Source organism: Argentina silus, assembly GCF_951799395.1.
Source record: "Argentina silus genome assembly, chromosome: Y".
Lineage (NCBI taxonomy): Eukaryota > Metazoa > Chordata > Actinopteri > Argentiniformes > Argentinidae > Argentina > Argentina silus.
Genome location: NC_139654.1, coordinates 42,543,204 through 42,615,292, shown reverse-complemented (window position 1 = coordinate 42,615,292; position 72,089 = coordinate 42,543,204). Strand labels below are relative to the sequence as shown.

At 41.0% G+C, this 72,089-nt stretch overlaps 3 pseudogenes across 3 annotated transcripts; all 3 read right to left on the bottom strand.

The window, feature by feature from the left end:
- Nucleotides 1-14,746: 14,746 nt before the first annotated feature.
- On the bottom strand, nt 14,747-22,297 carry LOC310824136 (cytochrome P450 3A27-like; annotated as a pseudogene). Its single transcript has 8 exons — nt 22,290-22,297; nt 20,162-20,261; nt 19,915-20,028; nt 19,389-19,477; nt 19,143-19,278; nt 18,141-18,293; nt 15,162-15,381; nt 14,747-14,958 (listed from the first exon to the last, which is right to left on the bottom strand). The product of its transcript is annotated as a cytochrome P450 3A27-like (transcript).
- A 10,564-nt stretch (nt 22,298-32,861) lies between these two features.
- On the bottom strand, nt 32,862-58,689 carry LOC310824135 (cytochrome P450 3A27-like; annotated as a pseudogene). Its single transcript has 11 exons — nt 58,619-58,689; nt 58,356-58,449; nt 58,041-58,093; nt 38,278-38,377; nt 38,031-38,144; nt 37,505-37,593; nt 37,253-37,394; nt 36,593-36,662; nt 36,256-36,416; nt 33,277-33,496; nt 32,862-33,073 (listed from the first exon to the last, which is right to left on the bottom strand). The product of its transcript is annotated as a cytochrome P450 3A27-like (transcript).
- On the bottom strand, nt 50,231-55,845 carry LOC310823674 (cytochrome P450 3A27-like; annotated as a pseudogene). The gene is made up of 8 exons: nt 55,741-55,845; nt 55,494-55,607; nt 54,904-54,992; nt 54,658-54,793; nt 54,004-54,073; nt 53,653-53,813; nt 50,648-50,867; nt 50,231-50,444 (listed from the first exon to the last, which is right to left on the bottom strand). The product of its transcript is annotated as a cytochrome P450 3A27-like (transcript).
- Nucleotides 58,690-72,089: the final 13,400 nt, after the last annotated feature.

Genomic DNA, 72,089 nt, shown 5'->3' with positions numbered 1-72,089 from the left:
TTCTTTAAGGCCAATATCAGATATGTCTGTCAAGCTCTAATTACAATGAGCTGTCCTCCCATTTCTACCTCCATCAGCCTCCTGTTGCACAGTAATGAGTGATAAAGACACCTGATGACAAGGATGAGAAATGTAAAGATCACGGTTTCATCCAAGGCCCATCTACCTTTCATTCAAATTATGCTAAGATTATTATCATTGGTGATTTTAACCTACATGTGGACAATAAGACTGACTCGACAGCCATGGATTTGATGAATCTCTTGAATTCTACGGACTTTATTCAGCGAGTTACTGGGCTCACCCATAACCACTGCCACACCCTGGACCTAGTGATTACAAAGGGTCTTACTCCTGTTGCATCCTCTATTATTTATCTAGCCATGTCGCTGAGCAGATGAGATTCATGATGATGAATATGAATAGTACACCATCAACAGCTTCCTCCTGTGATAATGATTTATTAACCAGCTTCAACACCAAACTAAGGGCAACTATCGACTCTGTAGCACCAGTCAAACAGTTTGATTGATTTCCTGGTGAAATGCATTGCGGACATATGGATGTCACAGAACTAGTCATTCGAGCAAAAACCAGGTAGGACACTCCATTTTAAAAAGCGTGTTTTCCGAACCAAAACAGCGTTTGTAAATGACATATTTATTTCAAGGGATCTCGTTCCCTGATCGCTACCGATTAAAGATAGTCATTACAACCTTTAGGAAGCTTTTAAAAAGGTTGAATATTACATGGACCTTTACAGAACACAGCTGTAAAGGTGCAACCTTTCCTCTCCCAGGCTGACACTGAATGACAAATGCATGCTTGTATTACTAGCAGCCTTGATTACTGTAACACTCTCCTGTCTGGTCGACCAAAGAAAGCTATTGGCAAATGATACAGAATGCAGCAGCACGAGTCAGATGGAGAGCACATATCATACAAGTCTCTGCACTGATAACCTGTTCGTTTTATAATTTATTTTAAGATAATTGTATTAGTTTAGAAATCACTCTATGGTCACGCACACCACTGCATGTCAGACATGCTTTTAAGGTATATACCCTGTAGATCCCTCAGGTCCTCAGGTACTGGCCTTTTAACTATTCTGAAGATTCCAACAACACCTATCTACTTCCTGTTTCACATGAATAATACTGGGCAGAAGTCTGCACAGGGATGCTACAGACACATTAGCACACTGCAAAATACTGTCACCTATCTAACCATCTGTTCCAAAGCAATAGTAATAGATACTGTAGGAGTCTGCAGTGCACAGGGGTTACACACTCATCAGTACCCTCTAAAATACTGTCACTATCATATTTCCTGTTCCACATGAATAGTACTATATAGGAGTCTGCAGAGGGGTTACCTTGTTGGGAAACAGTGTCTAGGAGGCAGTTGTACCGACTGTGAGGAACAGTGAGCTGAAGATGTCAAACTTGAGCATTTTCTTGATGTTGGTCACAAAGGTGTCAGAGGGGTTGTGGAGGGAGTCGATGTCGACACTGAATGAAGTGCTGACGACCACATCCATACTGTATGGTCCAAAGAACCTGGAACACAACCACAAAATCTTTGACCACCAGAACCACAACCACAAAATTAAAGGGGGAGTTCACTGAAATTACAAATTCACCATATCTTCTCGGAGAGAAATACTCACTCTTTTAGTTCAATGGGCTCTTCGTTATCGGCCGTCTTCTTCAGATTGCTGACCAAATTACCAGAGTGCTGCTTCATGATCCCGAACATCTGAGTTGGGAAGGATACATGGAAAAATATGATGATTGATACATGGATTAATATGTGCAAAACATGGGTTAATATCATGTTTGAAACAGGAATTATTTTAATGTTTATATAGCCTGAGAATATACATTCATACAGGATACATTATGTATATAGTCAAGGAATAAGTGACTCCAAAGATGAACTATTATTCTAAACTCTGTCATCTGACCACTGAACTTATCTAAGATAAGATTAAATATACTTTGTTGTCCCGGATGGAAATTTGTCTTGGACAATTAAAGTTGCTGCTTCACACAACAACAAACAACAATGAATACACACTATACACATAGTACAAATCACATAAACACACAAACACACGTCAGAGTTGTTAGTCATTCATTTATTTGTGTTGTTGGAATGAATAAAAGAAGGAGAGGAGAGATGGGACTGTACCTCTTTGATCCGCCCACTGGTGAAGGAGGGAGACAGGACACTGCGGATCCGTCTCCATGCATCATCCTCAGCGATAAACACGGCGTCATACAGAGGCCCGTTGAGATAGAAATTCTAGAAAAATAACAATGATTATATACTGCAAAATTAACCGAATATTAATAATGCTATAATAACAATGATATTATCTATTTAATGAGCCCTTATGTTTTTTTCCCCATACAACAACTTCAATTTAGCGTATTACCCTCCTGTTAGTGAAAAGGGAGTAGAATTCCTTGATGAGGATGGTTTTGATCATGGCTGTGTCCATGATACACAGGACGGGCTGACGGCCATCATAGATCCTACAGACCAGCAAAAACAAAGATAGTTAGATATACACTCACCCAACACTTTATTAGGAACACTATACTAATACCAGGTAGAGCCTCCCTTTGCTCTCAAAACAGCCTAAATTCTTCGTGACATTGATTCCTTTGAGATTCTGGTCAATGATGACATGATTGCATCACGCAATTCCTGCACATTTTTCAGGTGCACTTTCAAGATGTGAATCTCCCGTTGTGCCACATCCCAAAGATGTTCTATTGGATTCAGATCCGGTGACAAGGAAGGCCACTGAAGAACACTGAACTCATTGTCATGTTCATGAAACCAGTTTAAGACGACTTTTGCTTTGTGACATGGTGCATTATCATGCTGGAAGTAGCCATTAGAAGGTGGGTAAATTGTGGCCATGAAGGGATGCACAGCAATGTCAGCAACAATACTTAAATAGGCTGTGGCATTCAAGCAAATATACCGTAGATAGAGACAGACAGACCCATCACAGATCCTGCACTCTTTGAAAAAGTGCTACCTAGAACCAAAAAGGGTTCTTCTTCCACTGTCCCTTTGAAGAAACCTTTTGGGTTCCATGTAAAACCCTTTCCACAGAAGGTTATACAGTACCGTGCGTAAGTAATGGGACAGTGAAGCATTTTTTCTTCTGTTTGGATTTGAAATAAAAACGTAGAGATTTTTATTTTTTATATAATGTACATATTGGTTTATCATTCAGAAATTCCAACACTTTTATGCATAATCCCCCTATTTCAGGCTACACAAAAGTGATAGGACAATTGGCTTGACAAGTGTGTTCGTCAGGTGTGTTCCGTCACATAATTTGTGCAGTCTGCTATTGGTGTCTTGTCAACATGAGGACCAAAGAGATGTTATTGAAAGTCAGGGAAGCCATTATGATGCTGAAATATCAGAAAAAAAATAAACATAGCCAAAACCTTAAACCTACCAAAATCAACAGTTTGGAACTTCATTTAACTTCATTAAAAGGAAAGAAAGCACTGGTGAGCTCAGAAATCGCAAATTACCTAGTAGGCCAAGGAAGACTTCCAGTGGATAACCAAAGAATGCTCACCATAATTGAGAATCATTTATTTACATCTTGTCAGTCCAAGTACAAGTAAATGGCTCCAAACTCATTGGACAGCATTTCATCATACAGCAGGACAATGACCCAAAACATACTGCCATAGGAACTAGGGAATTTTTCAGGGCCAAAAAGTGGAAAGTTGTTGACTGGCCAAGTCAGTCTCCAGATTTAAATCCTATAGAACATGCATTTCATTTGCTCAAGAGGAGACTTAGGGCAAAACATCCTAAAAAAACAACAACAGTCGCTGCAACATAGCATTACCAGAGAAGATACCCAGCGTCTGGTTGGGTCAATGGGTCACAGACTTTTGCACTTTTGCATACAAAGGATTGGGGACCAAATACTAAACATGAGTGTTTAATTTAGACATTTGATAATGCAAAAGAAGGAAAAATGCTTGGGCACCAAAATGGCTAGAGCCAGCCCTGATTAACAGAACCTTTATCGAGCGCACAACATCACATTAATGCCCATAGGAAGAATGAGAATAGAGTATCAACAAAATAACCAATTTAACACAATTTAAAACAACATACGTCTGTAAGTTTTAACCATACGTTAACGTGCGTCAAGGACAACGCGGGAGAATGATGCCCGTGATGGGCCTAAGCCAAAACTCAAAGAATATCTCGCTGTCCCTCTCCTTAAATATCATTCCCAACAAAGGACAAGGTGTTAGATACATTACAATAGCAAAGGAATTGACAAATGGTGAAAGCTGAAAAATCTGAAACATAGTCAAAACCTTAGACTTGCCAAAATCAAGCACTGATGAGCTCAGCAATCGCAAATGGCTGAGGCTTCACTGCAAGATGCAAACCACTAGTTATTCTTAAAAAGGATAGTCAGGTTACAGTTTGCTAAGAAGTACCTAAAAAGCCTGCAGAGGTGTGGAAAAAAGTCTTGTGGACAGATAAGATGAATATTATCAGAGTGATTGCAAGAGGAAAGTTTGGAGAAAAAAGGATCTGCCCAAGGTTTACAGCATACCATCCCATCTGTGATACATGGTGGAGGGGATGCTATGGTTTGGGCATGTATAGCTGCCACTAGAACTTGCTAACTTATCATAATTGATGATGTTACTGCTGACAGCAGCAGCAGAATGTATTCTGAAGTGTACAGAAATATCTTGTCTGGTCGAGTAAAAACAATGCTTCCAAATTCATTGGATGGCGCTTCATCATACAGTAAGACAATGACCCAAAACATACTGCCATTGGAGCTAGGGAGATTTTCAGGGCGAAAAAGTGGAAAGTCCTTGACTGGCCATGTCAATGTTTGGATTTAAATCCTATTGAACATGCATTTCATTTTCTGATGGTAAGATTTTGGGCAAAAAGACCTGGCAAAAAGATGGCTGGCCTGGCAGAATATCACCAGAGAAGATACCCAGCACCTGGTGGGGTCAATGGGTCCCAGACGGTTATTGCATACAAAGTATTGTCGACCAAATACTAAACATGAGTGCATCATTTCGACCATGTATACCAATACTAGACAAAAGAAAAGAAAAGAATCTAGCAAAAGCAAACTATGTTCTGACAGGGTTTGACTCATCTAATACGACATCAGATCTGGATAGGTTCCTTGATTTCCTCTGAAAGGTGACATAGGCATGAAAACATGTACACAACATCAAGAAGAAACCATTGATTAAAGCCAAATCAATTGACAGAGGCATGGCAGAAAATGTGTGTTGTCTCTTTAAAAGAAATGTTAAAAATCTCTTTGTTTTCCCTGAATGAAACAAAGCACAGGTGTTTAAAAGGCCAGCCCCACCCCTGATTACAATGATCCACACATGGAGACAGCCAAAGCAACATAGATCAATAAGACATCGCACATGTCACACCAGAATGTGTGTTGGCAAGTGTGTGCCCTTATAGCCAGGATCCACTCTCTGGTCACATCTCCCTGATGTTGGTTATGAAGAACTTTATCAAACGTTTGGATTTGAAATTAAACAATTACTACAAGGTTAAAGTAGAGATTCTCAGCTTTTATTTGATGGTATTTGTATACACATTGGTTTCACCATTTAGAAATTACCCCACTTTTTATGCATAATCCCCCTATTTCAGTGTACCCAAAAGTAATGGGACAGACTTATCAAATGTCCAAATGAAGCAGTCATGTTTAGTATTTAGTGGACAATCCACTAGTATTTAGTGGACAATAACTGCCTGAAGTCTGCAACCCACTAACCTCACCAGACGCTGGGCATCTTCTTTGGTGATGCTCTGCTAGGCCTGTACTGCAGCCATCTTTAGTTGTTGTTTGTTTTGAGGTCTTTTTGCCTAAATTCTTATCATTAGGGGAATGTAATGCATGTTCAATTGAATTTTAATCTGAAGATTGACTTGGCCAATCAAGATCTTTCCACTAGTTGCTATGGCAGTGTTTTGGGTCATTGTTTTATTGTATGGTGTGGCTCCATCCAATGCATTTGGAGGCATTTGCTTGCACTCAAGCAGACAAGATGTTTCTGTGCACTTCAGAATACATTCTGCTGCTGCCGTCAGCAGGTACAATCATCAATTAAGACAAGTTAGCAAGTTCTAATGGCAACTATACATGCCCACACCTAACACCCCCTGCACCATGTTTCACAGATGAGGTGGTATGCTGTAAATCTTGGGCAGATCCTTTTTTCTCCAAACTTTTGTCACTCTAGTCCATGATAATATTCATCTTATCTGTCCACAATACCTTTTACGAGACCTCTGCAGGCTTTTTAGGTACTCTTTTTTAGCAAACTGTGACCATCCTTTTTGATGATAACTAGTGGTTTTTGATGATAAATGTGTCTTCCTCTTAGTTATAAACAAACCAGAATTAAATGCATAGGTCTATGTATGTATGGATGGATGGATGTTGTCATTGGAACAGCTGGAAGACTTTCTCTGCATCCCCGAAAAAACACATGTACGCAAGCACGCACAAACACGCACGCACACACACACACACACACACACACACACACACACACATGCATGTTTAAGTTATGCGTAGCCCATGTTTATTAGTTGACTTAGTTGTGGGGTTAGTTTAGATACAGTGCACGATGCAACAAACAGGTACAATATCAGCACACCTCAGCATTGCTACACCCACGTGCTACCACAGGGAACTGGTACCCGCATAGTTAGATATGGTGCTAGTCCCACACCAGAGAGAACTGGTATGTTCCAATTCATTATACGAGGTAACTAGCTAGTAAATTATTAATTACTAGAAAGTGCTCAGTAGTCCTAGGGCTACAAACACAAGCTGACCAACCCTCCTGCAAACAGGGTGCTAATATTTCTCAATATTACCTTGTCAAAGCTCGCCAAGGTTCTCAGCTGTCCGGAAACAACAAGTAACTTAGTTAGCCGTCCGTCCCAAGTGCTAGCTGTAGCCTACACATGTGACCTTGCAAGTTCTAATAATAACCTGAGGAATTATCGTCGAGCTGGGGTCCAACAATAACAAAGAATTGAGAGCTCACAGGTTAGCTTGCTAGCTCAGAGAGTTAACAGGTGCTCAGAAGATGAAAATCGTCGTTGAGCTGAACCGTAGGATTCTATCAGAGACAATCTAACGCCCCGTGAGAATCATAGGCTGAGGTGTAGCCAGCTACAACAACACAACTACAGTACACTTTTCAACCTAATGCCTCATGAGAATCATAGGCTGAGGTGTAGCCAGCTACAACAACACAACTACAGTACACTTTTCAACCTAACGCCCCGTGAGAATCATAGGCTGAGGTGTACCCAGCTACAACAACACAACTACAGTACACTTCAGACAGTCAGAGAGTGAAGAGTGGAAAGGATGAAATGGTGCGCTTGTAGCATCCCTTTATTGGGACAGGTGATAGGCGTTGCTATCACTTGCAAGTGTGTACGAGGTGTGATTCTGTGAATCAAGATGTAAATACAGTGCTCTCTGAAAGTATTCAGACCCCTTCACTTTTTCCACATTTTGTGATGTTACAGCCTTTTTCCTCATCAATCTACACACAATACCCCATAATGACAAAGCAAAAACAGGTTTTTAGAAATTGTTGCTAATTTATTCAAAATAAAAAACTGAAATATCACCTTTACATAAGTATTCAGACCCTTTACTCAGTTCTTTGTTGAAGCACCTTTGTCATTATTGCGTATTGTGTGTAGATTAATGAGGAAAAAAAATAATTTCATCTATTTTTGAATAAGGCTGTAACATAACATAATACGGAAAAAGTGAAGGGGTCTGAATACTTTCAGAATGCACTGTATGTGCCTGTTATAGTCCCATTGTGTGATTGGTGTGTGTACTGTTTTCTGGCACAGGCCTTAACTGATCCAACAAGTTCACCAATCATCAATGGTGTGATATGAAGTTGATGGATTTTAATGTTACATGCTACACCAGTGCGTGTGTAAAGTGTTGACATTGCGTGGCTGCTGCAGCAGCAACGCAAAATGATTCTTGGAGTGCTTGGAAATGGTATCAATGCTTTTTGGACGCTTAAAAACATATTCAATTAGTTTCATAGTATGGTAAAGTAATAGAAACATAGATTATAGAAATACATACAATAGTGGTACCTGTATGAAAAACAAAGTGATTGTCCTCGTTTATATTTGGAGATAGAGGACAAACCCCAACTCTAACATATTCAGACTTGACAAGGCTCTCAACATAAAACAATGTACAGAATCCATAAATTAGAAGTTCCTTGCAGAAACAGACTGGGAGGCTATTTCTTCTGCATCCACACGTGCAACTGGTCACGTTTCTGGTGTAAGAGTAAATACTGCCATCTAGGGTTTAGAGATGGTTAACAGGAAATGGATACATTATTTTACGGATGTACTTTAGGCCTACGTTTGAGTAATTTAGCAGAAGCTCTTATCCAGAGCGACTTAAAATAAATAGCTACATTCATCTTCAGCTACATACATCACGGTCATCACAAGTAAGACTTTCTATAATAATAAATGCCACAAGCAGTCACAGTGGTAGAGAAAGGAAGTCAATTTAATTTAATGTTCAACTTAATTTATTGAACTTAAGACAACTATATAAATTGATTTGCTATGTATCCCTAAATAGCGGCCAATTGTGTTGAGGTTTCCAGGCTAACGGTGTCGGCATGTGCAGTCCCCTGTCTTATCTCTGCACCCCCACACGCTCTCAGCCAGGGCCACATCAACAAGGCTTTTGAGAGAAAGACTCGTCCCCTGGTTTGCCTGATTGTGTACCAGCTGAGCCATCAGAGGAGTCGCTTTCAACGAGAACATGAGGGTTGGGGCATATCTGGAGCCATCGTTCATCTGAAATTAAAAAAGTAACATCAGAGGGGAGTGCAAGGTGAGACAAGAATTGGACAAATTCAACTGAGAGTTGAAGGTCATGGACTAAATGCAACAGTAAAACTAGCAACAATCACCTTCATCTACTTAGTCTATAGGTTCTCTACCATCTCTCTAATCGTCACTATGCTCACCTTCTTCAATGTCTCCCTCTCCTGTTCTAGCTTCTCTTTTTCCAGACTCTGTTTCGCTCTTTCTTCAGCCACCATCACCAGGGCCTCTCTCCTCTTGATGGCCTCTATCTCTTTCTCCATCTGTTTCTTATCCTTTTTAAATGTCTCCTTCTCCTTCCACATCTTTTGATTTTCATCCACTCCTTCTTTATCATTTGCAACTCTGCTCCGACCTTCTCTGTCTTTCTAAGCATCTCCATTGAGGTCTCCTTTTCCTCCTCTAGCGTCTCCTTTTCCTGGCTCAGTTTAAGTCTTTCTTCGGCCTCCATCACCAGGGCCTCTCTCCTCTTGACTGCCTCCATTTCTTTTTCCATCTGTTTCTTGGCCTTGAGAAATGTCTCCTTCTCCTTCCACATCCCGAGCATTTCTTGCTCCACCTTCTGCCCGTCTCTTTTGATTTTCATCCACTCCTTCTTTATCATTTGCAACTCTGCTCCGACCTTCTCTGTCTTTCTAAGCATCTCCTTTGAGGTCTCCATCTCCTGCTCTTCCTTCTCTTTTTCCTTGCTCAGCTTAAGTCTTTCTTCGGCCTCCATCACCAGGGCCTCTCTCCTCTTGACTGCCACCATATTTTTCTCCATCTCTTTCTCCATCTGTTTCTTGGCCTTGAGAAATGTCTCCTTCTCCTTCCACATCATGAGCATTTCTTGCTCCACCTTCTGTCAGTCTCTTTGGATTTTCACACTCTCCTTCCTCATCATATTTAACTCTGCCTCTGCCTTCTCAGCCTTTCTAAGTATCTCCTTTGAGGACTCCTTCTCTTTCTCAATCTCCATCATGAGGATCTTGATCCCACTGTCCATCTCCTCCCTCTCCCTATTGAACTCATTCCTGTCCTCCTGCAGTCTTTCTGCCTTTCTGGCCAGGATCTCCTCCTCCCTCTGCCTAACTTTTTGGTCCCTTCTCTTTTGTTTCTCATATTCCTCTATCTTTTTCTCAAACTCTGCCTTCTCTGTCTTAATCCTCTCATGCTCCTTCCTAATATCCTCAATACTCATATATATTTTCACCTCCATTGTTTTTATGCACCTACAGTAGATAGAACACAAACAAAAATGATTGAAATAATCTCCACACACCCATACTATAATGCAACAGGAATGTCAGAAAGATTCTCCAAATGAGAAAGGGATAACAATCTTTGAGTTTGCCCTTCTGAATCAGTCAACAAATACCAGTACACCGATTGGCAGCAAAGAAATGTTATTATCTATAATGTGCGTTCGGCTGGCGTCATAATGGGTTTGGAATGACTATCATGGTAATTCACTGGCTAACAACTCTTATCAGCGTTCGATGCAATGGTTCGAAGTGACTTGGTCCTGTCAGAGGCCTATGTTAGAGTCAGCAAAAGCTTCCAGTGTGGGTTGGCTGGCTATGTTTGTTGACACGCCTTGAAATATAGCCTACAATTGTGGTCAACAGGTCAAATATCAGTGGCCATATAATGGGCACATTTTATTAACTGGAATCGGCCTGGTACAGGTAGGAGCCTATAGGCAAAGAAGCAGAAAACCTCCGCAAAATTAAAATAGCCCTAATTCAATTCATGCATTTAGGTCTCTAATAATAATAAAAAATATATTTGATTTGGAATGTGTTTTTCATTTGTAGCCGACAATTTCAAAGCCTGTGCAGTTGAGTGCAATAGACACACAAACAAAAACACAAACAAAACACTAACAACAACAAGAGGACAGGACCTAAAGGAAGGCCTTTCTAAAGATGTGAGTTTTTAGGCATATAGAAATATCCAACGCTGAATTCGACTTAATGGGAATATCATCTCCTAGTGACAGATATCTCTCAGTGACATTTTTACGCGTCCCTTGTCCAAATGCTGTAAAGGTAGTCGGCCTATGCCGTCTCAAGTATTTACAAATACAAGTGTTATAAAACTATACTATATGTCAACTATACTACATCTCTGGCCTACATTAGCCTACCTCAGTCAGTAGGCTGTGTATAAGCGCCGAATCTTCCGGTTATAATCTCTTTATATCTCACTCTGGTAATACTGATTGCACAGGTTCAGGTTGCGTCTTAGCTCGTTATGCCACTAAACTAAAAGTTCAAGAACTTTGTGTATTATTGCAGAACATTCTCAATTCTGTGTACATATCAACGTCATAATGATACCAATAGCAACGCATTTTGGGTGGAATCCTCACTCCAAATCCGCGCGCGTAAATCTTGCATTCATGTCAATGGGAAATTGATTCGATTTTCACGCGGATCTCGAGTTAGGATTCCACTGCAATACACATTTAAGTTTAAGTTCATTTGAATTTATAGTGCATTTTACCCACAATATACGGCTTACACAAAAGTAGCCTACAAGACAAATACAACATTTGAAAAAACATATTGCATAGAATCAAATTTGGGGATATACAGGGTTTTTTTCTTTATAAAGTACATTACAAACATAAAGTCTCATAAAGTACATTACAAATACGAAACAATTATTAGTCCTATTTTTTATTAGTAATAATAATAAGTATTTTATATTTAATACAAAATAGATTAAATGGTGAAATTGGTGTGTATAAATATATAAAACTTGACTCATAATTCGTATAGTGCTGTTTTTGGAGTAATTACTAATTACTAGTAATTACTAGTGTGTGCGGACTGCGCTCTCTGTCCCGTCTTTCTGCTGTGGGGCAGCGGAGCACTCTGCCCCATCGTTGCGAGGGGAACAACGTGAGCGTGATTGGCGTAAGCAGGGAAAACCTCACGCAAATTATATTGGGTATGAATTCTGCCTAGCAACAGGTGGCGAAAAACTATTAAACGCTAATGTCGTTAACGTGGTCTGACATGACAGGAAATGATCACAAAGCAATTCAGTTCATCTACTGTACGTCTATCGCTAATGCTAGCTAGCTAAAGTTTTCACAATGAATCGTGTAGATTATTTGTTGACCATGCGGTTCAGTACATTGCCTTTGGAAGAGAAGTTGGAGATAAAACGTTTAGGGCCAACAGGAATGGTTTGACAAAAAGAGATGGCTAACCGCTACCACCTCGAAACATGCGCTGTTCTGTTTCCCATGTATGATTTTTGGTGGAGACTATTTGGGCATCGGCTGGATTCAAAGACATTATACATCTGTCAGAACAGAACAGACACCAGCGACTGAACGGCCTTGACATGCTTTCCATTGAAAATGCATTGATTCAGGGACAGATGGATTTCAACAGTAAAGTCATCGAGAGGTTTGCTGAAGCAACGAACCGCCGAACTACTTTCCTATTCAAGTGAGCGGGTCTGTTTGGACATGTATGACAAATGGACAATGCGCCGTTCACTGTAGACTATATTGCTTTTGTTTTGTAGTCATTTTAAACGTTATACTGGCTGTGATATAAAGTGGAGGACTAAATGTTACGTATAGGCATAATATCTAGACAGTTGATGGGCACACTTGTTACTTGTCGCTTTCAGAACCCTGGACTGGGCTCCGGCTGTATATTCATATAGTTCCGTTAATTAGCCTAGCCTACTTTCCGTGATTTAATGTGACTTTTGTAGTGTGTTATAGCCTCTGCACTGATGCTATTTATTTCACATTTAAAATAATACAATTGATAAAACCTGATTAAACTTTCCTACAAGTTAACGATGTGCCGAATGCTTGTATTTTGATTAAACATGCAAGTTATTGAAGACACGTGTCTGTCTCATCTTTTTACTTTGTTGCGTTCTGTGTCGCGCTGAAGCGTATGAAGTGTATTCAGTTATGGGGTTTACTGTACATACTTTTTCTCTGCACTGTTCCTGCTGCAGAGGATGCGTAAACGATTTTCCCATGTTGTTTTTTGGTTGTGGTCTGTGTTTATACATTTAGGCTATTAGTTGTATCCTACTTTTCAGTTTTACAAGTCAAATCTTATGACAGATGAGATGGCACTTCAACCGATAAAATGCAGGTACATTTTGACTACTGCTGCACTACGATACCCATAGATAGACCCAATACATTGGTAACTGCACTACTTATACAGCTCATATACTGCTTATACTGTTCATACTGCATTCTATATTTATTCTGCTTATAATGTTACTGTTAATACATATATTGCTTATACTGCACTACTTATACTGCTCATATACTGCTTATACTGCTCATATACTGCTTATACTGCACTACTTATACTGCTCATATATTGCTTATACTGCTCATATACCGCTTATACTGCACTACTTATACTGCTCATATACTGCTTATACTGCACTACTTATACTGCTCATTTATTGCTTATACTGCTCTACCTGTATATATTGTTCACATTGCACATTGCACGCTTTTTTGCACTTCTGGTTAGACGCTAACTGCATTTCGTTATCTTTGTACTTGTACTCTGCACAATGACAATAAAGTTGAATCTAATCTAACACCTATTTATTGGCATGTTTTGATGGCATGTTGTTCATTCTCATGTTATGATTTAGTTTGTGATTATACACACGTTTTTAGCGTGATGATAGAGACCCACTACCAGACAAGTACAAAACATACACAAGTCACATGCAAATCCCTGCACTGCAGACGACAGACAACAACTGTCTCTGTACAACTAGTCCTGGACCTCCACTAATAGACAGATACAAAGAGAGCAGCATACAGTAGCAGCAGAGCCCAGAGGCGAGGCGAGGCAAGGCAAGGCAAGGCAAGTTTATTTATATAGCACATTTCATACACAGGCAATTCAAAGTGCTTTACGTAAAATAGATAAAAAGGAAAGAGCATGAAAAAAAAATTAGAATAAAAACGCATAAAAGACAGAAAAAAAGAAAAAAAGTCACAGTGCATTTTAGGGTCACAGTGCAATTATTAGCGCCAATTTAGTTTCAATTTAAGGCAAAAGCGAAGCCCTTTTTTTTTTAAGCCCATTTTTGAAAGTAGCCAGTGTTGGGGCTGATCCTAAATCTATGTGTAACATAATAACTGAGAGACCTGCAGCAGGGCAGGTCCTCATCACTGGCTGTCTGCTTTGAGCTGGTTGTCGTTGGACTCCTGGCAGCGGAACAGGTCCATCTCAATGGGGATCTGGTGAGAGTTGACACACAGTTAAAGTATGAAGGAACGAGTAAAACAGATGTCAGCGTTACACTATGAATGTTACCTAATACAGTGTCACTGTTACGTTCGGGTAGCATTGCACTATAAATTCAAATAAACTCAAACTCCTGGACAACCTCTCTTGGGTCGACATACATTAAAATGGCCCTATGAAGTCTCGAGGGAGTTTTGCAGAAATACAAATAGCTTTTTTTTAAATCTCACACTTCCATCATTTAGTAGGTAGCCTATACTGAGGATGATTGGCGCCTAGTACTGAAAAATGCAATCTGGGAAATTAAATGGGGAGTACATACTCATGCAGTACGCAAGTACAGAATTGTAGTATGGGGGTTCAAACCCGGGTCTCCCATGTGGAAGACACAAACGCTACTATTAAGCCAAGAGGACATCCTCAAGGTCTGAGGGCGACACTTCAGTTTACATGTCTCAGGCAGGGCTACCTCATCATGCGAGTGTGATTCCAAAATCACCTCTGCTACATATAGAAACGCAACAAAGTCATAGGTACAAAATTATATTTACAATCATTGTATCATTATTTTGTCTCACATCTGTCTCTTTACAGACGGTGAAGTTGAACCTCTGTAGAATCTCCACCATCGCCAGTTTCATCAATACCAGAGCGAATCGCACGGATACAGTTCCGTGGGCCCAACCCGAACAGCATGTAGGTGTATGGGTCGATGCTCTCCTTGTTCTCCTTACTGAACCTACACACGGAGAGTTCAGAGGAGGAGGGGTTAAAGAACATATCAATTAAATCACAGTAATATGATGGTTATACATGGTTGAAGAAACCTGTTTGTGTTTGGTCGTCGCATTTAGGTTTGTTTTATGGTTGTTTGTGGAACACTGCTCTTATCGTTGCTGTTGTGATTGATATTGTGGTTGTGGTTAAGATGTGGCCCATTACCTCTCTGGTTTGAACTCCTCTGGGTCTTCCCACACATCGGGGTCACGGTGCAAGGTCCAGATGGGTATCATGACAACCATACCCTTGGGGATGGTGATGCCGCTGATCTCAACAGATTTCTTGGCGACTCTTTCAAGTCGATGGGGTACAACCTGAGAGACTCGTTGATCACGCTGTCTAGATAGTCCATCTGCATCAGAGCCTCGTACTGGATAGGAGCCTGCACAGGGATATTACACTCACATGAGCACTAGTGATTGGTCGTTCACGTAGCCGAAACCCAGAACTAACTATTTTTCGTTGCAAATCTGAAGAGCTGTTAGTTTTTTGTGTTCTTTTTTTGGGAAATGAACACAGTACTGTACTTATTCTAATCTGCATAGCCTAATTTCATGACACCCGCATACAGAACGCCATTACTTTCAATGTACGTGTGTAATAGTGTCTTGCTTTTTTGTTATACATGAATAAACAAAAAAATCGCTAAATAATGTTATCTTGATAGTTGAACAATGTAAATGATAGATGTACACAAGGATCAATCAGAAGTCAAAATGCCACTAAACTGGGCTGCTTTTAGTGGATTGACTGCTTGGAATACTGAATGTGCTACAGTCTATTATTTCCTATCACAGTCGACAGACTACAAGAAAACTGTCAGGTGGTTCAAATGTGAATAACTTGGTATCCATTCCATTAACTGTGGCCGGGCAGCACCGAACAGCCCAGAGAACATTACCATGGTGCTTTTGAATATTAGGTCCCTATCTGGCAAAACCTTTATTGATCTTATCTCAGAGCGAAAGCTGCACTGTAATGTTTTTATCTGAAACCTGGCTAAACATGAATGCATGTCAGTCTATTAGAAGTGGGGAAAAATATATTTTCACTCTATTATTTATCTAGCCATGTCGCTGAGCAGATGAGAATTTCATGATGAATATGAATATGAATAGTACACCATCAACAGCTTCCTCCTGTGATAATGATTTAGCAACCAGCTTCAACACCAAACTAAGGGCAACTATCGACTCTGTAGCACCAGTCAAACTGAAAAAGGCTGTGGCCAAATTTAAAAGAATTTGCAGAAAGTCTGAGCGGACAAAAACTGCAGGTCCACCTTGATATTCTTCGAGAGCATCTTTCTGCTTTTAATAAGGCAATAAAAAAACGCCAAGACAGACGGGATCATTTCTCAAAATTGATAATGAATCATAACAACTCAAACAGTGCTCTTTTCAACGATTGACAGCCTTATAAATCCCGCCCACAAGACACCTGGTGATCTGCTCTCCACCTACAAATGTGAGGAATTTGCAACATACTTCTGAGATAAGAGAACCAATATTAGGTGAGGAGGATCACTCAGGCAAGACCTGAAGATGTGTTTGATGACTTGTTACCCCACCTTCCACCACATGGAAGCACTATGAACTCTTTTGCAGTGGTCATACAGAAATGCTCAGCAAAGTGGGGGTCTGTTCATCTGCACCTAAAACTACCATGGTGAAACCCCTCCTGAAGAAAAGTAACTTAGACTCTTCAGTCCTTAGCGATTTTAGGCCAATCTCCAACCTTCCCTTTTTAAGCAAAAAAATAATAATTCTTGAAAAAAAGGTGTTCAAACTGTTAAATAATCTCCTTCTTCCCAACTGTACCTTTGACATGTTCCAATCTGGCTTTTGTGCCGATCATAGCACTGAGATAGCACTATGTTGTTAAGTTATTAACTAGGTTCTTAATGACCTTAGAATTAATTAATTAATGCTGATGCCAAAATGCTCTTTGTCCTTGTCCTGGTCAAACTGTCTGCACACTTAAAGACACTACTTACAGTAATACTAAGCACCAGGCAAAAAAACAAGGTGTTACCATTGACTCAGATCTTAATTTTGAAACCCATATCAAGAATGTGACTAAAACATATTTGTATCACTTAAAGAAGAGTAAGTAAGTTTGCCGGAAATCTGCCATCGTGGAGAAATTCTGTCTGAAGTTGTCCAAACAACAACATCCTCCCTAATAATAATATATCCCCCCGAAATGAACTTGCAGTGTTGGACATTAGCTGTTGTGTTTCTACATGCGCACACGATTGGGAGAGGCAGCCACCAGAGAAAGGTCAGTCTACTCCCCTAGAACACCCCTGGCACTCACAACATGTTTATATGCAAACCGAATGTCAGGTAGGACACTGCATTTTAAAAAGCGTCTTTTCCGAACCAAAACAGCGTTCGTAAATGAAATATTTATTCATAAGGGATTTATTATAAGGGATCTTGTTCCCTGATCGCTACCGATTAAAGATAGTCATTACAACCGTTAGGAAGCTTTTAGAAAGCTTGAATATTACATGGACCTTTACAGAACACAGCTGTAAAGGTGCAACCTTTCCTCTCGCAGGCTGACACTGAGAGACGAATGCATGCTTGTATTACTAGCAGCCTTGATTACTGTAACACTCTCCTGTCTGGTCGACCAAAGAAAGCTATTGGCAAATGATACAGAATGCAGCAGCACGAGTCAGATGGAGAGCACATATCACACAAGTCTCTGCACTGATTACCTGTTAGTTTTATAATTTATTTTAAGATAATTGTATTAGTTTAGAAATCACTCTATGGTCATGCACACCACTGCATGTCAGACATGCTTTTAAGGTATATACCCTGTAGATCCCTCAGGTTCTCAGGTACTAGCCTTTTAACTATTCTGAAGATTCCAACAACACCTATCTACTTCCTGTTTCAAATGAATAATACTGGGCAGAAGTCTGCACAGGGATGCTACAGACACATTAGCACACTGTAAAATACTGTCACCTATCTAACCGTCTGTTCCAAAGCAATAGTAATAGATACTGTAGGAGTCTGCAGTGCACAGGGGTTACACACTCATCAGTACCCTCTAAAATACTGTCACTATCATATTTCCTGTTCCACATGAATAGTACTATATAGGAGTCTGCAGAGGGGTTACCTTGTTGGGAAACACAGTGTGTATCTCCTCCTGCAGCTTGGTCATGATGTGAGGGTTGGTTGCCAGATTGTAGGCCAGGAAGGACAGAGAGCTACTGGTGGTCTCATAGCCAGCAAAGATGAACATCATTGCCTGGGACAAGATCTCATGGTCACTCAATCCTATGATGATGGGAGAAATGGGGTGGTAGGTGTGTTTGTAGGTATAGGTGTTTGAGGCAGGTACTGTATGTGTGTGTGTTAGATGCTAGTATACAGTGTGTGTGTGTGTGTGTGTGTGTGTGTGTGTGTGTGTGTGTGTGTGTGTGTGTGTGTGTGTGTGTGTTAAGGCAGGCACCTTTACTCTGCTCCTCTCCCTTTGAGTTGCTGTCTTTCTGCGAGTCTATCATCAGCTGCAGGAAATCTACCCGACTCTGGAAGCAGGCTTACGTCAGATCAAAATCACATGAGAACTACCAGATGCTACCAAATCTCTACAATTGTATTACACAATACTGGCTGAAGATCGTATATTTGATCAGATATATTTACATATCTTCCTGGTGCTAGCCACGCGATTGGACTTGATCTTCTGAAAGACAGCGTAGAAGAAATCTGTGACCGAGGCAGGGAATAGGGATACCTCCTTGTTTGCCATAACAGGACCCATGAAGGGGAAGAATGCTGGACGGACAGGAAATGCCACGGTTACAAACAGGAACAGGAAATACCATGATACGTGACTCCAATCCTATTCAATGCACAGCCCTGTCCAGAAACAACTCCTAGGCTCTATCCCTAGACACTTCTGTATCCAATCCACTCAGATCTCCAAGTGTCCAGCATTTAGGAACTAGAGGTTGGTTCTGGACAGGGCCCATGTGTTTGTCAAATGAGTAGAGCGCAAACCATTGGCAGTGTGGTTTATGTCAGTCTAATCAATGAAATCAATAGCTTCATTTATTGAGCACAAAATGATTTAGACTGAAAGCTATATGGGGGCAGTTGTACCGACTGTGAGGAACAGTGGGCTGAAGATGTCAAACTTGAGCATTTTCTTGATGTTGGTCACAAAGGGGTCAGAGGGGTTGTGGAGGGAGTCGATGTCGACACTGAATGAAGTGCTGACGACCTTATCCATACTGTATGGTCCAAAGAACCTGGAACACAACCACACAATCTTTGACCACCAGAACCACAACCACAAAATTAAAGGGGGAGTTCACTGAAATTACAAATTCACCTTATCTTCTCGGAGAGAAATCCTCACTCTTTTAGTTCAATGGGCTCTTCGTTATCGGCCGTCTTCTTCAGATTGCTGACCAAATTACCAGAGTGCTGCTTCATGATCCCGAACATCTGAGTTGGGAAGGATACATGGAAAAATATGATGATTGATACATGGATTAATATGTGCAAAACATGGGTTAATATCATGTTTGAAACAGGAATTATTTTAATGTTTATATAGCCTGAGAATATACATTCATACAGGATACATTATGTATATAGTCAAGGAATAAGTGACTCCAAAGATGAACTATTATTCTATACTCTGTCATCTGACCACTGAACTTATCTAAGATAAGATTAAATATACTTTTTTGTCCCGGATGGAAATTTGTCTTGGACAATTAAAGTTGCTGCTTCACACAACAACAAACAACAATGAATACACACTATACACATAGTACAAATCACATAAACACACACACACACACGTCAGAGTTGTTAGTCATTCATTTATTTGTGTTGTTGGAATGAATAAAAGAAGGAGAGGAGAGATGGGACTGTACCTCTTTGATCCGCCCACTGGTGAAGGAGGGAGACAGGACACTGCGGATCCGTCTCCATGTATCATCCTCAGCGATAAACACGGCGTCATACAGAGGCCCGTTGAGATAGAAATTCTCGAAAAATAACAATGATTATATACTGCAAAATTAACCGAATATTAATAATGCTATAATAACAATGATATTATCTATTTAATAAGTCCTTATGTTTTTTTCCCCATACAACAACTTCAATTTAGCGTATTACCCTCCTGTTAGTGAAAAGGGAGTAGCATTCCTTGATGAGGATGGTTTTGATCATGGCTGTGTCCATGATACACAGGACGGGCTGACGGCCATCATAGATCCTACAGACCAGCAAAAACAAAGATAGTTAGATATACACTCACCCAACACTTTATTAGGAACACTATACTAATACTGGGTAGAGCCTCCCTTTGCTCTCAAAACAGCCTCAATTCTTCGTGACATTGATTCCTTTGAGATTCTGGTCCATGATGACATGATTGCATCACGCAATTCCTGCACATTTTTCAGGTGCACTTTCAAGATGTGAATCTCCCGTTTTGCCACATCCCAAAGGTGTTCTATTGGATTCAGATCCGGTGACAAGGAAGGCCACTGAAGAACACTGAACTCATTGTCATGTTCATGAAACCAGTTTAAGACGACTTTTGCTTTGTGACATGGTGCATTATCATGCTGGAAGTAGCCATTAGAAGGTGGGTAAATTGTGGCCATGAAGGGATGCACATGGTCAGCAACAATACTTAAATAGGCTGTGGCATTCAAGCAAATATACCGTAGATAGAGACAGACAGACCCATCACAGATCCTGCACTCTTTGAAAAAGTGCTACCTAGAACCAAAAAGGGTTCTTCTTCCACTGTCCCTTTGAAGAAACCTTTTGGGTTCCATGTAGAACCCTTTCCACAGAAGGTTATACAGTACCGTGCGTAAGTAATGGGACAGTGAAGCATTTTTTCTTCTGTTTGGATTTGAAATAAAAACGTAGAGATTTTTATTTTTTATTTGATGTACATATTGGTTTATCATTCAGAAATTACAACACTTTTATGCATAATCCCCCTATTTCAGGCTACACAAAAGTGATAGGACAATTGGCTTGACAAGTGTGTTCGTCAGGTGTGTTACGTCACATAATTTGTGCAGTCTGCTATTGGTGTCTTGTCAACATGAGGACCAAAGAGATGTTATTGAAAGTCAGGGAAGCCATTATGATGCTGAAATATCAGAAAAAAAGTAAACATAGCCAAAACCTTAAACCTACCAAAATCAACAGTTTGGAACTTCATTTAACTTCATTAAAAGGAAAGAAAGCACTGGTGAGCTCAGAAATTGCATAATTGAGAATCATTTATTTACATCTTGTCAGTCCAAGTACAAGTAAATGGCTCCAAACTCATTGGACGGCATTTCATCATACAGCAGGACAATGACCCAAAACATACTGCCATAGGAACTAGGGAATTTTTCAGGGCCAAAAAGTGGAAATTTGTTGACTGGCCAAGTCAGTCTCCAGATTTAAATCCTATAGAACATGCATTTCATTTGCTCAAGAGGAGACTTAGGGCAAAACATCCTAAAAAAACAACAACAGTCACTGCAACATAGGTCTGGCAGAGCATTACCAGAGAAGATACCCAGCGGGGTCACAGTGGGTCACAGACTTTTGCACTTTTGCATACAAAGGATTGGGGACCAAATACTAAACATGAGTGCTTAATTTAGACATTTGATAATGCAAAAGAAGGAAAAATGCTTGGGCACCAAATGGCTAGAGCCAGCCCTGATTAACAGAACCTTTATCGAGCGCACAACATCACATTAATGCCCATAGGAAGAATGAGAATAGAGTATCAACAAAATAACCATTTTAACACAATTTAAAACAACATACGTCTGTAAGTTTTAACCATACGTTAATGTGCGTCAAGGAAAACGCGGGAGAATGATGCCCGTGATGGGCCTAACCCAAAACTCAAAGAATATCTCGCTGTCCCTCTCCTTAAATATCATTCCCAACAAAGGACAAGGTGTGAGATACATTACAATAGCAAATGAATTTACAAATGGTGAAAGCTGAAAAATCTGAAACATAGTCAAAACCTTAGACTTGCCAAAATCAAGCACTGATGAGCTCAGCAATCGCAAATGGCTGAGGCTTCACTGCAAGATGCAAACCACTAGTTATTCTTAAAAAGGATAGTCAGGTTACAGTTTGCTAAGAAGTACCTAAAAAGCCTGCAGAGGTGTGGAAAAAAGTCTTGTGGACAGATAAGATGAATATTATCAGAGTGATTGCAAGAGGAAAGTTTGGAGAAAAAAGGATCTGCCCAAGGTTTACAGCATACCATCCCATCTGTGATACATGGTGGAGGGGATGCTATGGTTTGGGCATGTATAGCTGCCACTAGAACTTGCTAACTTATCATAATTGATGATGTTACTGCTGACAGCAGCAGCAGAATGTATTCTGAAGTGTACAGAAATATCTTGTCTGGTCGAGTAAAAACAATGCTTCCAAATTCATTGGATGGCGCTTCATCATACAGTAAGACAATGACCCAAAACATACTGCCATTGGAGCTAGGGAGATTTTCAGGGCGAAAAAGTGGAAAGTCCTTGACTGGCCATGTCAATGTTTGGATTTAAATCCTATTGAACATGCATTTCATTTTCTGATGGTAAGATTTTGGGCAAAAAGACCTGGCAAAAAGATGGCTGGCCTGGCAGAATATCACCAGAGAAGATACCCAGCACCTGGTGGGGTCAATGGGTCCCAGACGGTTATTGCATACAAAGTATTGTCGACCAAATACTAAACATGAGTGCATCATTTCGACCATGTATACCAATACTAGACAAAAGAAAAGAAAAGAATCTAGCAAAAGCAAACTATGTTCTGACAGGGTTTGACTCATCTAATACGACATCAGATCTGGATAGGTTCCTTGATTTCCTCTGAAAGGTGACATAGGCATGAAAACATGTACACAACATCAAGAAGAAACCATTGATTAAAGCCAAATCAATTGACAGAGGCATGGCAGAAAATGTGTGTTGTCTCTTTAAAAGAAATGTTAAAAATCTCTTTGTTTTCCCTGAATGAAACAAAGCACAGGTGTTTAAAAGGCCAGCCCCACCCCTGATTACAATGATCCACACATGGAGACAGCCAAAGCAACATAGATCAATAAGACATCGCACATGTCACACCAGAATGTGTGTTGGCAAGTGTGTGCCCTTATAGCCAGGATCCACTCTCTGGTCACATCTCCCTGATGTTGGTTATGAAGAACTTTATCAAACGTTTGGATTTGAAATTAAACAATTACTACAAGGTTAAAGTAGAGATTCTCAGCTTTTATTTGATGGTATTTGTATACACATTGGTTTCACCATTTAGAAATTACCCCACTTTTTATGCATAATCCCCCTATTTCAGTGTACCCAAAAGTAATGGGACAGACTTATCAAATGTCCAAATGAAGCAGTCATGTTTAGTATTTAGTGGACAATCCACTAGTATTTAGTGGACAATAACTGCCTGAAGTCTGCAACCCACTAACCTTACCAGACGCTGGGCATCTTCTTTGGTGATGCTCTGCTAGGCCTGTACTGCAGCCATCTTTAGTTGTTGTTTGTTTTGAGGTCTTTTTGCCTAAATTCTTATCATTAGGGAAATGTAATGCATGTTCAATTGAATTTTAATCTGAAGATTGACTTGGCCAATCAAGATCTTTCCACTAGTTGCTATGGCAGTGTTTTGGGTCATTGTTTTATTGTATGGTGTGGCTCCATCCAATGCATTTGGAGGCATTTGCTTGCACTCAAGCAGACAAGATGTTTCTGTGCACTTCAGAATACATTCTGCTGCTGCCGTCAGCAGGTACAATCATCAATTAAGACAAGTTAGCAAGTTCTAATGGCAACTATACATGCCCACACCTAACACCCCCTGCACCATGTTTCACAGATGAGGTGGTATGCTGTGGATCTTGGGCAGATCCTTTTTTCTCCAAACTTTTGTCACGTCCATGATAATATTCATCTCATCTGTCCACAATATCTTTTACGAGACCTTTGCAGGCTTTTTAGGTACTCTTTTTTAGCAAACTGTGACCATCCTTTTTGATGATAACTAGTGGTTTTTGATGATAAATGTGTCTTCCTCTTAGTTATAAACAAACCAGAATTAAATGCATAGGTCTATGTATGTATGGATGGATGGATGTTGTCATTGGAACAGCTGGAAGACTTTCTCTGCAACCCCCGAAAAAACACATGTACGCAAGCACGCACAAACACACACACACACACGCACGCACGCACGCACGCACGCACACACACACACACACACACACACACACACACACACACACACACACACACACACACACAGGCATGTTTAAGATATGCGTAGCCCATGTTTATTAGTTGACTTAGTTGTGGGGTTAGTTTAGATACAGCGCACGATGCAACAAACAGGTATAATATCAGCACACCTCAGCATTGCTACACCCACGTGCTACCACAGGGAACTGGTACCCGCATAGTTAGATATGGTGGTCCCACACCAGAGAGAACTGGTATGTTCCAGATCATTATACGAGGTAACTAGCTAGTAAATTATTAATTACTAGAAAGTGCTCAGTAGTCCTAGGGCTACAAACACAAGCTGACCAACCCTCCTGCAAACAGGGTGCTAATATTTCTCAATATTACCTTGTCAAAGCTAGCCAAGGTTCTCAGCTGTCCGGAAACAACAAGTAACTTAGTTAGCCGTCCGTCCCAAGTGCTAGCTGTAGCCTACACATGTGACCTTATAATAACCTGAGGAATTATCGTCGAGCTAGGGTTCAACAATAACAAAGAATTGAGAGCTCACAGGTTAGCCTGCTAGCTCAGAGAGTTAACAGGTGCTCAGAAGGTGAAAATCATCGTTGAGCTGAACCGTAGGATTCTATCAGAGACAATCTAACGCCCCGTGAGAATCATAGGCTGAGGTGTAGCCAGCTACAACAACACAACTACAGTACACTTTTCAACCTAACGTCCCATGAGAATCATAGGCTGAGGTGTACCCAGCTACAACAACACAACTACAGTACACTTTTCAACCTAATGCCCCGTGAGAATCATAGGCTGAGGTGTACCCAGCTACAACAACACAACTACAGTACACTTCAGACAGTCAGAGAGTGAAGAGTGGAAAGGATGAAATGGTGCGCTTGTAGCATCCCTTTATTGGGACAGGTGATAGGCGTTGCTATCACTTGCAAGTGTGTACGAGGTGTGATTCTGTGAATCAAGATGTAAATACAGTGCTCTCTGAAAGTATTCAGACCCCTTCACTTTTGCCACATTTTGTGATGTTACAGCCTTTTTCCTCATCAATCTACACACAATACCCCATAATGACAAAGCAAAAACAGGTTTTTAGAAATTGTTGCTCATTTATTCAAAATAAAAAACTGAAATATCACCTTTACATAAATATTCAGACCCTTTACGTTTTTTGTTGAAGCACCTTTGTCATTATTGCGTATTGTGTGTAGATTAATGAGGAAAAAAATAATTTCATCTATTTTTGAATAAGGCTGTAACATAACATAATACGGAAAAAGTGAAGGGGTCTGAATACTTTCAGAATGCACTGTATGTGCCTGTTATAGTCCCATTGTGTGATTGGTGTGTGTACTGTTTTCTGGCACAAGCCTTAACTGATCCAACAAGTTCACCAATCATCAATGGTGTGATATGAAGTTGATGGATTTTAATGTTACATGCTACACCAGTGCGTGTGTAAAGTGTTGACATTGCGCGGCTGCTGCAGCAGCAACGCAAAATGATTCTTGGAGTGCTTGGAAATGGTATCAATGCTTTTTGGACGCTTAAAAACATATTCAATTAGTTTCATAGTATGGTAAAGTAATAGAAACATAGATTATAGAAATACATACAATAGTGGTACCTGTATGAAAAACAAAGTGATTGTCCTCATTTATATTTGGAGGTAGAGGACAAACCCCAACTCTAAGATATTCAGACTTGACAAGGCTCTCAACATAAAACAATGTACAGAATCCATAAATTAGAAGTTCCTTGCAGAAACAGACTGGGAGGCTATTTCTTCTGCATCCACACGTGCAACTGGTCACGTTTCTGGTGTAAGAGTAAATACTGCCATCTAGGGTTTAGAGATGGTTAACAGGAAATGGATACATTATTTGAGTAATTTAGCAGAAGCTCTTATCCAGAGATACTTAAAATAAATAGCTACATTCATCTTCAGCTACATACATCACGGTCATCACAAGTAAGACTTTCTATAATAATAAATGCCACAAGCAGTCACAGTGGTAGAGAAAGGAAGTCAATTTAATTTAATGTTCAACTTAATTTATTGAACTTAAGACAACTATATAAATTGATTTGCTATGTATCCCTAAATAGCGGCCAATTGTGTTGAGGTTTCCAGGCTAACGGTGTCGGCATGTGCAGTCCCCTGTCTTATCTCTGCACCCCCACACGCTCTCAGCCAGGGCCACATCAACAAGGCTTTTGACAGAAAGGCTCGTCCCCTGGTTTGCCTGATTGTGTACCAGCTGAGCCATCAGAGGAGTCGCTCTCAACGAGAACATGAGGGTTGTGGCATATCTGGAGCCATCGTTCATCTGAAATTAAAAAAGTAACATCAGAGGGGAGTGCAAGGTGAGACAAGAATTGGACAAATTCAACTGAGAGTTGAAGGTCATGGACTAAATGCTATAGTAAAACTAGCAACAATCACCTTCATCTACTTAGTCTATAGGTTCTCTACCATCTCTCTAATCGTCACCATGCTCACCTTCTTCAATGTCTCCCTCTCCTGTTCTAGCTTCTCTTTTTCCAGACTCTGTTTCGCTCTTTCTTCAGCCACCATCACCAGGGCCTCTCTCCTCTTGATGGCCTCTATCTCTTTTTCCATCTGTTTCTTATCCTTTTTAAATGTCTCCTTCTCCTTCCACATCTTGAGCATTTCTCGCTCCACATCCTGCCCGTCTCTTTTGATTTTCATCCACTCCTTCTTTATTATTTGCAACTCTGCACCGACCTTCTCTGTCTTTCTAAGCATCTCCATTGAGGTCTCCTTTTCCTGCTCTAGCTTCTCCTTTTCCTGGCTCAGTTTAAGTCTTTCTTCGGCCTCCATCACCAGGGCCTCTCTCCTCTTGACTGCCTCCATTTCTTTTTCCATCTGTTTCTTGGCCTTGAGAAATGTCTCCTTCTCCTTCCACATCCCAAGCATTTCTTGCTCCACCTTCTGCCCGTCTCTTTTGATTTTCATCCACTCCTTCTTTATCATTTGCAACTCTGCTCCGACCTTCTCTGTCTTTCTAAGCATCTCCTTTGAGGTCTCCTTCTCCTGCTCTTCCTTCTCTTTTTCCTTGCTCAGTTTAAGTCTTTCTTCGGCCTCCATCACCAGGGCCTCTCTCCTCTTGACTGCCACCATGTTTTTCTCCATCTCTTTCTCCATCTGTTTCTTGGCCTTGAGAAATGTCTCCTTCTCCATCCACATCCTGAGCATTTCTTGCTCCACCTTCTGTCCGTCTCTTTGGATTTTCACGCTCTCCTTCCTCATCATATTTAACTCTGCCTCTGCCTTCTCAGCCTTTCTAAGTATCTCCTTTGAGGACTCCTTCTCTTTCTCAATCTCCATCATGAGGATCTTGATCCCACTGTCCATCTCCTCCCTCTCCCTATTGAACTCATTCCTGTCCTCCTGCAGTCTTTCTGCCTTTCTGGCCAGGATCTCCTCCTCCCTCTGCCTAACTTTTTGGTCCCTTCTCTTTTGTTTCTCATATTCCTCTATCTTTTTCTCAAACTCTGCCTTCTCTGTCTTAATCCTCTCATGCTCCTTCCTGATATCCTCAATACTCATATATATTTTCACCTCCATTGTTTTTATGCACCTACAGTAGATAGAACACAAACAAAAATGATTGAAATAATCTCCACACACCCATACTATAATGCAACAGGAATGTCAGAAAGATTCCCCAAATGAGAATGGTATAACAATCTTTGAGTTTGCCCTTCTGAATCAGTCAACAAATACCAGTACACCGATTGGCAGCAAAGAAATGTTATTATCTATAATGTGCGTTCGGCTGGCGTCATAATGGGTTTGGAATGACTATCATGGTAATTCACTGCCTAACAACTCTTATCAGCGTTCGATGCAATGGTTCGAAGTGACTTGGTCCTGTCAGAGGCCTATGTTAGAGTCAGCAAAAGCTTCCAGTGTGGGTTGGCTGGCTATGTTTGTTGACACACCTTGAAATATAGCCTACAATTGTGGCCAACAGGTCAAATATCAGTGGCCATATAATGGGCACATTTTATTAACTGGAATCGGCCTGGTACAGGTAGGAGCCTATAGGCTAATAAGCAGAAGACCTCGGCAAAATTAAAATAGCCCTAATTCAATTCATGCATTTAGGTCTCTCATAATAATAATAAAAAATATATTTTATTTGGAATGTGTTTTTCATTTGTAGCCGACAATTTCAAAGCCTGTGCAGTTGAGTGCAATAGACACACAAACAAAAACACTAACAAAACACTAACAACAACAAGAGGACAGGACCTAAAGGAAGGCCTTTCTAAAGATGTGAGTTTTTAGGCATATAGAAATATCCAACGCTGAATTCGACTTAATGGGAATATCATCTCCTAGTGACAGATATCTCTCAGTGACATTTTTACGCGTCCCTTGTCCAAATGCTGTAAAGGTAGTCGGCCTATGCCGTCTCAAGTATTTACAAATACAAGTGTTATAAAACTATACTATATGTCAACTATACTACATCTCTGGCCTACATTAGCCTACCTCAGTCAGTAGGCTGTGTATAAGCGCCGAATCTTCCGGTTATAATCTCTTTATATCTCACTCTGGTAATACTGATACTACTGATAATACTTAGCTCGTTATGCCACTGAACTAAAAGTTCAAGAACTTTGTGTATTATTGCAGAACATTCTCAATTCTGTGTACATATTGTAACGAACGGCGGGGTAGAGTAGCTTGCCTTAAGCGGGTATCGAACTCGCAACCTTCCGCTTCCAAACCGGCCGCGCTAGCCACAACACCAAGAGAGTTAACTCACTTGGCGGAGCTGCTAACGGGCCTTACACAGGGTCGTTACACTATCCCCTCCGTTCGGGAGAGCGTGCCCTCACGCTTCACTATACAAGTCTCTCACGTGGACACGCCTCTCAGATGGCCTCACGGGCACCATCCCACTTCTAACACCAATGTAACGAACGGCGGGGTAGAGTAGCTTGCCTTAAGCGGGTATCGAACTCGCAACCTTCCGCTTCCAAACCGGCCGCGCTAGCCACAACACCAAGAGAGTTAACTCACTTGGCGGAGCTGCTAACGGGCCTTACACAGGGTCGTTACAATATCAACGTCATAATGATACCAATAGCAACGCATTTTGGGTGGAATCCTAACTCCAAATCCGCGCGCGTAAATCTTGTATTCATGTCAATGGGAAATTGATTCGATTTACACGCGGATCTCGAGATTCCACTGCAATACACATTTAAGTTTAAGTTCATTTGAATTTATAGTGCATTTTACCCACAATATACGGCTTACACAAAAGTAGCCTACAAGACAAATACAACATTTGAAAAAACATATTGCATAGAATCAAATTTGGGGATATACAGGGTTTTTTTCTTTATAAAGTACATTACAAACATAAAGTCTCATAAAGTACATTACAAATACGAAACAATTATTAGTCCTATTTTTTATTAGTAATAATAATAAGTCTTTTATATTTAATACAAAATAGATCAAATGGTGAAATTGGTGTGTATAAATATAATAAACTTGACTCATAATCCGTATAGTGCTGTTTTTGGAGTAATTACTAATTACTAGTAATTACTAGTGTGTGCGGACTGCGCTCTCTGTCCCGTCTCTCTGCTGTGGGGCAGCGGAGCACTCTGCCCCATCGTTGCGAGGGGAACAACGTGAGCGTGATTGGCGTAAGCAGGGAAAACCTCACGCAAATTATATTGGGTATGAATTCTGCCTAGCAACAGGTGGCGAAAAACTATTAAACGCTAATGTCGTTAACGTGGTCTGACATGACAGGAAATGATCACAAAGCAATTCAGTTCATCTACTGTACGTCTATCGCTAATGCTAGCTAGCTAAAGTTTTCACAATGAATCGTGTAGATTATTTGTTGACCATGCGGTTCAGTACATTGCCTTTGGAAGAGAAGTTGGAGATAAAACGTTTAGGGCCAACAGGAATGGTTTGACAAAAAGAGATGGCTAACCGCTACCACCTCGAAACATGCGCTGTTCTGTTTCCCATGTATGATTTTTGGTGGAGACTATTTGGGCATCGGCTGGATTCAAAGACATTATACATCTGTCAGAACAGAACAGACACCAGCGACTGAACGGCCTTGACATGCTTTCCATTGAAAATGCATTGATTCAGGGACAGATGGATTTCAACAGTAAAGTCATCGAGAGGTTTGCTGAAGCAACGAACCGCCGAACTACTTTCCTATTCAAGTGTGCAGGTCTGTTTGGACATGTATGACAAATGGACAATGCGCCGTTCACTGTAGACTATATTGCTTTTGTTTTGTAGTCATTTTAAACGTTATACTGGCTGTGATATAAAGTGGAGGACTAAATGTTACGTATAGGCATAATATCTAGACAGTTGATGGGCACACTTGTTACTTGTCGCTTTCAGAACCCTGGACTGGGCTCCGGCTGTATATTCATATAGTTCCGTTAATTAGCCTAGCCTACTTTCCGTGATTTAATGTGACTTTTGTAGTGTGTTATAGCCTCTGCACTGATGCTATTTATTTCACATTTAAAATAATACAATTGATAAAACCTGATTAAACTTTCCTACAAGTTAACGATGTGCCGAATGCTTGTATTTTGATTAAACATGCAAGTTATTGAAGACACGTGTCTGTCTCATCTTTTTACTTTGTTGCAGTATAGGCGTTCTGTGTCGCGCTGAAGCGTATGAAGTGTATTCAGTTATGGGGTTTACTGTACATACTTTTTCTCTGCACTGTTCCTGCTGCAGAGGATGCGTAAACGATTTTCCCATGTTGTTTTTTGGTTGTGGTCTGTGTTTATACATTTAGGCTATTAGTTGTATCCTACTTTTCAGTTTTACAAGTCAAATCTTATGACAGATGAGATGGCACTTCAACCGATAAAATGCAGGTACATTTTGACTACTGCTGCACTACGATACCCATAGATAGACCCAATACATTGGTAACTGCACTACTTATACAGCTCATATACTGCTTATACTGTTCATACTGCATTCTATATTTATTCTGCTTATAATGTTACTGTTAATACATATATTGCTTATACTGCACTACTTATACTGCTCATATACTGCTTATACTGCTCATATACTGCTTATACTGCACTACTTATACTGCTCATATATTGCTTATACTGCTCATATACCGCTTATACTGCACTACTTATACTGCTCATATACTGCTTATACTGCACTACTTATACTGCTCATTTATTGCTTATACTGCTCTACCTGTATATATTGTTCACATTGCACATTGCACGCTTTTTTGCACTTCTGGTTAGACGCTAACTGCATTTCGTTATCTTTGTACTTGTACTCTGCACAATGACAATAAAGTTGAATCTAATCTAACACCTATTTATTGGCATGTTTTGATGGCATGTTGTTCATTCTCATGTTATGATTTAGTTTGTGATTATACACACGTTTTTAGCGTGATGATAGAGACCCACTACCAGACAAGTACAAAACATACACAAGTCACATGCAAATCCCTGCACTGCAGACGACAGACAACAACTGTCTCTGTACAACTAGTCCTGGACCTCCACTAATAGACAGATACAAAGAGAGCAGCATACAGTAGCAGCAGAGCCCAGAGGCGAGGCGAGGCAAGGCAAGGCAAGGCAAGTTTATTTATATAGCACATTTCATACACAGGCAATTCAAAGTGCTTTACGTAAAATAGATAAAAAGGAAAGAGCATGAAAAAAAAATTAGAATAAAAACGCATAAAAGACAGAAAAAAAGAAAAAAAGTCACAGTGCATTTTAGGGTCACAGTGCAATTATTAGCGCCAATTTAGTTTCAATTTAAGGCAAAAGCGAAGCCCTTTTTTTTTTAAGCCCATTTTTGAAAGTAGCCAGTGTTGGGGCTGATCCTAAATCTAAGTGTAACATAATAACTGAGAGACCTGCAGCAGGGCAGGTCCTCATCACTGGCTGTCTGCTTTGAGCTGGTTGTCGTTGGACTCCTGGCAGCGGAACAGGTCCATCTCAATGGGGATCTGGTGAGAGTTGACACACAGTTAAAGTATGAAGGAACGAGTAAAACAGATGTCAGCGTTACACTATGAATGTTACCTAATACAGTGTCACTGTTACGTTCGGGTAGCATTGCACTATAAATTCAAATAAACTCAAACTCCTGGACAACCTCTCTTGGGTCGACATACATTAAAATGGCCCTATGAAGTCTCGAGGGAGTTTTGCAGAAATACAAATAGCTTTTTTTTAAATCTCACACTTCCATCATTTAGTAGGTAGCCTATACTGAGGATGATTGGCGCCTAGTACTGAAAAATGCAATCTGGGAAATTAAATGGGGAGTACATACTCATGCAGTACGCAAGTACAGAATTGTAGTATGGGGGTTCAAACCCGGGTCTCCCATGTGGAAGACACAAACGCTACTATTAAGCCAAGAGGACATCCTCAAGGTCTGAGGGCGACACTTCAGTTTACATGTCTCAGGCAGGGCTACCTCATCATGCGAGTGTGATTCCAAAATCACCTCTGCTACATATAGAAACGCAACAAAGTCATAGGTACAAAATTATATTTACAATCATTGTATCATTATTTTGTCTCACATCTGTCTCTTTACAGACGGTGAAGTTGAACCTCTGTAGAATCTCCACCATCGCCAGTTTCATCAATACCAGAGCGAATCGCACGGATACAGTTCCGTGGGCCCAACCCGAACAGCATGTAGGTGTATGGGTCGATGCTCTCCTTGTTCTCCTTACTGAACCTACACACGGAGAGTTCAGAGGAGGAGGGGTTAAAGAACATATCAATTAAATCACAGTAATATGATGGTTATACATGGTTGAAGAAACCTGTTTGTGTTTGGTCGTCGCATTTAGGTTTGTTTTATGGTTGTTTGTGGAACACTGCTCTTATCGTTGCTGTTGTGATTGATATTGTGGTTGTGGTTAAGATGTGGCCCATTACCTCTCTGGTTTGAACTCCTCTGGGTCTTCCCACACATCGGGGTCACGGTGCAAGGTCCAGATGGGTATCATGACAACCATACCCTTGGGGATGGTGATGCCGCTGATCTCAACAGATTTCTTGGCGACTCTTTCAAGTCGATGGGGTACAACCTGAGAGACTCGTTGATCACGCTGTCTAGATAGTCCATCTGCATCAGAGCCTCGTACTGGATAGGAGCCTGCACAGGGATATTACACTCACATGAGCACTAGTGATTGGTCGTTCACGTAGCCGAAACCCAGAACTAACTATTTTTCGTTGCAAATCTGAAGAGCTGTTAGTTTTTTGTGTTCTTTTTTTGGGAAATGAACACAGTACTGTACTTATTCTAATCTGCATAGCCTAATTTCATGACACCCGCATACAGAACGCCATTACTTTCAATGTACGTGTGTAATAGTGTCTTGCTTTTTTGTTATACATGAATAAACAAAAAAATCGCTAAATAATGTTATCTTGATAGTTGAACAATGTAAATGATAGATGTACACAAGGATCAATCAGAAGTCAAAATGCCACTAAACTGGGCTGCTTTTAGTGGATTGACTGCTTGGAATACTGAATGTGCTACAGTCTATTATTTCCTATCACAGTCGACAGACTACAAGAAAACTGTCAGGTGGTTCAAATGTGAATAACTTGGTATCCATTCCATTAACTGTGGCCGGGCAGCACCGAACAGCCCAGAGAACATTACCATGGTGCTTTTGAATATTAGGTCCCTATCTGGCAAAACCTTTATTGATCTTATCTCAGAGCGAAAGCTGCACTGTAATGTTTTTATCTGAAACCTGGCTAAACATGAATGCATGTCAGTCTATTAGAAGTGGGGAAAAATATATTTTCACTCTATTATTTATCTAGCCATGTCGCTGAGCAGATGAGAATTTCATGATGAATATGAATATGAATAGTACACCATCAACAGCTTCCTCCTGTGATAATGATTTAGCAACCAGCTTCAACACCAAACTAAGGGCAACTATCGACTCTGTAGCACCAGTCAAACTGAAAAAGGCTGTGGCCAAATTTAAAAGAATTTGCAGAAAGTCTGAGCGGACAAAAACTGCAGGTCCACCTTGATATTCTTCGAGAGCATCTTTCTGCTTTTAATAAGGCAATAAAAAAACGCCAAGACAGACGGGATCATTTCTCAAAATTGATAATGAATCATAACAACTCAAACAGTGCTCTTTTCAACGATTGACAGCCTTATAAATCCCGCCCACAAGACACCTGGTGATCTGCTCTCCACCTACAAATGTGAGGAATTTGCAACATACTTCTGAGATAAGAGAACCAATATTAGGTGAGGAGGATCACTCAGGCAAGACCTGAAGATGTGTTTGATGACTTGTTACCCCACCTTCCACCACATGGAAGCACTATGAACTCTTTTGCAGTGGTCATACAGAAATGCTCAGCAAAGTGGGGGTCTGTTCATCTGCACCTAAAACTACCATGGTGAAACCCCTCCTGAAGAAAAGTAACTTAGACTCTTCAGTCCTTAGCGATTTTAGGCCAATCTCCAACCTTCCCTTTTTAAGCAAAAAAATAATAATTCTTGAAAAAAAGGTGTTCAAACTGTTAAATAATCTCCTTCTTCCCAACTGTACCTTTGACATGTTCCAATCTGGCTTTTGTGCCGATCATAGCACTGAGATAGCACTATGTTGTTAAGTTATTAACTAGGTTCTTAATGACCTTAGAATTAATTAATTAATGCTGATGCCAAAATGCTCTTTGTCCTTGTCCTGGTCAAACTGTCTGCACACTTAAAGACACTACTTACAGTAATACTAAGCACCAGGCAAAAAAACAAGGTGTTACCATTGACTCAGATCTTAATTTTGAAACCCATATCAAGAATGTGACTAAAACATATTTGTATCACTTAAAGAAGAGTAAGTAAGTTTGCCGGAAATCTGCCATCGTGGAGAAATTCTGTCTGAAGTTGTCCAAACAACAACATCCTCCCTAATAATAATATATCCCCCCGAAATGAACTTGCAGTGTTGGACATTAGCTGTTGTGTTTCTACATGCGCACACGATTGGGAGAGGCAGCCACCAGAGAAAGGTCAGTCTACTCCCCTAGAACACCCCTGGCACTCACAACATGTTTATATGCAAACCGAATGTCAGGTAGGACACTGCATTTTAAAAAGCGTCTTTTCCGAACCAAAACAGCGTTCGTAAATGAAATATTTATTCATAAGGGATTTATTATAAGGGATCTTGTTCCCTGATCGCTACCGATTAAAGATAGTCATTACAACCGTTAGGAAGCTTTTAGAAAGCTTGAATATTACATGGACCTTTACAGAACACAGCTGTAAAGGTGCAACCTTTCCTCTCGCAGGCTGACACTGAGAGACGAATGCATGCTTGTATTACTAGCAGCCTTGATTACTGTAACACTCTCCTGTCTGGTCGACCAAAGAAAGCTATTGGCAAATGATACAGAATGCAGCAGCACGAGTCAGATGGAGAGCACATATCACACAAGTCTCTGCACTGATTACCTGTTAGTTTTATAATTTATTTTAAGATAATTGTATTAGTTTAGAAATCACTCTATGGTCATGCACACCACTGCATGTCAGACATGCTTTTAAGGTATATACCCTGTAGATCCCTCAGGTTCTCAGGTACTAGCCTTTTAACTATTCTGAAGATTCCAACAACACCTATCTACTTCCTGTTTCAAATGAATAATACTGGGCAGAAGTCTGCACAGGGATGCTACAGACACATTAGCACACTGTAAAATACTGTCACCTATCTAACCGTCTGTTCCAAAGCAATAGTAATAGATACTGTAGGAGTCTGCAGTGCACAGGGGTTACACACTCATCAGTACCCTCTAAAATACTGTCACTATCATATTTCCTGTTCCACATGAATAGTACTATATAGGAGTCTGCAGAGGGGTTACCTTGTTGGGAAACACAGTGTGTATCTCCTCCTGCAGCTTGGTCATGATGTGAGGGTTGGTTGCCAGATTGTAGGCCAGGAAGGACAGAGAGCTACTGGTGGTCTCATAGCCAGCAAAGATGAACATCATTGCCTGGGACAAGATCTCATGGTCACTCAATCCTATGATGATGGGAGAAATGGGGTGGTAGGTGTGTTTGTAGGTATAGGTGTTTGAGGCAGGTACTGTATGTGTGTGTGTTAGATGCTAGTATACAGTGTGTGTGTGTGTGTGTGTGTGTGTGTGTGTGTGTGTGTGTGTGTGTGTGTGTGTGTGTGTGTGTGTTTAAGGCAGGCACCTTTACTCTGCTCCTCTCCCTTTGAGTTGCTGTCTTTCTGCGAGTCTATCATCAGCTGCAGGAAATCTACCCGACTCTGGAAGCAGGCTTACGTCAGATCAAAATCACATGAGAACTACCAGATGCTACCAAATCTCTACAATTGTATTACACAATACTGGCTGAAGATCGTATATTTGATCAGATATATTTACATATCTTCCTGGTGCTAGCCACGCGATTGGACTTGATCTTCTGAAAGACAGCGTAGAAGAAATCTGTGACCGAGGCAGGGAATAGGGATACCTCCTTGTTTGCCATAACAGGACCCATGAAGGGGAAGAATGCTGGACGGACAGGAAATGCCACGGTTACAAACAGGAACAGGAAATACCATGATACGTGACTCCAATCCTATTCAATGCACAGCCCTGTCCAGAAACAACTCCTAGGCTCTATCCCTAGACACTTCTGTATCCAATCCACTCAGATCTCCAAGTGTCCAGCATTTAGGAACTAGAGGTTGGTTCTGGACAGGGCCCATGTGTTTGTCAAATGAGTAGAGCGCAAACCATTGGCAGTGTGGTTTATGTCAGTCTAATCAATGAAATCAATAGCTTCATTTATTGAGCACAAAATGATTTAGACTGAAAGCTATATGGGGGCAGTTGTACCGACTGTGAGGAACAGTGGGCTGAAGATGTCAAACTTGAGCATTTTCTTGATGTTGGTCACAAAGGGGTCAGAGGGGTTGTGGAGGGAGTCGATGTCGACACTGAATGAAGTGCTGACGACCTTATCCATACTGTATGGTCCAAAGAACCTGGAACACAACCACACAATCTTTGACCACCAGAACCACAACCACAAAATTAAAGGGGGAGTTCACTGAAATTACAAATTCACCTTATCTTCTCGGAGAGAAATCCTCACTCTTTTAGTTCAATGGGCTCTTCGTTATCGGCCGTCTTCTTCAGATTGCTGACCAAATTACCAGAGTGCTGCTTCATGATCCCGAACATCTGAGTTGGGAAGGATACATGGAAAAATATGATGATTGATACATGGATTAATATGTGCAAAACATGGGTTAATATCATGTTTGAAACAGGAATTATTTTAATGTTTATATAGCCTGAGAATATACATTCATACAGGATACATTATGTATATAGTCAAGGAATAAGTGACTCCAAAGATGAACTATTATTCTATACTCTGTCATCTGACCACTGAACTTATCTAAGATAAGATTAAATATACTTTTTTGTCCCGGATGGAAATTTGTCTTGGACAATTAAAGTTGCTGCTTCACACAACAACAAACAACAATGAATACACACTATACACATAGTACAAATCACATAAACACACACACACACACGTCAGAGTTGTTAGTCATTCATTTATTTGTGTTGTTGGAATGAATAAAAGAAGGAGAGGAGAGATGGGACTGTACCTCTTTGATCCGCCCACTGGTGAAGGAGGGAGACAGGACACTGCGGATCCGTCTCCATGTATCATCCTCAGCGATAAACACGGCGTCATACAGAGGCCCGTTGAGATAGAAATTCTCGAAAAATAACAATGATTATATACTGCAAAATTAACCGAATATTAATAATGCTATAATAACAATGATATTATCTATTTAATAAGTCCTTATGTTTTTTTCCCCATACAACAACTTCAATTTAGCGTATTACCCTCCTGTTAGTGAAAAGGGAGTAGCATTCCTTGATGAGGATGGTTTTGATCATGGCTGTGTCCATGATACACAGGACGGGCTGACGGCCATCATAGATCCTACAGACCAGCAAAAACAAAGATAGTTAGATATACACTCACCCAACACTTTATTAGGAACACTATACTAATACTGGGTAGAGCCTCCCTTTGCTCTCAAAACAGCCTCAATTCTTCGTGACATTGATTCCTTTGAGATTCTGGTCCATGATGACATGATTGCATCACGCAATTCCTGCACATTTTTCAGGTGCACTTTCAAGATGTGAATCTCCCGTTTTGCCACATCCCAAAGGTGTTCTATTGGATTCAGATCCGGTGACAAGGAAGGCCACTGAAGAACACTGAACTCATTGTCATGTTCATGAAACCAGTTTAAGACGACTTTTGCTTTGTGACATGGTGCATTATCATGCTGGAAGTAGCCATTAGAAGGTGGGTAAATTGTGGCCATGAAGGGATGCACATGGTCAGCAACAATACTTAAATAGGCTGTGGCATTCAAGCAAATATACCGTAGATAGAGACAGACAGACCCATCACAGATCCTGCACTCTTTGAAAAAGTGCTACCTAGAACCAAAAAGGGTTCTTCTTCCACTGTCCCTTTGAAGAAACCTTTTGGGTTCCATGTAGAACCCTTTCCACAGAAGGTTATACAGTACCGTGCGTAAGTAATGGGACAGTGAAGCATTTTTTCTTCTGTTTGGATTTGAAATAAAAACGTAGAGATTTTTATTTTTTATTTGATGTACATATTGGTTTATCATTCAGAAATTACAACACTTTTATGCATAATCCCCCTATTTCAGGCTACACAAAAGTGATAGGACAATTGGCTTGACAAGTGTGTTCGTCAGGTGTGTTACGTCACATAATTTGTGCAGTCTGCTATTGGTGTCTTGTCAACATGAGGACCAAAGAGATGTTATTGAAAGTCAGGGAAGCCATTATGATGCTGAAATATCAGAAAAAAAGTAAACATAGCCAAAACCTTAAACCTACCAAAATCAACAGTTTGGAACTTCATTTAACTTCATTAAAAGGAAAGAAAGCACTGGTGAGCTCAGAAATTGCATAATTGAGAATCATTTATTTACATCTTGTCAGTCCAAGTACAAGTAAATGGCTCCAAACTCATTGGACGGCATTTCATCATACAGCAGGACAATGACCCAAAACATACTGCCATAGGAACTAGGGAATTTTTCAGGGCCAAAAAGTGGAAATTTGTTGACTGGCCAAGTCAGTCTCCAGATTTAAATCCTATAGAACATGCATTTCATTTGCTCAAGAGGAGACTTAGGGCAAAACATCCTAAAAAAACAACAACAGTCACTGCAACATAGGTCTGGCAGAGCATTACCAGAGAAGATACCCAGCGGGGTCACAGTGGGTCACAGACTTTTGCACTTTTGCATACAAAGGATTGGGGACCAAATACTAAACATGAGTGCTTAATTTAGACATTTGATAATGCAAAAGAAGGAAAAATGCTTGGGCACCAAATGGCTAGAGCCAGCCCTGATTAACAGAACCTTTATCGAGCGCACAACATCACATTAATGCCCATAGGAAGAATGAGAATAGAGTATCAACAAAATAACCATTTTAACACAATTTAAAACAACATACGTCTGTAAGTTTTAACCATACGTTAATGTGCGTCAAGGAAAACGCGGGAGAATGATGCCCGTGATGGGCCTAACCCAAAACTCAAAGAATATCTCGCTGTCCCTCTCCTTAAATATCATTCCCAACAAAGGACAAGGTGTGAGATACATTACAATAGCAAATGAATTTACAAATGGTGAAAGCTGAAAAATCTGAAACATAGTCAAAACCTTAGACTTGCCAAAATCAAGCACTGATGAGCTCAGCAATCGCAAATGGCTGAGGCTTCACTGCAAGATGCAAACCACTAGTTATTCTTAAAAAGGATAGTCAGGTTACAGTTTGCTAAGAAGTACCTAAAAAGCCTGCAGAGGTGTGGAAAAAAGTCTTGTGGACAGATAAGATGAATATTATCAGAGTGATTGCAAGAGGAAAGTTTGGAGAAAAAAGGATCTGCCCAAGGTTTACAGCATACCATCCCATCTGTGATACATGGTGGAGGGGATGCTATGGTTTGGGCATGTATAGCTGCCACTAGAACTTGCTAACTTATCATAATTGATGATGTTACTGCTGACAGCAGCAGCAGAATGTATTCTGAAGTGTACAGAAATATCTTGTCTGGTCGAGTAAAAACAATGCTTCCAAATTCATTGGATGGCGCTTCATCATACAGTAAGACAATGACCCAAAACATACTGCCATTGGAGCTAGGGAGATTTTCAGGGCGAAAAAGTGGAAAGTCCTTGACTGGCCATGTCAATGTTTGGATTTAAATCCTATTGAACATGCATTTCATTTTCTGATGGTAAGATTTTGGGCAAAAAGACCTGGCAAAAAGATGGCTGGCCTGGCAGAATATCACCAGAGAAGATACCCAGCACCTGGTGGGGTCAATGGGTCCCAGACGGTTATTGCATACAAAGTATTGTCGACCAAATACTAAACATGAGTGCATCATTTCGACCATGTATACCAATACTAGACAAAAGAAAAGAAAAGAATCTAGCAAAAGCAAACTATGTTCTGACAGGGTTTGACTCATCTAATACGACATCAGATCTGGATAGGTTCCTTGATTTCCTCTGAAAGGTGACATAGGCATGAAAACATGTACACAACATCAAGAAGAAACCATTGATTAAAGCCAAATCAATTGACAGAGGCATGGCAGAAAATGTGTGTTGTCTCTTTAAAAGAAATGTTAAAAATCTCTTTGTTTTCCCTGAATGAAACAAAGCACAGGTGTTTAAAAGGCCAGCCCCACCCCTGATTACAATGATCCACACATGGAGACAGCCAAAGCAACATAGATCAATAAGACATCGCACATGTCACACCAGAATGTGTGTTGGCAAGTGTGTGCCCTTATAGCCAGGATCCACTCTCTGGTCACATCTCCCTGATGTTGGTTATGAAGAACTTTATCAAACGTTTGGATTTGAAATTAAACAATTACTACAAGGTTAAAGTAGAGATTCTCAGCTTTTATTTGATGGTATTTGTATACACATTGGTTTCACCATTTAGAAATTACCCCACTTTTTATGCATAATCCCCCTATTTCAGTGTACCCAAAAGTAATGGGACAGACTTATCAAATGTCCAAATGAAGCAGTCATGTTTAGTATTTAGTGGACAATCCACTAGTATTTAGTGGACAATAACTGCCTGAAGTCTGCAACCCACTAACCTTACCAGACGCTGGGCATCTTCTTTGGTGATGCTCTGCTAGGCCTGTACTGCAGCCATCTTTAGTTGTTGTTTGTTTTGAGGTCTTTTTGCCTAAATTCTTATCATTAGGGAAATGTAATGCATGTTCAATTGAATTTTAATCTGAAGATTGACTTGGCCAATCAAGATCTTTCCACTAGTTGCTATGGCAGTGTTTTGGGTCATTGTTTTATTGTATGGTGTGGCTCCATCCAATGCATTTGGAGGCATTTGCTTGCACTCAAGCAGACAAGATGTTTCTGTGCACTTCAGAATACATTCTGCTGCTGCCGTCAGCAGGTACAATCATCAATTAAGACAAGTTAGCAAGTTCTAATGGCAACTATACATGCCCACACCTAACACCCCCTGCACCATGTTTCACAGATGAGGTGGTATGCTGTGGATCTTGGGCAGATCCTTTTTTCTCCAAACTTTTGTCACGTCCATGATAATATTCATCTCATCTGTCCACAATATCTTTTACGAGACCTTTGCAGGCTTTTTAGGTACTCTTTTTTAGCAAACTGTGACCATCCTTTTTGATGATAACTAGTGGTTTTTGATGATAAATGTGTCTTCCTCTTAGTTATAAACAAACCAGAATTAAATGCATAGGTCTATGTATGTATGGATGGATGGATGTTGTCATTGGAACAGCTGGAAGACTTTCTCTGCAACCCCCGAAAAAACACATGTACGCAAGCACGCACAAACACACACACACACACGCACGCACGCACGCACGCACGCACACACACACACACACACACACACACACACACACACACACACACACACACACACACACAGGCATGTTTAAGATATGCGTAGCCCATGTTTATTAGTTGACTTAGTTGTGGGGTTAGTTTAGATACAGCGCACGATGCAACAAACAGGTATAATATCAGCACACCTCAGCATTGCTACACCCACGTGCTACCACAGGGAACTGGTACCCGCATAGTTAGATATGGTGGTCCCACACCAGAGAGAACTGGTATGTTCCAGATCATTATACGAGGTAACTAGCTAGTAAATTATTAATTACTAGAAAGTGCTCAGTAGTCCTAGGGCTACAAACACAAGCTGACCAACCCTCCTGCAAACAGGGTGCTAATATTTCTCAATATTACCTTGTCAAAGCTAGCCAAGGTTCTCAGCTGTCCGGAAACAACAAGTAACTTAGTTAGCCGTCCGTCCCAAGTGCTAGCTGTAGCCTACACATGTGACCTTATAATAACCTGAGGAATTATCGTCGAGCTAGGGTTCAACAATAACAAAGAATTGAGAGCTCACAGGTTAGCCTGCTAGCTCAGAGAGTTAACAGGTGCTCAGAAGGTGAAAATCATCGTTGAGCTGAACCGTAGGATTCTATCAGAGACAATCTAACGCCCCGTGAGAATCATAGGCTGAGGTGTAGCCAGCTACAACAACACAACTACAGTACACTTTTCAACCTAACGTCCCATGAGAATCATAGGCTGAGGTGTACCCAGCTACAACAACACAACTACAGTACACTTTTCAACCTAATGCCCCGTGAGAATCATAGGCTGAGGTGTACCCAGCTACAACAACACAACTACAGTACACTTCAGACAGTCAGAGAGTGAAGAGTGGAAAGGATGAAATGGTGCGCTTGTAGCATCCCTTTATTGGGACAGGTGATAGGCGTTGCTATCACTTGCAAGTGTGTACGAGGTGTGATTCTGTGAATCAAGATGTAAATACAGTGCTCTCTGAAAGTATTCAGACCCCTTCACTTTTGCCACATTTTGTGATGTTACAGCCTTTTTCCTCATCAATCTACACACAATACCCCATAATGACAAAGCAAAAACAGGTTTTTAGAAATTGTTGCTCATTTATTCAAAATAAAAAACTGAAATATCACCTTTACATAAATATTCAGACCCTTTACGTTTTTTGTTGAAGCACCTTTGTCATTATTGCGTATTGTGTGTAGATTAATGAGGAAAAAAATAATTTCATCTATTTTTGAATAAGGCTGTAACATAACATAATACGGAAAAAGTGAAGGGGTCTGAATACTTTCAGAATGCACTGTATGTGCCTGTTATAGTCCCATTGTGTGATTGGTGTGTGTACTGTTTTCTGGCACAAGCCTTAACTGATCCAACAAGTTCACCAATCATCAATGGTGTGATATGAAGTTGATGGATTTTAATGTTACATGCTACACCAGTGCGTGTGTAAAGTGTTGACATTGCGCGGCTGCTGCAGCAGCAACGCAAAATGATTCTTGGAGTGCTTGGAAATGGTATCAATGCTTTTTGGACGCTTAAAAACATATTCAATTAGTTTCATAGTATGGTAAAGTAATAGAAACATAGATTATAGAAATACATACAATAGTGGTACCTGTATGAAAAACAAAGTGATTGTCCTCATTTATATTTGGAGGTAGAGGACAAACCCCAACTCTAAGATATTCAGACTTGACAAGGCTCTCAACATAAAACAATGTACAGAATCCATAAATTAGAAGTTCCTTGCAGAAACAGACTGGGAGGCTATTTCTTCTGCATCCACACGTGCAACTGGTCACGTTTCTGGTGTAAGAGTAAATACTGCCATCTAGGGTTTAGAGATGGTTAACAGGAAATGGATACATTATTTGAGTAATTTAGCAGAAGCTCTTATCCAGAGATACTTAAAATAAATAGCTACATTCATCTTCAGCTACATACATCACGGTCATCACAAGTAAGACTTTCTATAATAATAAATGCCACAAGCAGTCACAGTGGTAGAGAAAGGAAGTCAATTTAATTTAATGTTCAACTTAATTTATTGAACTTAAGACAACTATATAAATTGATTTGCTATGTATCCCTAAATAGCGGCCAATTGTGTTGAGGTTTCCAGGCTAACGGTGTCGGCATGTGCAGTCCCCTGTCTTATCTCTGCACCCCCACACGCTCTCAGCCAGGGCCACATCAACAAGGCTTTTGACAGAAAGGCTCGTCCCCTGGTTTGCCTGATTGTGTACCAGCTGAGCCATCAGAGGAGTCGCTCTCAACGAGAACATGAGGGTTGTGGCATATCTGGAGCCATCGTTCATCTGAAATTAAAAAAGTAACATCAGAGGGGAGTGCAAGGTGAGACAAGAATTGGACAAATTCAACTGAGAGTTGAAGGTCATGGACTAAATGCTATAGTAAAACTAGCAACAATCACCTTCATCTACTTAGTCTATAGGTTCTCTACCATCTCTCTAATCGTCACCATGCTCACCTTCTTCAATGTCTCCCTCTCCTGTTCTAGCTTCTCTTTTTCCAGACTCTGTTTCGCTCTTTCTTCAGCCACCATCACCAGGGCCTCTCTCCTCTTGATGGCCTCTATCTCTTTTTCCATCTGTTTCTTATCCTTTTTAAATGTCTCCTTCTCCTTCCACATCCCAAGCATTTCTTGCTCCACCTTCTGCCCGTCTCTTTTGATTTTCATCCACTCCTTCTTTATCATTTGCAACTCTGCTCCGACCTTCTCTGTCTTTCTAAGCATCTCCTTTGAGGTCTCCTTCTCCTGCTCTTCCTTCTCTTTTTCCTTGCTCAGTTTAAGTCTTTCTTCGGCCTCCATCACCAGGGCCTCTCTCCTCTTGACTGCCACCATATTTTTCTCCATCTCTTTCTCCATCTGTTTCTTGGCCTTGAGAAATGTCTCCTTCTCCTTCCACATCCTGAGCATTTCTTGCTCCACCTTCTGTCCGTCTCTTTGGATTTTCACGCTCTCCTTCCTCATCATATTGAACTCTGCCTCTGCCTTCTCAGCCTTTCTAAGTATCTCCTTTGAGGACTCCTTCTCTTTCTCAATCTCCATCATGAGGATCTTGATCCCACTGTCCATCTCCTCCCTCTCCCTATTGAACTCATTCCTGTCCTCCTGCAGTCTTTCTGCCTTTCTGGCCAGGATCTCCTCCTCCCTCTGCCTAACTTTTTGGTCCCTTCTCTTTTGTTTTTCATATTCCTCATATTCCTTTTTCTCAAACTCTGCCTTCTCTGTCTTAATCCTCTCATGCTCCTTCCTGATATCCTCAATACTCATATATATTTTCACCTCCATTGTTTTTATGCACCTACAGTAGATAGAACACAAACAAAAATGATTGAAATAATCTCCACACACCCATACTATAATGCAACAGGAATGTCAGAAAGATTCCCCAAATGAGAAAGGGATAACAATCTTTGAGTTTGCCCTACTGAATCAGTCAACAAATACCAGTACACCGATTGGCAGCAAAGAAATGTTATTATCTATAATGTGCGTTCGGCTGGCGTCATAATGGGTTTGGAATGACTATCATGGTAATTCACTGGCTAACAACTCTTATCAGCGTTCGATGCAATGGTTCGAAGTGACTTGGTCCTGTCAGAGGCCTATGTTAGAGTCAGCAAAAGCTTCCAGTGTGGGTTGGCTGGCTATGTTTGTTGACACGCCTTGAAATATAGCCTACAATTGTGGCCAACAGGTCAAATATCAGTGGCCATATAATGGGCACATTTTATTAACTGGAATCGGCCTGGTACAGGTAGGAGCCTATAGGCTAATAAGCAGAAGACCTCGGCAAAATTAAAATAGCCCTAATTCAATTCATGCATTTAGGTCTCTCATAATAATAATAAAAAATATATTTTATTTGGAATGTGTTTTTCATTTGTAGCCGACAATTTCAAAGCCTGTGCAGTTGAGTGCAATAGACACACAAACAAAAACACAAACAAAACACTAACAACAACAAGAGGACAGGACCTAAAGGAAGGCCTTTCTAAAGATGTGAGTTTTTAGGCATATAGAAATATCCAACGCTGAATTCGACTTAATGGGAATATCATCTCCTAGTGACAGATATCTCTCAGTGACATTTTTACGCGTCCCTTGTCCAAATGCTGTAAAGGTAGTCGGCCTATGCCGTCTCAAGTATTTACAAATACAAGTGTTATAAAACTATACTATATGTCAACTATACTACATCTCTGGCCTACATTAGCCTACCTCAGTCAGTAGGCTGTGTATAAGCGCCGAATCTTCCGGTTATAATCTCTTTATATCTCACTCTGGTAATACTGATTGCACAGGTTCAGGTTGCGTCTTAGCTCGTTATGCCACTAAACTAAAAGTTCAAGAACTTTGTGTATTATTGCAGAACATTCTCAATTCTGTGTACATATCAACGTCATAATGATACCAATAGCAACGCATTTTGGGTGGAATCCTCACTCCAAATCCGCGCGCGTAAATCTTGCATTCATGTCAATGGGAAATTGATTCGATTTTCACGCGGATCTCGAGTTAGGATTCCACTGCAATACACATTTAAGTTTAAGTTCATTTGAATTTATAGTGCATTTTACCCACAATATACGGCTTACACAAAAGTAGCCTACAAGACAAATACAACATTTGAAAAAACATATTGCATAGAATCAAATTTGGGGATATACAGGGTTTTTTTCTTTATAAAGTACATTACAAACATAAAGTCTCATAAAGTACATTACAAATACGAAACAATTATTAGTCCTATTTTTTATTAGTAATAATAATAAGTATTTTATATTTAATACAAAATAGATTAAATGGTGAAATTGGTGTGTATAAATATAATAAACTTGACTCATAATTCGTATAGTGCTGTTTTTGGAGTAATTACTAATTACTAGTAATTACTAGTGTGTGCGGACTGCGCTCTCTGTCCCGTCTTTCTGCTGTGGGGCAGCGGAGCACTCTGCCCCATCGTTGCGAGGGGAACAACGTGAGCGTGATTGGCGTAAGCAGGGAAAACCTCACGCAAATTATATTGGGTATGAATTCTGCCTAGCAACAGGTGGCGAAAAACTATTAAACGCTAATGTCGTTAACGTGGTCTGACATGACAGGAAATAATCACAAAGCAATTCAGTTCATCTACTGTACGTCTATCGCTAATGCTAGCTAGCTAAAGTTTTCACAATGAATCGTGTAGATTATTTGTTGACCATGCGGTTTAGTACATTGCCTTTGGAAGAGAAGTTGGAGATAAAACGTTTAGGGCCAACAGGAATGGTTTGACAAAAAGAGATGGCTAACCGCTACCACCTCGAAACATGCGAAACTGTTTCCCATGTATGATTTTTGGTGGAGACTATTTGGGCATCGGCTGGATTCAAAGACATTATACATCTGTCAGAACAGAACAGACACCAGCGACTGAACGGCCTTGACATGCTTTCCATTGAAAATGCATTGATCCAGGGACAGATGGATTTCAACAGTAAAGTCATCGAGAGGTTTGCTGAAGCAACGAACCGCCGCGCTACTTTCCTATTCAAGTGAGCGGGTCTGTTTGGACATGTATGACAAATGGACAATGCGCCGTTCACTGTAGACTATATTGCTTTTGTTTTGTAGTCATTTTAAACGTTATACTGGCTGTGATATAAAGTGGAGGACTAAATGTTACGTATAGGCCTAATATCTAGACAGTTGATGGGCACACTTGTTACTTGTCGCTTTCAGAACCCTGGACTGGGCTCCGGCTTTATAATCATATAGTTCCGTTAATTAGCCTAGCCTACTTTCCGTGATTTAATGTGACTTTTGTAGTGTGTTATAGCCTCTGCACTGATGCTATTTATTTCACATTTAAAATAATACAATTGATAAAACCTGATTAAACTTTCCTACAAGTTAACGATGTGCCGAATGCTTGTATTTTGATTAAACATGCAAGTTATTGAAGACACGTGTCTGTCTCATCTTTTTACTTTGTTGCAGTATAGGCGTTCTGTGTCGCGCTGAAGCGTATGAAGTGTATTCAGTTATGGGGTTTACTGTACATACTTTTTCTCTGCACTGTTCCTGCTGCAGAGGATGCGTAAACGATTTTCCCATGTTGTTTTTTGGTTGTGGTCTGTGTTTATACATTTAGGCTATTAGTTGTATCCTACTTTTCAGTTTTACAAGTCAAATCTTATGACAGATGAGATGGCACTTCAACCGATAAAATGCAGGTACATTTTGACTACTGCTGCACTACGATACCCATAGATAGACCCAATACATTGGTAACTGCACTACTTATACAGCTCATATACTGCTTATACTGTTCATACTGCATTCTATATTTATTCTGCTTATAATGTTACTGTTAATACATATATTGCTTATACTGCACTACTTATACTGCTCATATACTGCTTATACTGCTCATATACTGCTTATACTGCACTACTTATACTGCTCATATATTGCTTATACTGCTCTACCTGTATATATTGTTCACATTGCACTTTTCTGCTTTTTTGCACTTCTGGTTAGACGCTAACTGCATTTCGTTGTCTCTGTACTTGTACTCTGCACAATGACAATAAAGTTGAATCTAATCTAACACCTATTTATTGTCATGTTTTGATGGCATGTTGTTCATTCTCATGTTATGATTTAGTTTGTGATTATACACACGTTTTTAGCGTGATCATAGAGACCCACTACCAGACAAGTACAAAACATACACAAGTCACATGCAAATCCCTGCACTGCAGACGACAGACAACAACTGTCTCTGTACAACGAGTCCTGGACCTCCACTAATAGACAGATACAAAGAGAGCAGCATACAGTAGCAGCAGAGCCCAGAGGCGAGGCAAGGCAAGGCAAGGCAAGGCAAGTTTATTTATATAGCACATTTCATACACAGAGGCAATTCAAAGTGCTTTACGTAAAATAGATAAAAAGGAAAGAGCATGAAAGAAAAATTAGAATAAAAACGCATAAAAGACATAAAAAAAAGAATAAAAGTCACAGTGCATTTTAGGGTCACAGTGCAATTATTAGCGCCAATTTAGTTTCAATTTAAGGCAAAAGCGAAGCCCTTTTTTTTATTTTTTCCCATTTTTGAAAGTAGCCAGTGTTGGGGCTGATCCTAGATCTATGTGTAACATAATAACTGAGAGACCTGCAGCAGGGCAGATCCTCATCACTGGCTGTCTGCTTTGAGCTGGTTGTCGTTGGACTCCTGGCAGCGGAACAGGTCCATCTCAATGGGGATCTGGTGAGAGTTGACACACAGTTAAAGTATGAAGGAACGAGTAAAACAGATGTCAGCGTTACACTATGAATGTTACCTAACACAGTGTCACTGTTACGTTCGGGTAGCATTGCACTATAAATTCAAATAAACTCAAACTCCTGGACAACCTCTCTTGGGTCGACATACATTAAAATGGCCCTATGAAGTCTCGAGGGAGTTTTGCAGAAATACAAATAGCTTTTTTTTAAATCTCACACTTCCATCATTTAGTAGGTAGCCTATACTGAGGATGATTGGCGCCTAGTACTGAAAAATGCAATCTGGGAAATTAAATGGGGAGTACATACTCATGCAGTACGCAAGTACAGAATTGTAGTATGGGGGTTCAAACCCGGGTCTCCCATGTGGAAGACACAAACGCTACTATTAAGCCAAGAGGACATCCTCAAGGTCTGAGGGCGACACTTCAGTTTACATGTCTCAGGCAGGGCTACCTCATCACGCGAGTGTGATTCCAAAATCACCTCTGCTACATATAGAAACGCAACAAAGTCATAGGTACAAAATTATATTTACAATCATTGTATCATTATTTTGTCTCACCTCTGTCTCTTTGCAGACGGTGAAGTTGAACCTCTGTAGAATCTCCACCATCGCCAGTTTCATCAATACCAGAGTGAATCGCATCCCGATACAGTTCCGTGGGCCCAACCCGAACGGCATGTAGGTGTATGGGTCGATGCTCTCCTTGTTCTCCTTACTGAACCTACACACGGAGAGTTCAGAGGAGGAGGGGTTAAAGAACATATCAATTAAATCACAGTAATATGATGGTTATACATGGTTGAAGAAACCTGTTTGTGTTTGGTCGTCGCATTTAGGTTTGTTTTATGGTTGTTTGTGGAACACTGCTCTTATCGTTGCTGTTGTGATTGATATTGTGGTTGTGGTTAAGATGTGGCCCATTACCTCTCTGGTTTGAACTCCTCTGGGTCTTCCCACACATCGGGGTCACGGTGCAAGGTCCAGATGGGTATCATGACGACCATACCCTTGGGGATGGTGATGCCGCTGATCTCAACAGATTTCTTGGCGACTCTTTCAAGTCGATGGGGTACAACCTGAGAGACTCGTTGATCACGCTGTCTAGATAGTCCATCTGCATCAGAGCCTCGTACTGGATAGGAGCCTGCACAGGGATATTACACTCACATGAGCACTAGTGATTGGTCGTTCACGTAGCCGTAGCCCAGAACTAACTCTTTTTCGTCGCAAATCTGAAGAGCTGTTAGTTTTTTGTGTTTTTTGGGGGGGAAATGAACACAGTACTATACTTATTCTAATCTGCATAGCCTAATTTCATGACACCCGCATACAGAACGCCATTACTTTCAATGTACGTGTGTAATAGTGTCTTGCTTTTTTGTTATACATGAATAAACAAAAAAATCGCTAAATAATGTTATCTTGATAGTTAGAAGAAAATACATTTAGATTCCACTGAACAATGTAAATGATAGATGTACACAAGGATCAATCAGAAGTCAAAATGCCACTAAACTGGGCTGCTTTTAGTGGATTGACTGCTTGGAATACTGAATGTGCTACAGTCTATTATTTCCTATCACAGTCGACAGACTACAAGAAAACTGTCAGGTGGTTCAAATGTGAATAACTTGGTATCCATTCCATTAACTGTGGCCGGGCAGCACCGAACAGCCCAGAGAACATTACCATGGTGCTTTTGAATATTAGGTCCCTATCTGGCAAAACCTTTATTGATCTTATCTCAGAGCGAAAGCTGCACTGTAATGTTTTTATCTGAAACCTGGCTAAACATGAATGCATGTCAGTCTATTAGAAGTGGGGAAAAATATATTTTCACTCTATTATTTATCTAGCCATGTCGCTGAGCAGATGAGAATTTCATGATGAATATGAATATGAATAGTACACCATCAACAGCTTCCTCCTGTGATAATGATTTAGCAACCAGCTTCAACACCAAACTAAGGGCAACTATCGACTCTGTAGCACCAGTCAAACTGAAAAAGGCTGTGGCCAAATTTAAAAGAATTTGCAGAAAGTCTGAGCGGACAAAAACTGCAGGTCCACCTTGATATTCTTCGAGAGCATCTTTCTGCTTTTAATAAGGCAATAAAAAAACGCCGAGACAGACGGGATCATTTCTCAAAATTGATAATGAATCATAACAACTCAAACAGTGCTCTTTTCAACGATTGACAGCCTTATAAATCCCGCCCACAAGACACCTGGTGATCTACTCTCCACCTACAAATGTGAGGAATTTGAAACATACTTCTGAGATAAGAGAACCAATATTAGGTGAGGAGGATCACTCAGGCAAGACCTGAAGATGTGTTTGATGACTTGTTACCCCACCTTCCACCACATGGAAGCACTATGAACTCTTTTGCAGTGGTCATACAGAAATGCTCAGCAAAGTGGGGGTCTGTTCATCTGCACCTAAAACTACCATGGTGAAACCCCTCCTGAAGAAAAGTAACTTAGACTCTTCAGTCCTTTGCGATTTTAGGCCAATCTCCAACCTTCCCTTTTTAAGCAAAAAAATAATAATTCTTGAAAAAAAGGTGTTCAAACTGTTAAATAATCTCCTTCTTCCCAACTGTACCTTTGACATGTTCCAATCTGGCTTTTGTGCCGATCATAGCACTGAGATAGCACTATGTTGTTAAGTTATTAACTAGGTTCTTAATGACCTTAGAATTAATTAATTAATGCTTATGCCAAAATGCTCTTTGTCCTTGTCCTGGTCAAACTGTCTGCACACTTAAAGACACTACTTACAGTAACACTAAGCACCAGGCAAAAAAACAAGGTGTTACCATTGACTCAGATCTTAATTTTGAAACCCATATCAAGAATGTGACTAAAACATATTTGTATCACTTAAAGAAGAGTAAGTAAGTTTGCCGGAAATCTGCCATCGTGGAGAAATTCTGTCTGAAGTTGTCCAAACAACAACATCCTCCCTAATAATAATATATCCCCCCGAAATGAACTTGCAGTGTTGGACATTAGCTGTTGTGTTTCTACATGCACACACGATTGGGAGAGGCAGCCACCAGAGAAAGGTCAGTCTACTCCCCTAGAACACCCCTGGCACTCACAACATGTTTATATGCAAACCGAATGTCAGGTAGGACACTGCATTTTAAAAAGCGTGTTTTCCGAACCAAAACAGCGTTCGAAAATGAAATATTTATTCATAAGGGATTTATTATAAGGGATCTTGTTCCCTGATCGCTACCGATTAAAGATAGTCATTACAACCGTTAGGAAGCTTTTAGAACGCTTGAATATTACATGGACCTTTACAGAACACAGCTGTAAAGGTGCAACCTTTCCTCTCCCAGGCTGACACTGAGAGACGAATGCATGCTTGTATTACTAGCAACCTTGATTACTGTAACACTCTCCTGTCTGGTCGACCAAAGAAAGCTCTAGGCAAATGATACAAAATGCAGCAGCACGAGTCAGATGGAGAGCACATATCACACAAGTCTCTGCACTGATTACCTGTTAGTTTTATAATTTATTTTAAGATAATTGTATTAGTTTAGAAATCACTCTATGGTCATGCACACCACTGCATGTCAGACATGCTTTTAAGGTATATACCCTGTAGATCCCTCAGGTCCTCAGGTACTGGCCTTTTAACTATTCTGAAGATTCCAACAACACCTATCTACTTCCTGTTTCAAATGAATAATACTGGGCAGAAGTCTGCACAGGGATGCTACAGACACATTAGCACACTGCAAAATACTGTCACCTATCTAACCATCTGTAGGAGTCTGCAGTGCACAGGGGTTACACACTCATCAGTACCCTCTAAAACACTGTCACTATCATGTCACTATCACACTGTGACTGTCACTATCACCTGTTCCACATGAATAGTACTATATAGGAGTCTGCAGAGGGGTTACCTTGTTGGGAAACACAGTGTCTATCTCCTCCTGCAGCTTGGTCATGATGTGAGGGTTGGTTGCCAGATTGTAGGCCAGGAAGGACAGAGAGCTACTGGTGGTCTCATAGCCAGCAAAGATGAACATCATTGCCTGGGACAAGATCTCATGGTCACTAAATCCTATGATGATGGGAGAAATGGGTTAGGTGTGTTTGTAGGTATAGGTGTTTGAGGCAGGTACTGTATGTGTGTGTGTTAGATGCTAGTATACAGTGTGTGTGTGTGTGTGTGTGTGTGTGTGTGTGTGTGTGTGTGTGTGTGTGTGTGTGTGTGTGTGTGTGTGTGTGTGTGTGTGTGTTAAGGCAGGCACCTTTACTCTGCTCCTCTCCCTTTGAGTTGCTGTCTTTCTGCGAGTCTATCATCAGCTGCAGGAAATCTACCCGACTCTGGAAGCAGGCTTACGTCAGATCAAAATCACATGAGAACTACCAGATGCTACCAAATCTCTACAATTGTATTACACAATACTGGCTGAAGATCGTATATTTGATCAGTTACATACCTTCCTGGTGCTAGCCACGCAATTGGACTTGATCTTCTGAAAGACAGCGTAGAAGAAATCTGTGACCGAGGCAGGGAATAGGGATACCTCCTTGTTTGCCATAACAGGACCCATGAAGGAGAAGAATGCTGGACGGACAGGAAATGCCACGGTTACAAACAGGAACAGGAAATACCATGATACGTGACTCCAATCCTATTCAATACACAGCCCTGTCCAGAAACAACTCCTAGGCTCTATCCCTAGACACTTCTGTATCCAATCCACTCAGATCTCCAAGTGTCCAGCATTTAGGAACTAGAGGTTGGTTCTGGACAGGGCCCATGTGTTTGTCAAATGAGTAGAGCGCAAACCATTGGCAGTGTGGTTTATGTCAGTCTAATCAATGAAATCAATAGCTTCATTTATTAAGCACAAAATGACTGAAAGTTATATGGGGGCAGTTGTACCGACTGTGAGGAACAGTGGGCTGAAGATGTCAAACTTGAGCATTTTCTTGATGTTGGTCACAAAGGGGTCGGAGGGGTTGTGGAGGGAGTCGATGTCGACACTGAATGAAGTACTGACGACCACATCCATACTGTATGGTCCAAAGAACCTGGAACACAACCACACAATCTCTGACTACCAGAACCACAACTACAAAATTAAACGGGGAGTTCACTGAAATTACAAATTCACCTTATCGTCTCGGAGATAAATACTCACTCCTTTAGTTCAATGGGCTCATCGTTATCAGCCGTCTTCTTCAGATTGCTGACCAAGTTACCAGAGTGCTGCTTCATGATCCTGAGCATCTGAGTTGGGAAGGATACATGGAAAAATATCATGATTGATACGTGGATTAATATGTGCAAAACATATATTAATATCATGTTTGAAACAGGAATTATTTTAATGTTTATATAGCCTGAGAATATACATCCATACAGGATACATTATGTCAAAGAATAAGTGACTCCAAAGATGAACTATTATTCTATACTCTGTCATCTGACCACTGAACTTATCGAAGATAAGATCAAATATACTTTATTGTCCCGGATGAAAATTTGTCTTGGATTAATTAATTAAAGTTGCTGCTTCACACAACAACAAACAACAATGAATACACACTATACACATAGTACAAATCACACACACACTCTCACACACACACACACACACACACACACACACACACACACACACACACACACACACACACACACGCGCGCGCATCAGAGTTGTTAGTCATTCATTTATTTGTGTTGTATAAAGGAATGAATGAAAGAAGGAGAGGAGAGATGGGACTGTACCTCTTTGATCCGCCCACTGGTGAAGGAGGGAGACAGGACACTGCGGATCCGTCTCCATGCATCATCCTCAGCGATAAACACGGCGTCATACAGAGGCCCTTTGAGATAGATATTCTAGAAAAATAATAATAATTATATACTGCAAGATTAACCTACTATTAATAATGCTATAATAACAATGATATTATCTATTTAAGGAGTCCTTATGTTTTTTTCCCTATACAACAACTTCAATTCAGCGTATTACCCTCCTGTTAGTGAAAAGGGAGTTGCATTCCTTGATGAGGATGGTTTTGATCATGGCTGTGTCCATGATACACAGGATGGGCTGACGGCCATCATAGATCCTACACACCAGCAAAAACAAAGATAGCCTCAATTCTTCGTGGCATTGATTCCACAAGATGTTGGAAACATTCCTTTGAGATTCTGGTCCATGATGACATGATTGCATCACTCAATTCCTGCAGATTTTTCAGGTTCACTTTCAAGATGTGAATCTCCCGTTCTACCACATCCCAAAGGTGTTCTATTGGATTCAGATCCTGGGAAGGCCACTGAAGAACACTGAACTCATTGTCATGTTCATGAAACCAGTTTAAGACAACTTTTGCTTTGTGACATGGTGCATTATCATGCTGGAAGTAGCCATTAGAAGATGGGTCAATTGTGGCCATGAAGGGATGCACATGGTCAGCAACAATACTCAAATAGGCTGTGGCATTCAAGCGAATATACCGTAGATAGAGACAGACAGACCCATCACAGATCCTGCACTCTTAGAAAAAAAGTGCTACCTAGAACCAAAAAGGGTTCTTCTTCCACTCTCCCTTTGAAGAAACCTTTTGGGTTCCATGTAGAACCCTTTTCCACAGAAGGTTATACAATACCGTGCGAAAGTAATGGGACAGTGAAGCATTTTTTCTTCTTTTTGGAGTTGAAATGAGAACGTAGAGATTCTCATCTTTTATTTGATGTTATTTGTGTACATATTGGTTTATCATTCAGAAATTACAACATGTTTATGCATAATCCCCCTATTTCAGGCTACACAAAAGTGATGGGACAATTGGCTTGACAGGTGTGTTCGTCAGGTGTGTTCCATCACATAATTTGTGCAGTCTGCTATTGGTGTCTTGTCAACATGAGGACCAAAGAGATGTTATTGAAAGTCAGGGAAGCCATTATGATGCTGAAATATCAGAAAATAATTAAACATAGCCAAAACCTTAAACCGACCAAAATCAACAGTTTGGAACTTCATTAAAAGGAAAGAAAGCACTGGTGAGCTAAGAAATCGCAAATGGCAAGGAAGACTTCTAGTGGATAACCAAAGAATGCTCACCATAATAAAAAAATAAAAATAAAAAAAACTGCCCCATAGATTAGGAACACTCTCCAGGAGGTAGGCGTCAATGAGTCAGAGACTACCATCCGCAGAAGACTTCACCAGCAGAACTACAGAGGCTACACTGCAAGGTGCAAACCACTACTTGGCCACAAAAACAGGCTGGCCAGGTTACGGTTTGCTACCGTGTTATGGCTTGGGCATGTATGGCTTCCACTGTAACTGGCTCACTTGTCTCCTTTGATGAGGATGAATTCAGAAGTGTTCAGAAACATCTTGTCAGTCCAAGTACAAGTTAATTGCTCCAAACTCATTGGACGGCATTTCACCATACAGCAGGACAATGACCCAAAACATACTGCCATAGCAACTAGGAAATTATTCAGGGCCAAAAAGAGAATCCTATAGAATCCTATAGAACATGCATTTAATTTGCTGAAGAGGAGGGCAAAACATCCTAAAAAAACAAACAACAATCGCTGCAATATAGGTCTGGCAGAGCATTACCAGAGAAGATACCCAGCGTCTGGTTGGGTCAATGGGTCACAGACTTTTGCACTTTTGCATACAAAGGATTGGGGACCAAATACTGAACATGAGTGCTTAATTTGGACATTTGCATAATGCAAAAGAAGAAAAAATGCTTGGACCATTACTTACGCAGGGCACTGCAAATGGAACCCATAAGAGTTATTCAACCAAAGAATCCTTTTAGAACCCTTTTTTTCTTTATTTTTTTAATTACATTTTTGCCCTTTCAATGACATGGAGGGAAGACACAATCACTTCCGATTTGAATTCTGACATGTCATGGCTCCTCTTTATTCATGCAGTTTGAGACGTGCTCAGAGGCAATATAGGAGCCTCAACCAATGAGAATCCAGGATGTTGTCAAACATTGGCAACGCACAAGTTGTGTTTGGGACCATACTACAGAATACTTAAAAGCTTAAAACTTAAATCGCTCAATAACAGATTCAAATTATTAATGTGGAAGCATGAAATTGTTGCTTGGGCAGTGTACTTGCATCAAGACAGATCATTTGTCTTGGTGTATGAGACCATTTCGTCGGTTGGATCGTCTGTGTTTGTGAAAATCGCACGGTGTCCGCCTGGTTTAAGAGTGTATACTGTAGACACTGAGAGATATATATATCCATCATAGTTAACAATAACCAGGATCAGTTTAGCAGACTCACCCCCACAGTTTCCCATATTTCTGGAAGCTCTCTGTGTCAAAATTGGTGAAACCACCCTGGGAACAAAAAAATAAAAATAAAAAATAGCCAGTTCATAAATGCTTGTCATAAACCTGAACTGTGGCTTAGTCTATGATGGCCCTTTTCCACTACAGACCGGCTCTCACTCCTCTCTTTTCGTTTTCGTTCAAAAGCTTTATTGCCCATTTTTCTGGGTAAAACAATTCATATTCAGCTCCCATGGCTTTCACCACAACAACACACATCATGGATGAGTCTACAATGTTGTTGTTTATGGGCTTAATCTCTACAAACCTTCTTATATCCCATTATCGTCCCGAGGAAAGGGATGGGTTTAGGACTAGGAATGCCAAGTTTTTTGAATATTCCATATGGCCAGTATCCATACCTGGTCAGAATAAATATAAATCAACAATCTGACTTGAAACAAAAGCAAAACGATCAAGTCATAGGTATCATTGAAACTGTTAGATAACTGTAATTATCAATACTATCATTTGTATGTATTATCACAACTAACTAACTAACAAATAATATTTTTTATTAAAACTTCTTACACTCCGATCAGAGAGATGAGTAAGGCAAGGAGAGTCCATGTCTCGGTGGAGAAGTACGGAAGGTAACCCATCTTTACAGGTTCAATCGCTTCTTCTGAGTAACCCCGGACACGTCTGCTGAAGTGATTATTTTATCCCGTCATGACACCTGTGTTTCAGATCATGAAACACAGGCGAAAGAGTATGTGAGAGGTGAAGTTGAAGCCATGGCTAGTGAATGATTGAAAGGGGATCCCTGCGCAGAGGGCAAAACTCAGTGATGTTATTGTCGGCCTTTATCTTAACATCCTGCTAATAGTTGCTGCCTGTTTGATCCCTATCGGGTTTTAATAGTTTGCAGACCCATTGATTCAAGAAGGTCTATGGGGCAAATATTTTTGGGCAAATATTTTCTTTCGAGTAATACTGAATTTTACATATTTGAACTCCTCTAAAAATGTGTTATGTTCTTTACATGTATGCACTTGTTTTATATCATTGCCTCCTAAAAACAGTATTTCAAAATACTAGTTCAAAACACATCACATATTACAGTAATGAAGCAACTGATTAACATGAATACAGTGCTCTTCATAAGTATTGGAAAGAGGAAGCATTTTCTGTTCTTTTAGCTCTACACTTGGATTTGAAATCAAACAATTATTATGGGGTCAAAGTAGAGATTCTCAACTTTAATTCAATGGGTTTTTAAAAAAACATTTGTAAACATACTCCCACTATTTCAGGGCTTCAAAAGTATCATATAATGTCCAAATAAAATACTAATGTTTCGTATTAGGTCAACAATCTGCCTGAAGTCTGCGACCTCACCAGGCACTATCCACTATCCACTATCCACTATCCACTCATCTTTAGAAAATCATTGACATTTCCACATGGTATTGTGTCATAGACGAGCCTCCCTACAGCAATATTATCTTGACATTGGGATCCTTTGTCCAAACCATATTTCAGGGTGTATGTTTGGTTGCAGGGGCCCAGGCTGTGCTCTCTGACTGCTCCAACTGAAGTAGACCCTGCAGTGAGGAAGAGGTCAACATGCTGCAGTACCGTCAGCCAATCACACACAAAAACCAACAGATCGCCAAGACCTCCATTGCACCATGCACGCACGCACCCACACACACACACACACACACACACACACACACACACACATACACACACACACACACACACACACACACACACACACAAACACTGTCTCAACAGCCCCTTCCTTCACTCTCACTCTCTCTCTATGTAGGTGGGTCAGGCTGCGTATTCAGCCTCTAAGGGGGGTATTGTTGGGATGACTCTACCCATCGCCCGAGACCTGGCACCCATGGACATCCGTGTGGTCACCATCGCACCCAGTCAGTAAACACACACACATACATACGCACTCTTTCACACACTCCTCCCCCCCCCCCCTTCCTCTCCATATCAGACAACCTCTCTCTCCCTCTCCTTAGGTCTGTTCTCCACTCCTCTCCTGGCGGGTTAACCTGAGAAGGTGCGTTCATTCCTGGCCCGCCAAGTGCTCTTCCCCTCGCGCCTGGGAGACCCTGCAGAGTTTGCCCACCTGGTGACATCACTGGTCGAGAACCCCATGATCAATGGAGAGGTCAACAAACTGGATGGAGCTATCCGCATGCAGCCCTGAGAGAGAGTGAGTGTGTGTGTGTGTGTGTGTGTGTGTGTGTGTGTGTGTGTGTGTGTGTGTGTGTGTGTGTCTGAGTGTGATCCAAGGTATACCACTGTGACAGCTCCGATGTGTGTGTGCATGTGAGGTGTGTGTTCATGTCTGGTACTCCAAGCTCTGCTGTACTGTACGCTCCATGCAGTTTTGTTTTGTTTTGTAAACTGATCCAGTAATAAACTTCTAATGAGTCTGAGTCTCTCCTCCTCTGTGTCTGTGTAAAGTGAGGTCAGTAGGAGCTAATAGGACAAATGAAACAAGAATGAGCCCCTATGAGGCAAGTGTACCTTCATTTGTCCTATTAGAAGTGAATAGAACGCCTGGACACAGGAAATGCTAAATGCTAAAGCTCTCATAACATCACACCTGCACCAGTGTATAGCTTTATGTACATGTCATCCACAACATTTGAGTGAAGGGAAAGGGAAGCACACATAGCACTAAATAGCGGCCAATTGTGTTGAGGTTTCCAGGCTAACGGTGTCGGCATGTGCAGTCCCCTGTCTTATCTCTGCACCCCCACACGCTCTCAGCCAGGGCCACATCAACAAGGCTTTTGACAGAAAGGCTCGTCCCCTGGTTTGCCTGATTGTGTAACAGCTGAGCCATCAGAGGAGTCGCTCTCAACGAGAACATGAGGGTTGGGGCATATCTGGAGCCATCGTTCATCTGAAATTAAAAAAGTAACATCAGAGGGGAGTGCAAGGTGAGACAAGAATTGGACAAATTCAACTGAGAGTTGAAGGTCATGGACTAAATGCTATAGTAAAACTAGCAACAATCACCTTCATCTACTTAGTCTATAGGTTCTCTACCATCTCTCTAATCGTCACCATGCTCACCTTCTTCAATGTCTCCCTCTCCTGTTCTAGCTTCTCTTTTTCCAGACTCTGTTTCGCTCTTTCTTCAGCCACCATCACCAGGGCCTCTCTCCTCTTGATGGCCTCTATCTCTTTCTCCATCTGTTTCTTATCCTTTTTAAATGTCTCCTTCTCCTTCCACATCTTGAGCATTTCTCGCTCCACATCTTGCCCGTCTCTTTTGATTTTCATCCACTCCTTCTTTATCATTTGCAACTCTGCTCCGACCTTCTCTGTCTTTCTAAGCATCTCCATTGAGGTCTACTTTTCCTGCTCTAGCTTCTCCTTTTCCTGGCTCAGTTTAAGTCTTTCTTCGGCCTCCATCACCAGGGCCTCTCTCCTCTTGACTGCCTCCATTTCTTTTTCCATCTGTTTCTTGGCCTTGAGAAATGTCTCCTTCTCCTTCCACATCCCAAGCATTTCTTGCTCCACCTTCTGCCCGTCTCTTTTGATTTTCATCCACTCCTTCTTTATCATTTGCAACTCTGCTCCGACCTTCTCTGTCTTTCTAAGCATCTCTTTTGAGGTCTCCTCCTCCTGCTCTTCCTTCTCTTTTTCCTTGCTCAGTTTAAGTCTTTCTTCGGCCTCCATCACCAGGGCCTCTCTCCTCTTGACTGCCACCATATTTTTCTCCATCTCTTTCTCCATCTGTTTCTTGGCCTTGAGAAATGTCTCCTTCTCCTTCCACATCCTGAGCATTTCTTGCTCCACCTTCTGTCCGTCTCTTTGGATTTTCACGCTCTCCTTCCTCATCATATTTAACTCTGCCTCTGCCTTCTCAGCCTTTCTAAGTATCTCCTTTGAGGACTCCTTCTCTTTCTCAATCTCCATCATGAGGATCTTGATCCCACTGTCCATCTCCTCCCTCTCCCTATTGAACTCATTCCTGTCCTCCTGCAGTCTTTCTGCCTTTCTGGCCAGGATCTCCTCCTCCCTCTGCCTAACTTTTTGGTCCCTTCTCTTTTGTTTCTCATATTCCTCTATCTTTTTCTCAAACTCTGCCTTCTCTGTCTTAATCCTCTCATGCTCCTTCCTGATATCCTCAATACTCATATATATTTTCACCTCCATTGTTTTTATGCACCTACAGTAGATAGAACACAAACAAAAATGATTGAAATAATCTCCACACACCCATACTATAATGCAACAGGAATGTCAGAAAGATTCCCCAAATGAGAAAGGGATAACAATCTTTGAGTTTGCCCTTCTGAATCAGTCAACAAATACCAGTACACCGATTGGCAGCAAAGAAATGTTATTATCTATAATGTGCGTTCGGCTGGCGTCATAATGGGTTTGGAATGACTATCATGGTAATTCACTGCCTAACAACTCTTATCAGCGTTCCATGCAATGGTTCGAAGTGACTTGGTCCTGTCAGAGGCCTATGTTAGAGTCAGTAAAAGCTTCCATTGTGGGTTGGCTGGCTATGTTTGTTGACACGCCTTGAAATATAGCCTACAATTGTGGCCAACAGGTCAAATATCAGTGGCCATATAATGGGCACATTTTATTAACTGGAATCGGCCTGGTACAGGTAGGAGCCTATAGGCTAATAAGCAGAAGACCTCGGCAAAATTAAAATAGCCCTAATTCAATTCATGCATTTAGGTGTCTCATAATAATAATAAAAAATATATTTTATTTGGAATGTGTTTTTCATTTGTAGCCGACAATTTCAAAGCCTGTGCAGTTGAGTGCAATAGACACACAAACAAAAACACAAACAAAACACTAACAACAACAAGAGGACAGGACCTAAAGGAAGGCCTTTCTAAAGATGTGAGTTTTTAGGCATATAGAAATATCCAACGCTGAATTCGACTTAATGGGAATATCATCTCCTAGTGACAGATATCTCTCAGTGACATTTTTACGCGTCCCTTGTCCAAATGCTGTAAAGGTAGTCGGCCTATGCCGTCTCAAGTATTTACAAATACAAGTGTTATAAATCTATACTATATGTCAACTATACTACATCTCTGGCCTACATTAGCCTACCTCAGTCAGTAGGCTGTGTTAAGCGCCGAATCTTCCGGTTATAATCTCTTTATATCTCACTCTGGTAATACTGATTGCACAGGTTCAGGTTGCGTCTTAGCTCGTTATGCCACTAAACTAAAAGTTCAAGAACTTTGTGTATTATTGCAGAACATTCTCAATTCTGTGTACATATCAACGTCATAATGATACCAATAGCAACGCATTTTGGGTGGAATCCTAACTCCAAATCCGCGTGCGTAAATCTTGCATTCATGTCAATGGGAAATTGATTCGATTTACACGCGGATCTCGAGTTAGGATTCCACTGCAATACACATTTAAGTTTAAGTTCATTTGAATTTATAGTGCATTTTACCCACAATATACGGCTTACACAAAAGTAGCCTACAAGACAAATACAACATTTGAAAAAACATATTGCATAGAATCAAATTTGGGGATATACAGGGTTTTTTTCTTTATAAAGTACATTACAAACATAAAGTCTCATAAAGTACATTACAAATACGAAACAATTATTAGTCCTATTTTTTATTAGTAATAATAATAAGTATTTTATATTTAATACAAAATAGATTAAATGGTGAAATTGGTGTGTATAAATATAATAAACTTGACTCATAATTCGTATAGTGCTGTTTTTGGAGTAATTACTAATTACTAGTAATTACTAGTGTGTGCGGACTGCGCTCTCTGTCCCGTCTTTCTGCTGTGGGGCAGCGGAGCACTCTGCCCCATCGTTGCGAGGGGAACAACGTGAGCGTGATTGGCGTAAGCAGGGAAAACCTCACGCAAATTATATTGGGTATGAATTCTGCCTAGCAACAGGTGGCGAAAAACTATCAAACGCTAATGTCGTTAACGTGGTCTGACATGACAGGAAATAATCACAAAGCAATTCAGTTCATCTACTGTACGTCTATCGCTAATGCTAGCTAGCTAAAGTTTTCACAATGAATCGTGTAGATTATTTGTTGACCATGCGGTTTAGTACATTGCCTTTGGAAGAGAAGTTGGAGATAAAACGTTTAGGGCCAACAGGAATGGTTTGACAAAAAGAGATGGCTAACCGCTACCACCTCGAAACATGCGCTGTTCTGTTTCCCATGTATGATTTTTGGTGGAGACTATTTGGGCATCGGCTGGATTCAAAGACATTATACATCTGTCAGAACAGAACAGACACCAGCGACTGAACGGCCTTGACATGCTTTCCATTGAAAATGCATTGATCCAGGGACAGATGGATTTCAACAGTAAAGTCATCGAGAGGTTTGCTGAAGCAACGAACCGCCACGCTACTTTCCTATTCAAGTGAGCGGGTCTGTTTGGACATGTATGACAAATGGACAATGCGCCGTTCACTGTAGACTATATTGCTTTTGTTTTGTAGTCATTTTAAACGTTATACTACCTGTGATATAAAGTGGAGGACTAAATGTTACGTATAGGCCTAATATCTAGACCGTTGATGGGCACACTTGTTACTTGTCGCTTTCAGAACCCTGGACTGGGCTCCGGCTGTATATTCATATAGTTCCGTTAATTAGCCTAGCCTACTTTCCGTGATTTAATGACTTTTGTAGTGTGTTATAGCCTCTGCACTGATGATATTTATTTCACATTTAAAATAATACAATTGATAAAACCTGATTAAACTTTCCTACAAGTTAACGATGTGCCGAATGCTTGTATTTTGATTAAACATGCAAGTTATTGAAGACACGTGTCTGTCTCATCTTTTTACTTTGTTGCAGTATAGGCGTTCTGTGTCGCGCTGAAGCGTATGAAGTGTATTCAGTTATGGGGTTTACTGTACATACTTTTTCTCTGCACTGTTCCTGCTGCAGAGGATGCGTAAACGATTTTCCCATGTTGTTTTTTGGTTGTGGTCTGTGTTTATACATTTAGGCTATTAGTTGTATCCTACTTTTCAGTTTTACAAGTCAAATCTTATGACAGATGAGATGGCACTTCAACCGACAAAATGCAGGTACATTTTGACTACTGCTGCACTACGATACCCATAGATAGACCCAATACATTGGTAACTGCACTACTTATACAGCTCATATACTGCTTATACTGTTCATACTGCATTCTATATTTATTCTGCTTATAATGTTACTGTTAATACATATATTGCTTATACTGCACTACTTATACTGCTCATATACTGCTTATACTGCTCATATACTGCTTATACTGCTCATATACTGCTTATACTGCACTACTTATACTGCTCATATATTGCTTATACTGCTCTACCTGTATATATTGTTCACATTGCACTTTTCTGCTTTTTTGCACTTCTGGTTAGACGCTAACTGCATTTCGTTGTCTCTGTACTTGTACTCTGCACAATGACAATAAAGTTGAATCTAATCTAACACCTATTTATTGTCATGTTTTGATGGCATGTTGTTCATTCTCATGTTATGATTTAGTTTGTGATTATACACACGTTTTCAAAGTCAAAGTCAAAGTGGCTTTATTGTCAATTCTTCACATGTCAAGACATACAAAGGAATCGAGAGGACGTTTCTCACTCTCCCACGGTGAGACAGATAAAGTGCCCAGGCACAACAGATAACACATACTAAAAGTAAAACATTCAATAAAAATAATTTAAACAGTGCAAAAAGAGCAGTCAGTAAAGACAGTAAGAAGCAGCCAAATACTGTGTATTCTGTATAAAAAAATAAAAAATAATAATAAAATAAAAAAAATAAAATATATATAGCGTGATGATAGAGACCCACTACCAGACGAGTACAAAACATACACAAGTCACATGCAAATCCCTGCACTGCAGACGACAGACAACAACTGTCTCTGTACAACTAGTCCTGGACCTCCACTAATAGACAGATACAAAGAGAGCAGCATACAGTAGCAGCAGAGCCCAGAGGCGAGGCGAGGCAAGGCAAGGCAAGTTTATTTATATAGCACATTTCATACACAGAGGCAATTCAATTCTAAAATAGATAAAAAGGAAAGAGCATGAATTTCTTTTTTAATAAAAACGCATAAAAGACATAAAAAAAGAATAAAAGTCACAGTGCATTTTAGGGTCACTGTGCAATTATTAGCGCCAATTTAGTTTCAATTTAAGGCAAAAGCAAAGCCCTTTTTTTTTTTAAGCCCATTTTTGAAAGTAGCCAGTGTTGGGGCTTATCCTAGATCTATGTGTAACATAATAACTGAGAGACCTGCAGCAGGGCAGGTCCTCATCACTGGCTGTCTGCTTTGAGCTGGTTGTCGTTGGACTCCTGGCAGCGGAACAGCAGCTTGAGTTTGATGGGCCGTATGGGCATCAGAGTGTTCTGTAGGTCCATCTCAATGGGGATCTGGTGAGAGTTGACACACAGGTAAGTATGAAGGAACGAGTAAAACAGATGTCAGCGTTACACTATGAATGTTACCTAATACAGTGTCACTGTTACGTTCGGGTAGCATTGCACTATAAATTCAAATAAACTCAAACTCCTGGACAACCTCTCTTGGGTCGACATACATTAAAATGGCCCTATGAAGTCTCGAGGGAGTTTTGCAGAAATACAAATATCTTTTTTTTAAATCTCACACTTCCATAATTTTTTGCCATTTCCAGGTCGAAAAACACATAGGCCCCAAAAATAAAGAAACGGCTGTCCAGCCAAAACTGAGGCTTCAAACTTGATGAAAACAGTCTCTCCCACAATAACTCAAGGGCCGCTTGTGTTTTTTAGGCCTTCGCAAGCTATCGGAATTGTGTGCGCGGCAGGAGAGACAAATCCATGTTTTCGCGCCTTTTTTGCGATTTCAAGGTCGAAAAACACATAGGCCCCAAAATGAAAGAAACGGCTGCCGCACCAAAACTATGGCTTCAAACTTGATGAAAACAGTCTTTCCCATAATAACTTACGGGCTGCTTGTGTTTTTTAGGCCTTCGCAAGCTATCGGAAGTGTGTGCGCGGCAGGAGAGACAAATCCATGTTTTCGCGCCTTTTTTGCAATTTCCAGGTCGAAAAATACAAAGGCCCCAAAAATAAAGAAACGGCTGTCCAGCCAAAACTGAGGCTTCAAACTTGATGAAAACAGTCTCTCCCACAATAACTCACGGCCCGCTTGTGTTTTTTAGGCCTTCGCAAGCTATCGGAAGTGTGTGCGCGGCAGGAGAGACAAATCCATGTTTTCGCGCCTTTTTTGCCATTTCCAGGTCGAAAAACACATAGGCCCCAAAATTAAAGAAACGGCTGGCGCGCCAAAACTATGGCTTCAAACTTGATGAAAACAGTCTCTCCCACAATAACTCACGGCCCGCTTGTGTTTTTTAGGCCTTCGCAAGCTATCGGAAGTGTGTGCGCGGCAGGAGAGACAAATCAATGTTTTCGCGACTTTTTTGCGATTTCAAGGTCGAAAAACACATAGGCCCCAAAATGAAAGAAACGGCTGCCGCGCCAGAACTATGGCTTCAAACTTGATGAAAACAGTCTCTCCCATAATAACTCACGGGCTGCTTGTGTTTTTTAGGCCTTCGCAAGCTATCGGAAGTGTGTACGCGGCAGGAGAGACAAATCTATGTTTTCGCGCCTATTTTGCCATTTCCAGGTCGAAAAACACACATACCCCAAAAATAAAGAAACGGCTGTCCAGCTAAAACTGAGGCTTCAAACTTGATGAAAACAGTCTCTCCCACTATAACTCAAGGGCGGCTTGTGTTTTTTAGGCCTTTGCAAGCTATCGGAAGTGTGTTAGCGGCAGGAGAGACAAATCCATGTTTTCGCGCCTTTTTTGCGATTTCAAGGTCGAAAAACACATAGGCCCCAAAATGAAAGAAACGGCTGCCGCGCCAAAACTATGGCTTCAAACTTGATGAAAACAGTCTCTCCCATAATAACTCACGGGCTGCTTGTGTTTTTTAGGCCTTCGCAAGCTATCGGAAGTGTGTGCGCGGCAGGAGAGACAAATCTATGTTTTCGCGCCTATTTTGCCATTTCCAGGTCGAAAAACACACAGACCCCAAAAATAAAGAAACGGCTGTCCAGCTAAAACTGAGGCTTCAAACTTGATGAAAACAGTCTCTCCCACAATAACTCAAGGGCGGCTGTGTTTTTTAGGCCTTCGCAAGCTATCGGAAGTGTGTGCGCGGCAGGAGAGACAAATCCATGTTTTCGCGCATTTTTTGCGATTTCAAGGTCGAAAAACACATAGGCCCCAAAATGAAAGAAACGGCTGCCACGCCAAAACTATGGCTTCAAACTTGATGAAAACAGTCTCTCCCATAATAACTCACGGGCTGCTTGTGTTTTTTAGGCCTTCGCAAGCTATCGGAAGTGTGTGCACGGCAGGAGAGACAAATCTATGTTTTCGCGCCTATTTTGCCATTTCCATGTCGAAAAACACACAGACCCCAAAAATAAAGAAACGGCTGTCCAGCTAAAACTGAGGCTTCAAACTTGATGAAAACAGTCTCTCCCACAATAACTCAAGGGCTGCTTGTGTTTTTTAGGCCTTCGCAAGCTATCGGAAGTGTGTGCGCGGCAGGAGAGACAAATCCATGTTTTCGCGCATTTTTTGCGATTTCAAGGTCGAAAAACACATAGGCCCCAAAATGAAAGAAACGGCTGCCGCGCCAAAACTATGGCTTCAAACTTGATGAAAACAGTCTTTCCCACAATAACTCACTAACCCTAACCCTAACCCTAAACCCTAACCCTAACCCTAACCCTAACCCTAACCCTAAATCTAGCTATAAACTTCCCTAACCCTAACCCTAATCCTAACCCTAACCCTAACCCTAACCCTAACCCCCTCTGAGGAAGTAGAACTTACTACGAAACGTCAGGGATATTTCAATGCAGTGAATTTGTTTCTTTCTAAGGATTGATAGTTTTGGCCTCCTTTGGCGCCAACCAGTTTTTAAACTAATTCAAATAAAAGTGAGGTTTTAATCTTATAGGGGGGTTCAGGTAAGAACACCTCCAGAACATCTCCTCCATTTTCAATACTTTTGGAGTCTTAGCTCCTGGGAAGGATTACTCGAAGGAACTCAGGCCTCATACACTTACTACAATAACACAAAGACCCAACAAGGATTACTCACCCTTCTGACCTGAGTCCACAGAGACCACGCCTGTCCCTGGAGTTGGAGACCCGGAGGAGCTGTAGACGCTGCACGCAGATACAAGGCGGTAAGAACCCTATCTGGGCAACAGACGGGTATCTATCTTATACTGAGTGTGTGCCTGTTTGTTGCCCAGATACCCTTGGATTGAACCTACACTATGTTTCCTGTTAGAGGTGGATCCGCTGCATTGAATACATTGGGGGAGATCACTCATGATAGGAATAGAATTAGACCAGCATTACTACCTACCCCTAGAATGCAGCCCTTATTGAGTTTAAACTATACACACATTAGACCACCACACCACGGTAGGACAAGACACATACACCACTCTGCGATTGCACCATCACACCAATTCTCTAGTAGAGCAGGGAAAACACCATCCAGACATACACTCAAAGGACAAACATTCGCTACACTAGGACAGAACAGACCATTAGCCAACAGACACACATATAGACACACACCCAGCAGGCAAACACATAGCACACAATCAGCTAGAACTGAAACTCCAGATGAGGCCACGAGACAGGATGCCAAAACATATTTCAAACTCATTCAGGCCATACATCATAAGGAGATCACTGATGAGACTATAAAAACACACACTTACCCTGCTGGCATGATGAGACAGATAAGGAGACTGACAGACTTTATCAAACCTTCCTCACCTACAGAACAAACGAAAACACATGTAACAACATGCACAACAGAATGGATGGCAAAGATCATGGTAATACTCCAGACACATTATCAAAACACTATAGATTCACTCCTACAGCCCCCCCACACAGTTAACAAGATGGCACTCGAGATTGCCATGAGATGGGCAGACAAGAGATACAGACATAGACTGACTTCAACAACAAGATCACGGGTGGACACAATTATAAACACTCCCACACACACTCACCAGTCATCACATGTACAGTCGACGTCCCCTACTAACCTCCCTCCTCCTGTAGTACATGACACCAGCATAGAGCTCACTCATATCCCCCCCTGACTCACCCACTCCCATACACACTCACCAGTCATCACATGTACAGTCAACGTCCCCTACTAACCTCCCTCCTCATGTAGTACATGACACCAGCATAGAGCTCACTCACATCCTCCCTGACTCACCTACTCCCATCCTTTCTACCGAGGACTTTCCACCCTTACCTAGAAGGGAACCCTCATACAAAAAATCATTAAACCTAGGCCCTCGTCAGATTTTAGCATCACATGGGCCTACGCACACACACATACATACTCAGAAAGGGACACATCCTACACCTACACACACAGACATACACATATCGCCCACACGTACACACGCACCTACACCACCCATACCTGCACCCACACATACACAATTGACACTTAGGCCTACACAGACACCCACACCCATACAGACAACACACATACACACACAAGGGACATCTACCCACACATCCACTCCAACCTCACCTTGTCACCAGGGGAGGGATGGAGCCTTCGGATTACCGGGCGCCAAGGATCACTCATCACTTATCTGCACACCGATTCGAACTACACCTGTCTCGTCAGAGAGCCACTTTTCCCCTACTTTTTCCCTCCAATTTTCACCATCCCCCCCACCATCCCCCCCTCCACAAGAACCCACCTCCTATCACACAGGTAAAGAAATCAGAGCACAGTTCCACCACAAGATCAGTAGTCAACCCACAACAAACATGACTCACGTTCCGGTCACTGACTTGACCACCACACAACACAGACAGACAAACACTTCAGTTCTAATAACGGATAACATAACATTTGACTCTCTCACACTCACACCCACAGGTGGCGCCATTAGGAGGAGGTCGGAAGCTATGCAATCCAATACGAGGGCAAAACCAACCATGATGAAAGGGCCACATAAAGGGGAACTTCCCATACAGGCCCAATCTGAGCCCTCAATATCTAAGAGATTGCCTAGCAAAGACCTCCCTCGAACTGATGACAGAACACACGCCCAGACACATACGCATACATCCACACGCACGCTCAACCAACCCAATTTACCTCCAACACACACACACATCACCACTGTATACACTCCAACATACCACCGGGCCACACCAGGGCGTAAGATTCAGGAGTGGAACTTCAATAGTAACAAACCATTCATCATGTTGGGGGATTCCAACCTCAGCCGGATCCCCCCATTCACTAATCACCGTATACAGGTAGACAGCTATGCAGGGGCCTGTATCTATCATTTTTATAGGATCCTGGAGAAGGCCACCGTCCAACCCCAAGTGGAACTGGTGGTTCTCTCAGTGGGCCTCAACAACAAGGATCACGATGCACGCCAGACATCACTAAAACAACTACCAAGGATGATCAGGGAAGCCAAGAGGGTCTACACCAACGCAACAGTTTACATGCCAGTCATTCAGTTTTCACGTCACCTCACCACAGAACAGCAGACAAATCTGAAATACATCAATGAACACATTACAAGACACCTCCCACACTTATCAGAAATAGCCCAGGACACATTCTACACCACACCAGATAATATACATTGGACAACTACAACAGCACAGACCATTTTTAATCACTGGTGCAAGCAGCTAAATTTATAATAAACAGTAACCACAATCTGGACTCACACATCTCTACCGCCACTTCCACACATACATTGCCAAACACCTTTCTTCCCCAGCCCGTAGCTCCCCCTACTGGAGCAGTAGGAGAAGAAACCCCAACCCCCACCTCTTCTTCCCCCCCTCTACCCCTAACAACAACCTCCCCCCTCCCCCCTTCCCCCTTCTCTTTATTCTTTTCCTCCCTCAA